We start from the raw sequence: 72089 nt of genomic DNA, 5'->3' as shown, positions 1-72089 counted from the left end.
TCTTCCTCCTCCATGGAGACATCAGCTGTGTCTTCTGACACACGGGGGGCGGGGCTTCCTCCTTCATGGAGACATCAGCTGTGTCTTCTGACACACGGGGGGCGGGGCTTCCTCCTCCCTCCTCCATGGAGACATCAGCTGTGTCTTCTGACACACGGGGGGGGGCGGGGCTTCCTCCTCCTGACAGGTGTAAGCAGAGAGATGTATTTTGTGTGAGGTAGAGAGAGAGAACTGATGATGTCCCTGTATGCACCAATGTGTGTGTGTGTGTGTGTGTGTGTGTGTGTGTGTGTGTGTGTGTGAGTGAAAGACTGGGTGTGTGATTGTGAGTTTGTGTGTGTGTGTGTGTGTGTGTGTGTGTGTGTGTGTGCGCGTGCGTGCGTGTGTGTGTGTGAGTGAGTGAAAGACTGGGTGTGTGATTGTGAGATTGTGTGTGCGCCGTGTGTGTGTGTGTGTGTGTGTGTGTGTGTGTGTGTGTGTGTGAGTGAAAGACTGGGTGATTGATTGTGAGTTTGTGTGTGTGTGTGTGTGTGTGTGTGTGTGTGCGTGCGTGCGTGCGTGTGTGTGAGTGAGTGAAAGACTGGGTGTGTGATTGTGAGATTGTGTGTGCGCCGTGTGTGTGTGTGTGTGTGAGTTCTCTACCTGGCTTTTGTGCCGCTTAGCTTCCGGTTGCTCTGCTGTCCCCTTACGTCTTTTCCTGGATGGCATGTGGGAAGGGGAAGCCTAGGAAAACAACAGCGCAAAAAATGAGAAACAACTTTACTTTTTACATTTCTACTTTTTATATATCAGCTGCCATGCACACATTCCTCACAATAAACCCTTCCCACATGTTACATCCATAGTAGCCTATACACAGAGAGGCTGTGTGTGTGTGTGTGTGTGTGTGTGTGTGTGTGTGTGTGTGTGTGTGTGTGTGTGTGTGTGTGTGTGTGTGTGTGTGTGTGTGTGTGTGTGTGTGTGTGTGTGTGTGTGTGTGTGTGCACACTCACAGCCAGAGGACGACATAACCAGCAACTCTCCGAGTCGATGACACGGTTGATCTTTTCGCCGTCTGTAACAAAAAAGTGTTAAAATCAGTTGATCCCAAACTGACAAATGGAGACTGATGGTTTTGAATGTCACAATGACAGGGGAGGTTGGGTAAACACTTACAGTCCCTCCAATACTTGATAATGTCACAATGACAGGGGAGGTTGGGTAAACACTTACAGTCCCTCCAATACTTGATAATGTCACAATGACAGGGGAGGTTGGGTAAACACTTACAGTCCCTCCAATACTTGATAATGTCACAATGGTCCAGGTCCCGCCTCCCTTCTTCTTGGGCGACTCCTTCTCATCTTTGTCCTGCGTGGTCGCCACGCGGTAGCTGTCTGACTGTCCATACTGCAACACACACACACACACACACACACACACACACACACACACACACACACACACACACACACACACACACACACACACACATAAGATCACTCAGTTTGGCCCTCACTGACAGTTATATTTAGGGGTGGGTGTCGTTTGGATTTTAACGATTCTGATTCTCATTTTGCTCAGTGTTACTAGTGCAGTGCCCGTTCCCCCATGCACCACCCCGTGGGCGCTTCCCCCCCCGCACACACACTGCACTCTGTCAGGTCCCCCTAAAGCGCAAATTATGCTTGAGCAAAATCGCCGGCATCGAGGAGGTCGCCGCAGCTCCCCTGCAGTTATTTTTTGTTTTTGCTGAAAGTGAAATGTTTTATGGTCACTCACGATTCTCTGGAAGACTGGTTGGCTTGGTTCAAGCCTTAAAACTTGTTATATAAGGATTCTTCTAAATGTCTATGGAGAAAATAAATGGGGAATTCACTTCTGGGGCAAGAAAAGTCACATGAATGTTGAGCTCTTACTAGGTAACTATGTTTGTATTTGTCTGCTGATTGTACCCCTATCAGCGGTCTCTTCTTCATTTTTACAAGTCTCTCCGACTCCTACAAGAGTCAAAGTAAGTTTACTACATTTTTCCTTCAATAGTAATCATCATTATTATCATTGGGTGTTAAACTTAACACTGTTGTGTGTTGTGTTTTCACTTACTGTCTGTTTCAACGTCCTGCCCCCAATATGTTCCAAATAAGTTTATGAAATAAGATTCAAAGTGATGATCAGTGATTATCTAATTATCAAGACAAGCTTTCCTTAACGGTTTAATAATTTTGTTGAGCCTTTATAGTAGGAGTGGGCTATACAGAGTTCAAAAACACTTTTTTGGTCCATTTTATTAGGTCTCAGTTTTTTTTTTATTCCATTTGACCTATCTCAACATGAAATGAAAAAATGTTTGGCCTGGGGTCCAAGAAAAAAGTGTGCAGGGCACAAATCCAAGATGACCACCGTTTTCCCTGAAAAATCACATTTTTAGCCATAACTTTGTCATTTGTGGGTCTTTTCTCTTTTTACTTGGTTGTGGTGTCTAACCCTATGTTTTTGGGGTCAAGCAATCTATGTATGCATCTAGAAATAGTTACAAACCATCAGATATTGAGTTAATACCTTTTTTGACCAATTGTACCTATTTGTTCACCTTAATTAGCATATTTCACTAAACATATGTTCAATTTCAGGGGCATTGCTTAGAACATAACAGTTTTCTCCTATAAAGTCCTAGGCTCTTGAAACTGCCACAGGCACAATCTGCTGCCCGATAGTGTCCTGGATGTCATCAGTGCCATGTGGTCACTGCCAAATTTAATCTCCGGTAGCAACGCGCATCAGGTGATCCACACGGAAGGTTCCGTCCCCATTATCATCCAGGTAAAACCCAATATACCCCCTCATCCCAAATGACAGCAAGTGATTGGTTGGGCTGGAGCATAAGTTCTTCCTGAGAGATCCCCTCTGCCTTTCTGGCTCCTCCTCCTCACAAGGAAATACCACCTCACCTTGGTAATCATCCCCGAGGAGCACAATTAGGTTCTCGATCATCTCTTTCTCTGATAACTCTCTGGTATTGGATCTCTTGCCTCAAGTAAGCCTTCAGCTCAGGTGACTTCATAAGGACAAGTGCCTTCACTTCAGTGACTAGTGACAGATGTAATAGGGCCTATTACATCTATTAAATAGGCCCTCCATGTTCTTTGCACTTCACAAGAAGTTTTCAACAAAATCATTGGCCCTCACTTTCTTTTGCAGGTTCTCTCTCAAAGTCATGCAGCATCAGGATCAACATCCTAATACTCATGTTTGCGCTGCAATTTTACTCCTTTCGCGGCCTGGACACACATCTCTCCAAGAAGAAGGTGATCGAGATCATTTTGTGGAGCATTGTCTTCCATTTTTACATGTGTCCACTCTACATGATAACTAAGGCTCTCAGCTGTCAGCAAGGTAACTGCAGAACTTGGGAAGCATGTCAACCAGCAAATGGCTTGCTGTCTCGACGCAGTTGAGGAAGGGCATTGTCACCCTGTACGTAAAATTAGCAAGTGCTTTGAATCCTGCTATTATGAAGTCATTCTCAAGGTAAATGTTGCATGCTCGAACAAGAACATTATTTAGCAGTGTCTCAAGTAGCTGTTTGATGTAGGGAATGCAATCATAGACTGCACCTGCCTGGTATCAAGTCTAGTAAAGCATCTCTCTTTGTAGAGGCTAAATGACTTGTGTACCCCAGCTTCCTCTAGAATCAAGTCAAACTGTTCTTCTAGGGATGTTGTCTTCCCATCTCCCTCATGTGATTACAGTAATGTTGACTTATGACAGCGGATGGCCTATTTCACAATCAAATTCATCAAACAGTATTTTGTAGTGAAATAAGTTAAATGTTGTGAAATGTTGGTAATAATTAGCAGTGTAGGGTTGCTATTAATATTATTATGGTATGTCAAATTTAACCTGTTGTCTGTTTTTTCTATAATTTACCAATAAAAGGTCTACGGGCATGGTTCAAAATTGAGGTAAAGAAGGGTAAATTTGGTCAAAAGTATGTATTAACTCAATATGATGGTTTGTGACTACTTCTAGATGCATAAATAGATTGCTTGACCCCCAAAACATAGGGTTAGACACCACAACCAAGTAAAAAGACCCAGAAATGACAAAGTTATGGCTAAAAATGTGATTTTTCATGGAAAACGGTGGTCATCTTGGATTTGTGCCCTGCACACTTTTTTCTTGGACCTGAAGCCAAAAAATTTGTCATTTCATGTTGAGATAGGGCAAATGGAATACAAAAAAACTGAGACCTAAGCAAAACAAAAAATGACCCATTTATAGCCCACTCCTATTTATAGGTAGACTCGCTCTTTGACTGCATATTTGAGCATGCATGACACACCTTTAATCAATACGTAGTAGCGAGGCGCCGCTGCCTTCTGCATGTTTGTTTGCTATGCTAAATGAGAGTTCACAGAAGTTCTACCAGAGACGGAACTAGTTACATCATCATTACTAATTATCCATGACAGCCTGCCATCTCTCCAAGCAGGCTGTTTAAAAGGGGGTGTTCCCTCCTACCTGTCTGATACTCTTGTCTCCTCTGTGCTGCAGTAACCTCGCGTCACCAGGCTCTTCTCGGCGAGTAGTGCTGCAGCGTCATCGCAGACTCGTTCATGTCCGACCTTCTCCTTGCAGCTGGTTCGGCTTGTCCCAAGCCGTAGCTCCAGGCTCTCCTCCTCCTCCGACGACATCAACTGGTCTGATCCCCAAATCAGATCCGCGCTGATTGATCTGGGCATTCGTGAGTCCGTCTGAGCTTTTCCCTGTCACTTCGTATGTCACGCAGCTCCCTCTCTACTCATTCATAATACAGGGAAGCTGTGAGCTGTCAAATGCTAACGTTAGAGGGCTGCTTAGCTGCTGCGCATACGGGCCTTTGTGCGCATTCCTCACGCAACTCTCTACCTGTCACCTGCAGCAGGCTCCTTCTCCCGTGTCTAATCTGGTTTCGTCAACATGTCCCCAGTCCCAGGTCTCATTCACCCCTTCGTCGTGTGTCCCTCTAGTATGCATCCGTTTCCTCTCATTGGCCAAAACATAACTTTTGTAACTTTCTTGATCCATATGTTGTGTTCCATTCCGAGCAGTAGTACTAGCCGCTCCAGGCCTGCTCTTCGGTGTATTGCGCATGCGTGCGGCTGGTCTCAGCGGTCCCAAAGAACTTTCGATGCAAGATTGGTTACTCAATAGGTGTTTTGCTCCCCTGTTGTCCGTCTTTCAGGCCAAAATGGCGGCATTGCCGTTTAGTTAAAGTTATGTCCACTCTGGCTTCAATGCTCTTTGGAGGTACTGCAACTAAATTCCTCCCTCGCCACACAAATTTCCCCACCTCGTTCCCCTAATTCAGTCGCCCCACACGCGTACCCCCGCCCCCCCCGTTCCAATACCCATACTTGTACCTCTTTCTTGTAGTATGTACTGCCGCTGCCCTCACAAAGTATGGATTGTAGTGTGCAGCATGCATGCAAAATGCATACTATTGGGACACACTACATCTGTCGTCACTTGAGCTTCCTGAACTCCGACCTCTTGCTCACTTCCGCCGACGTCCGCAGCGCCACATTTGAGTGTTTTTTTTTTAATTATTATTATTATTATTTTTTTATTCAATAAACAAAGTCTGGCAGTAACAAACAGTACATTATACAAAAAATTCAGACTAAACATTTACAAAATTGGAACAGACAATCAAATAAACAAAATAAAATAAATAAAGCAAAAACATTAAGTCAGAGATCTAAACAGGAATCAAGATATGCATGTTTTGGTACACACCATGCACATAGAATAGCCTGAATGTGTGTGATTTGATTAAATAGATAGTTAAGTGATTCAGTAGTTTGGGGGAATTTCACTTTCCCAGAAACAGAAACAAATAAATGCCTTCAGACAGATCTTTTTTTATCCAGTTGGTGTAGTTTGAAGTATGTCAAACAGCAATATGTGAGTGTTTCATTGCGTGGAGTATATAGGCCTACTGTACCTATGTAGGCTACATGTATAATATTTATAAATGTATATATTGCATAGGCCTCACTGCATATATGATACTTAAAAGTCAGGTACCAGCAGAATTGTAATTTTTCATTTAATTTTAATTGAACAAAGTTATTGCACATATACATTTCAAAAAGGTTAAAATGACCGCCATGACTGCTATATTACGAATAAAGGAAGGGACCTGAACTTCATTCAGCGCAATCATCTGATAGCTTTTGTCAATCTGTTCAGTGGTCTATTTCATGTTTTTTTCTCTGTCTAGTGTGTTTAATTGTACTGTTATCTGTTAACACGTCATTTCATATTTTTACTCGGTTGTATATCTGTTGACGTTATTAGTTTGTGTTGTTTACAATCAGTGTGTCTAATTGTCTTTTTTATCTTATGTTGAGTCTATTTTTTATTTATTTTTTTATTATATGTTTGTATTTTCTATGTCCAGGACCCCAGGAAGATTAGAGGTGCATTCATGTCCTTCTAATGGGGATCCTTTAATAAACTAAACTAAACTGAAATTTATGCCCAATCATCTGAAAACGAACACAAATAATAAAACCCTAAATCCTAATCATACAATGCATTAGGGGGAGCAGCATTGACTCAGGTGGCTCAGTGGTTAGCACTGTTGCCTCACAGCAAGAAGCTCCCAGGTTCGAATCCCGGTCCGGCCCAGGGTCCTTTCTGTATGGAGTCTGCATGTTCTTCCCGTGTTCGTGTGGGCCTGATATCACACAGCTGGCTGACAGTGACAGTGCCTTTGATGCAACATTTATATCATCCACTGGGGGGCAGTGTTTCTCTACACCAGAGGCTTTAAAGTGGTGAGGCAGGCCACGCCAGGGGAGCTCCAAGCAGTTTCAGTGGAGGCTCAGTGAATGGAAGTGAAAAATATTACTTTAGTTATTACACTAGCTATGGAAAGGAGATCACATATAGCCTAAACGTGTGTGATTTTCTTAAAAATAATTAAGAGATACAGTAGTTTTGGGGAATTTTACGCCCCCCCCTCCCCCACACATTCCCAGAGGTAGAAACTAATTCATGCCAGCAGACAGACACTTTTCTATGTATTTGGTGTAGTCTGAAGTATGTCAAGCAGCAATATCAGGCTATCTTGGCTCACTTGTTGAATGTCTATTATATGGATCAAATATAATCATGATCCAGTAGGCCTCCAGGAATTGAGTGAGGGGGCGCCTTTTTCCAAGCTGTCTGGGGGGAGGCCCACAGTCCCAGACTTTGAAAACCCCTGCTCTACATAACCCATGCTGTATGATGATTATTTTTCTGAACAGTATCTGCACATAGCACATGCATCTTGATCCTCATGCAGTCCAAAGCATCGAGAAGAATGTGAACATGAAATAATGCTATCAGATGTAGTTCTGCTGCGACAATATTTATAGTTCATTTGATAGGGACAATGCAAGTTAACATAGTAACATTTCACTCATTACCAACAAGTTAAGGTAACTTATGCTTTGCATACAGAGTTTTGCTAGTTTCCAACTCCTGTCCCTATTAGGCTTTTAGTAAGAAAAAATATATAAAATTAGTACATCAAAAATGATCACATTATATAAGAAGATACAAAATCAATACATGACATATCAAAATGCATAGATCTCTGATTTAGCTTCATGCAGCCAACCTTTGCCTTTAACACTTCACTCAGTTGCTTCAAACAAACCGACAATGTTGCTACACTTTCTTCGTTCTTTGTGTCAGGATCTTATATACAGGTTTTAACCTGCTATTGAAAATGAAACGCGGCCACATCTCCAACATTATTTTACATCATTCCATTCACCTCTTCTTACATTTCAACAGTGAAGATTCAAATACCAATCATTTCACATACCTATGATGATTCACTGGTGCGTAGAAGGTTACAACCTGGTGTTTCAAGCTAAACCCCTATGAGTACAACTACTACGAGAACAGGAAGTCAGGCAGCAGCTTATGGTCATTAAGGTTAAATCACCTCAGCATCAGTAGATAAACAGGAAGTCAGGCAGCAGCTTATGGTCATTAAGGTTAAATCACCTCAGCATCAGAACAGGAAGTCAGGCAGCAGCTTATGGTCATTAAGGTTAAATCACCTCAGCATCAGTAGATAAACAGGAAGTCAGACAGCAGCTTATGGTCATTAAGGTTAAATCACCTCAGCATCAGAACAGGAAGTCAGGCAGCAGCTTATGGTCATTAAGGTTAAATCACCTCAGCATCAGTAGATAGAATGATGTTGATCACAGAATGTTTCAGCTACTGTAACTCCACTTATCTGGCCTGTTGATCTGACTCGTGTTTTTCAAGGTGTCAACTCAGTCTGAATCACAGTGGAACTTTTTTTAAATAGTTATTAACATATTATACAAACAAGGCACATCAAACATCATCACAATATAACAATCAGAACCAGCAGTATGAGCAATAAGACAAAAAGCCACTATTAAGAAAATAAAATAAATAACTACAACGAATAAAAAAATAGACCAACATTAAATAACGAGAGGGCTATCTCCGATTAACTTAAACCTATCCAGCAAGGACAGAAACTTCAGAGCTTTCTTGTCTTTCATGAATTTCAAATACGTACTCAAGCGCTTTAGCTCATTCTTCCAGTGGCGTAAATTGGGTTTAGTCTTAAAGTATCTACATTTATGTATAAAAGACTTTCCAAGTAGCAGAATAATATTTAATATAAAATCCAAGTAGTCTCTGTTTTCCAAAAAAACAACAAAAACAAATTTGACTTATTTCCACAACAGGGGTGATATCTCAATCTCTTTGGACTGTAGCCAGCTCTGCATATCTCTCCAGAAGGTCTGCACTAAATTACAGTGGAAAAATACATGCTCCAAAGTTTCAATTCCTGTGTCACAAAAGACACAATTATTTAGATCCAAATTAACCTTCAGTCGCAGAAATTCATTTGTAGGTGTGTGTGTGTGTGTGTGTGAGGAGAGACATGGCGATTGCAGCTTGATTTTTGGCTTAATCCTTCAGGTCAAGGGAGGGAAGAAGTTGACAGAAGGCCGACGTCCTGCTCGTGTCTTCAGAAGAAGTCCCAATACCCTGTAGGTGGAGCAGAAGTGGTCGCCCCAAAGGCACGCTTCAAGGAGTCTTTCCCAAGATGGCCGACCGCGTGTGGCCTAGTGTCCGTGTTGACGCTGCTGGTTGTATTGATGAAGTTGGTGGTGGTAGAAAGCACGATACGGGCAGTTCCCCTTCACGACGTGTTGAATAGGCCTCATGGACATATCTGACAAGAGAGCACAGAACACAATTACCATCTGTAGCCATACCAATACACCTGCTGTCAGAACAGCTGCAGACACAAGACATAACCAGACACACCTCAGCTAGGGCTGCATGATATGCAAATCATCATCATCATCATCATATTGGGATTATACTAACAAATGTTGCAATTGCGGTATGCAATATGATTTTAGTGGGAATGGTAATTTTTCTATTTCATTTTCACTTCAAAGAATTTATAATAAGGTGTCTGGCGGTTCCGCGCGTCGCACATTTGCTTCGTTGCTCAGCGGGGGGAGCTGTGCGAGCAGCTAGAAATAAGCGTGCAAAGCGCCTGGTATTTCTAGTATAATGTGATGTGATTTTTACTGGAGTCTGAACCAAACATGCATGTTCCCTCACGCCTGGAGAAGAGGATTTATAAGCCAGGGCATCTCTGTAGCACCACAATGCTTCATTTAATGCTATGACACATTTGACCATCAAATTTCATCAAATCACTGCAGCTCCTGCGATTTGGATATTGCACTTGGCCATATAGAGAGCCAAAGTGGAACGTCACTTCCTGCTTCAGCACTGTACCAGAGATTTTCATCCACCGTTTATTTTCCTATAGACATTTCGTAAAATGCTTATAAAACTAGTTTTACTTGGTCAAACCAAACGGTTCAGATATATTTAGAAAGAGGAGAGACCGCATAACATTTCGCTCTGACCAAAACGTAAAAAACCGGATTTAAAGACAATATTTTTTCTATGTTGTTTTTTTAAGTGTTGGTCCGAGTGAAATGTTCTATGGTCTCTCAATTGGATTCGATTAATTGTGCAGCCCTAACCTGGACTGGATAAAAGCAACCAAAAAGGTACCGTTCATGCGTCCTCCTCTGGGTCCTCCTCGGACGGGGCCTCTGAAGCCTTGCTCTCCCCTGCTCCCTCCTCTGTGGAAGCCTCCTCCTCGGTGGGGTCCTGCTCCTCCTCTCATGTCACCACCCCAGTAGCCTCCTCCTCCTATGTGGCTGCGGGCCCTCTGGGCCGGGGGGGCGCCCGTCGCACGAGGGCCCCCGCCCGCGTTGAAGGGTGGCGCGTGGTGGGGAGGCGGGTGGCTGAAGCGGGGGGCTCCGGGCGTGGCGGTGGGCCGGTAGCCATTCATAGGCATCTGCATGTCCATGTCTCTCATGTTGTTGATACCAGGACCGTCATGACCCAGCAGACCCGGGTTCACTAAAGTACAGAAAACATGTAACAACAATAAATCAAGCAGTGCAGGTGGACATCAGACTGTGTCAGGTGGGAGAAGAGATGTGCTGTGGTCAAATAGTCTTTTTTTTTGTTTAGGAAGGTTGCTAACTGACTGAAATGACCTGTTAGTACATCAGTGGCAGCAAGGAAAGGAGCTTCAATGCTTCCTGATTTAGCTCCTTTAGCAGAGGATACACTGACTTTAAGAAAGGAAAGCTGATAATGGCAGCCCTCTTGTGCCGGCACAGCGACTCTCAATTTGCCATAATTCGGCCCTTCACGAAAACAAAAGATCAACATAACTTGCTAATGCCTGGGGGACAATTTGAGCGCAGCCATGGAGTAGAGGCTGAGTTTACCTGGTGGAGGAGGGCAGTTCTGGTTCTGGGTCTGCTGCAGGGAGCCCAGTAGCTGTTTGGTCTTGTCGGAGAAGTCCGGCTTCTTACGGAGTTTCTTGGTCGACTGGTTCCCCCGATCACCCTGGAGGACAGACAGCTATGATCATCAACACAGCAAGACTAACAACAGCCATGCTTCCATCCAAATGCCTAGCCAATTTGAAGCCAACATGTGAAAAACAGCTATTCAAAATGGGTTTCTATCGCTCTTTATATACTTTCTTTGTCGACAAAAATCTGAAAACATTTCATGCTATGCGCCATGCTGCCATGCAGAACCTCTGTTGACAACACCTCAAAGTTAAAATGACAAGGATCTTATTTACTGTACCATGATAGATGAGAGCAGCTCCTGCACATTGACAGTGGGAGGAGCCACAGTGTTTGAGACATTGGCGTTGGTGTCTTGGGGGTTCCTGGTGCCCAGGTTGCGCATGAGGTTGGTCAGGACGGCCGGCAGCTTGGAGCCCTCGGCCTGGGTGCTCTGCGGAGGCGTGACGTCCATGGCCTCCACGTAGCCCTCCTCCATCATGGTGGAGTTCATTGGTGTACTGACTTCATCCAGGGGGATGAGACGGGGGGGCGTGGCTTCATGGGGCTCTGGGTCTGGCTCGTGTGGACTGTCAGGCACACTGGAGGACAGACGGAGCAGGAAACAAGTTAGACAAGTGTCCAAAAGTTCAACCTTTCCAGTCTGTTGCATGGAAAGCAAATACATTTTGTCATTTGGTCAATTCTGTTGTCTGATAATATTCCCTTTTCTTAAGCTGTAATCATTTCTATATCGTTCTGTTTGCAGGACTGAAAACTTCATGCAAATAGTTCACTATATTATATTTTTTATTTTCTTCAACGTGTCAATATGCCAGGTTTTTAGTCAAATTGTGACGAGTCCGTCTCTCTCTCCTACCTCTCTTTGCTGAGGTAGATCTCCTGCAGGATGTCCATCTCACGGTCCCTCTGGGTCAGCGTCTCGGTGCTGTTGGCCCCCGAGGTGACCAGGCTGCCGGTGAGCGTGAGGGGCCGGAGGGGCGTCCAGGGGACCCTCTCCTCCATGGTGTCGTGATACAGCCGACATTCCCTCTCAAACTTGTGCCTGGCCATCATCAGCTCTGGTTTGTCCTCCTTGATCTTGTTGACGTTGACTGTGAAGCACAAGAGCGGAACATCATCATTAGGAAAAGAATTGTATGAATAATGGCTATCTGCAGGTTCCAGAAAAAACAAGTGAAACTTTTCATTTAGAAGATGGCTCACCTCTCTCGGTCTCATCTCGGTGAAAGTAAAAGTATTCTTTCAGCTTGTCTTCCTCAGCCCAGTGAACACACTTCTTCTTCTTGTGCTCCTTCATCAAGTCTTCCTCATTACCACGGGGCTCTGCCGGGGCGTTCAGCTTCTCATCATCATCATCACCACGGGGCTCTGCCGGGACGTTCAGCTTCTCATCATTACCACGGGGCTCTGCCGGGACGTTCAGCTTCTCATCATTACCACGGGGCTCTGCCGGGACGTTCAGCTTCTCATCTACAAAAGAAGAAGAAAAAAAGACCCAATGAGAGAGGAGTGCAGGGAGAAAAATCATCATCATCATCAGTAAATGGGAGCTAGGAGCTGTGTTTGTTTCTCTCTCTGTCTGTCCCACTGATGACATCATCAATGATGTCATAAACCACTGTGACATAATTAGTGATGTCATAAACCACTGATGACATCAGTCCCACTGATGACATCATCAGCGATGTCATAAACCACTGTGACATCGTCAGTGATGTCATAAACCACTGATGATGACATCAGTCCTACTGATGCAGTGATGTCATACACAGGCATTGTGACATCGAGAGAGACTGAGGGAGAGAGACTGAGGGAGAGAGAGAGGGCAGAGACTGAGGGGGAGCTGTGGGCGAGACCGCGGTTCGGCTGAGCTGCGTATGCGAGCTGCAGGGCGGGCGAAGCCGCGATCCCGCGCAGCGGGCGAACCTAGGAATCGAGCGCGCGTAGCACATGAAGTGCCTAGTGTTAGAAAAGCACACATATCAATCAATCAATCAATCAATCGATTTCATATTTATGTAGTGGCATATCATAACAAAAATGATCTCAAGGCGCACATAGAGCCGTTTGTACAGTGTGTCATTTGTTTGATTCCAGAAACTGTTTTGTGATTTTGTAAGGACTCATAAGGACCGTGCTGTTGTCGGCATGTCGCGCTGATTTGGTCTATTAGTGCTCAGTTTTTGTTGACATAGATTGGGGCTTAGTGGCCTGTCTGACTGGTGCTGCAGCCAGAGACAGACCCATTGGAGTTGGAAAATATCAGCATATTTGCACAAAAAAATCCATTCTACAACGGCATGAGTGAATACTGGATTCTGATTGGCTAGCAACAGTGGTAAATACGCCAACAATCTACAGTTCGGCTCCAACCGCAGTATCACTCCGCTCCCTGATGCTGACTCCGTTCCCTGTGCTGACTCCGCCCACTGTCTGCAAATCTTCAACAAGGAAATGGCCGATCTCTAACACAAGGAAATGTCCGATTTCGTAGTAACGTTTGATTTACTGGGTGGATTGAGTTTTGAGCAGTGGTTAGATGAAGATGAAGGTGAAGTGAACAAAGAACGACATGGTGAAATTGGGGAGAGAGAACTGGCTGAGCTTGAGTTGTCACGAGTTCGGACTAGCGGGAGGTCGGACTAGCGCCCGGACCCCGAACCTGGGACTGTCAAACAAACAAACGCCCTCTGCCGTCACCAGATATCAACACACCACCACCAAAACGGGCTGCTTTAGATAACTGTTTAAATAACTGTACTTTTACAGGCAATGTATCAATAACTGTGAATCCCGTTAACTCATTGAGTGCCATGGACGTCTTTCGACGTCCAATTAAATAGTGACGTAGAGTGCCACGGACGTCTTTCGACGTCCAATGCGTTTTTTGACGGTGGGACGTCGATCAAAGCCTTCCGCATTTCCTGTACAACTATTGTAGCTATTGGAGGTCTATAACCTATTTTACAGAACCCTTAGGTGGCGACAGTGCTCTCCAGATTACAGAAATGTCAGGAATACACAGCCTGAAATAGCCGTGATCAAAGTGAACCCGCTCATGCTGCAGCCCAGAGCCATGTACCGGTAGATTGTTCTGGCTGCAACTGACGGGGGCTGCGAACACAGTCAATCCGCGCACACAACTGAGCCCTTCTGCCTCTGTCTATCTGTCAGCATAGTTTCTCCACATGATTAGCCGCTAGAAAAGCAGCAGCCGACAATGAAAAGCCAAACCTTTTACTGCAGTCCGCGTGTGGCTTCTCCATGTTGCGCTGCCTGGGAGGCGGCGCACCAAAAGCACTCCGAAAATAGACGCTGCGTGCGTGAGGCTGTGTGTTACTAGTGTGGGGAGGAGTTTTCAGCTGAGGGGGGGGGGGAGGGGGGTTGGGGCACGCAGGGCAGGACACAACTACACCACATCACTACATCAGAAAATATTACCTAGAGTCAGTGAATGTGCTTGAAATGCTGCATTTCACAAAAGGCTGAATATCTCAGCTTATAATTTGAAATGCCTGAAAACGCTGAAAACAACCTATCTTCTCCGGCTCATAACTAAAGAACGGAAAATGGTATCAATAAACTTTTTTTTGCTGATGATACAATAGAGTCTCCTTGTTCTTTTTGCGTGTTCTGTGTTTACATAGTAATATCACACAATATTCTGTGGGCCTCGAGAAATCACTGAAAACGCTCTGAAAACTCTGGCACTGGGAGCGTCCGTTCTCCAAAAGTGGCTGGCACTCAATGAGTTAAGGAATAGGTTAGTTGTTTTTTGGCTCAAAGGCAACTAAATGTTTAGTGCAATCATTGATCTTGTGTATGGAACTATATTCTGTGGCGGAAGGATAAATGTATTCTGAAACCAGTAATGATTATAAATAAATTAATTGGATGTTACAATTGTGTATTTTTTATATTATTTGGTAGCCGTTGTAGAAAACAAATTTAAATTTGTTAAATATTGTGCATCTCTAATATTGTATAATGCATCCATCATATATTGCATATTATCTTGGTATTGTTTTAATGATCTTTTCTCATATTTTCATACTGTATTAATTTCTTCATGAAATGTCATATCATGCATATTATTTATCCATATCTTGGATCGTTCCAGTGCTGTTATTTTGCAAACCCTGCATGAACGATGAAGCCGTTTCCCCACAGATTGATTTAAATGTCACACGGATGATTTAAATGTCACACGGATGATTTAAATGTCACAGGGATGATGTCATGGCATCTTCAAATGCATGATTGTGCTCAAGCCTTACGTTGTGCTGGGATGATCTGGACTTTGATCTCTTCGACAGAGTTGGACGGGGTATTGAGAGTCTTGGACTTCTTCTTCGGTTGTGGCGCGTCTGACAGGCCGGAGCTGCTGTAGAAAAGCCAGAGAAAGGGAAAACATTTCAACCACCTGCATGCAAGCCCCTTGCAAACACCCGTGCCTGGTGTTTTAAATGTGGACACAAGGCGGCGCTAAGCTCACAGAGATCATCAGAGGGAAAGTGAATATGGGACTGTACCTCGGCCTCTTCAGGACAGCCGGCTCGACGTTTTCCTTCCCTCTCAGCTGCAGGGCGGTAGGGCGCTTCTTAGGGGGGTCAGGGCGTCGGTGTCCAACTCCAATCCTATAGAAAACAACATATTTGGGAGATCAGATAGTGAAATTTCACACACTTCAAAATCTAACCTTGAGCCTAAACTCATATAGCTAATCACTCAATGAGTGTTTTTGGAAGGTGATGTACCTATGGCACGGATCTTCCCATGGCTGAGGGGAGATGCTTTGGGCTTCTCCTTCTCCTCGTCATCTCCGGTCTTCTGATTCACCTGCCGCACATGAAGCACCTTGCGTTTCTTATCTAGCAGACGAAGGGAGAGAGAGAGGGCGTTAGAAAGTCTGCCTGAGGGTTGAAGTCAGGGAGCCTCTCTTTTTTCTTTTGCACAATTTTTCAAAACAGAAAGGGACAAAGGGGAGCCATCTTTAAAGACAGACAGGAAGAAAGGTGAAGTGACGTGTTCGTACCTGCGCAATGGGAACGGATTAAAGACATCCAGTCTTCTACCAGCTTCGCCGCCAACTTCCTCACCTCTGAAAATAAAACACAGCAACGTTGACAAAATGATACATTGTTATATTCAGGGTTTCTACACATTTTCATTCAAAACATTCCATACTTTTCCAGACCTTGATTTATTTTGAAGATGTTGTCTGATGTTCAATATGATGTACAGTATGCAGATAGCAGGGTAGGATTTTTTTTTTTTTTTTTGGCCTTGTAAAATATGTTTCTGGGGCATTTAGGATCATTCCCAGGGCAATTTGATCACATGTTGGGAAACACCTGAGTCCTTCCATGTTGCATCATGACAGACACTCAATGACTCTTATCCAAGCATCTTTTATTTTTAAATCACAGTTAAATCCCCATTTCCCTATAATCTCAACAGCACTGTCTTGCATGTTATGTTATGTATTTAGCAGAAACGTTTCAAATAACATGTAGGCCAACGGTCCAGGTATATGTCGCTATCCGGTCTATCCTCCAACCCACAAAGTAGACTCTTGGACAGCTTGTTTAGGCCCTGTGCAGACTGGCCATTTTCAAGTCACGCTTTGCACATACAGAGTAACATTAAAAGACAGAAAGTTAACTCTTTATTTTACAGGGGCATCTAAAACTTCATCCCAATTCCAAGGGCAATTTTCTATTTGTTTAGGGGCATTTTGGCCCGAGCCCCAGCTAATTTCCTACCCTGGCAGATAGACATCGTGTCCCTGCTAACTAGGTCATATCACTGTATAGATGAAGATTGTTCTTCACACTCAGCCACACATATCAGAATATGTGAGATGATTGCCAGGGTTCCTACATACTTTCCATTTTATAATTCCATTCCATATTTTTCCAGGCAGACCCTTTATTGCTGAATGGATGTGATGTTGGTGCAGGGTCTAACGCACCCCCCCCCCCAATTCCCAAACTATTCAAGACCTGGAAATGATCAAATTATTTTTTTAAACTTTTCCAGACCTGCACAGGGACGCTGTGTATTCAGAGGTGGTACGTGCACAATCAGGCTACACTATGTGAGAGTCTGGTTTGACGTGGGAGGAAACTCACCCTCGGTCTGTCCATGCTTGATCAGTTGCCTCACCAGCTTGGGTGTGTCGTTCTGCGAGAGGAAGACAAAAACAAGTGAGACACTGCTGCACCGTGGTCTGTACAGCACACTGGACACAACTGCCCCAGTATACCCTATTTGTTCTGCCCCCTCCCCTCCTCTCTCACTGCCCCCATCTCTTTCTTTCTCTCCCCCTCTCTCTAATATAAGATTGTCGAATCCTGTTTATTGATAGTGCTTAGCTAGACCTAGCTAGACATAATCTATGTAAAACCCTCTGAGACATGCTTGTGAATTAGGGCTATACAAATAAACCTGACTTGACTCGGATGTGGGTGCTGAGTGATGGTGAACATGGTGAGACCGTACCTCTGTGTGTCGGAGGTGTTCCACTGTTAGAGGCAGCTTCTGCAGCGTGAGCAGGATGAGCTGCAGTGGAGGCGTGTCCTCGGAGGAGGAGGGGGTCAGCCAGGCGTTCAGCTGCTTGTAGCCACCGTCTTGGATAAACCTGAGGAAGAGACAGAGGCTGTCACTAAGCCCAGATAAACCTGAGGAAGAGACAGAGGCTGTCACTAAGCCCAGATAAACCTGAGGAAGAGACAGAGTCTGTCACTAAGCCCACTCAGATAAACCTGAGGAAGAGAATTTGAACCCTGTCCTCTCATCCTTTTTCATTCCGGGGGGGGGACAAAAATAACATTTGAAACAATGTTCTCTTCTGTAAAAACCCTTGACTACATTTTAAATTAGCAGCTTATAAGCTACTTGTGTAAAAATCAAATTAAATGAAAGTATACGTTCATTTAACTTTCAGCAAAGTATGTCGGCATTTTCCCCCACCCGTGTAAAATATAGTACAGTTAACCAAGAGTTGTAGTACAGAGAAAGCAAAAGGTGGGCTTACCTGTTCAGATCATCGTGGGATTTGGTCTGCAGCAGGAGGTTCAGGTAGTTGCATGCACTGACCATCTTGGTGGAAGAATTTGTCAAGCTGGACAGAAAGAAATCAATGTTATGAAGCTACTGCCTGGAGTAAGATAACATTATGGTTTAGTTGAGCGGTGTGTGATGTACAATCATCTGCCCCTCTTACCTGTACACCTTTGGGACTCCCTCCAGGCTGCAGAGCTCTCCATCTTTACCCGGCAGCGCCTCCATCGTCTTCAAAACCTCTCTGGGCTCTACTGGCTCCCCTGACATATCTGTAACACACAATGTAGTTTATTAGTACTTTTTCCATGCCAACAGGATGCATTCCGGCATTTACATGCTATATCATTTGTCTGGAGGAGTAGTATTATATGGTATTTAGTTTTACACTGGAAGTTTTTTTGCCTGCCAAATGGACCGGGAAGCTCCATGCTACAAGAATAGATTCAACTCTAAAGTGTAAACCACCTTAATAAGAAGTGATTCAAAAGAAAGAAAAAGAAAAAAGTCGACCACTCCAACGCCTTTCTATCAAGGAAATACTGTGACAGAAGACTGAGCCATAACATCCAAATCACAGACACCTACACACCATGTTCTTGACAACAAGGTCACCTAAACAACACCCAGATTATGAAGTCAGATGTTTGCCTGCCAAATTGGCTGTTAGAGGATGCTCCTTTGGAACAACGAACCCCCACCGCAATCTACACTTCAACATTGTGTTAGTTTGAGGATGAATTTGTTTTCTCTCTGCTGAACATTGTGTGCTGTTGAAACTCGGGGTGACAGTCGGGACTTTTCAGCCCTGAATAGACCCAATCCTCCTCGCTTTGTCTGGCTGACAGCTGTGTATGCTTTGCTCGGTCTCCAGTCCGGTGCTGGGTGCCTTGTTTTGCTACCAGCCGGACAGTTAGAACGGTACTGTATGTGTAAACAAAGAAACTGTCTGATGTCACATAACATTTATAGCCTAAGCTAATTTGCAATGTTTGTCCCTACATATAATATGTAATAACACCATAACCTTTGCCTCACTGCAGTGCAGGCACAACTCATTCCCCCTACTGAACTAGCAGCCTGGGCCATGTTTAACATTGACTTTGTGGCGGCTACATGTGGAACAATTGTGATATTTACAGGAATTGGGTCATGTGCAGTGTTGTTGTGGAGGTCTGAGGCTATGTATACAGTATAAAACTTCTACTACAACAGTTATATGGGGAAGACCAAACTGATTCCTCACATCATGACACTTGGAATGAAATAATATCTGCCAATTAGTGCAGGTCTTCTAAATAAATTGATCAATTGGCAATAAAAACTATACCATTATCAAGTTCATACACATAGCCTGCCTACATATCTTAAAAATAAATGCATGTGGTTAAGACTCAATCCAAGCAGTTATTGTATCGGGATGAACACCATGAACCATGTGGAGATTATTCATAAAACATTTGGATATAATAATTATTGTTTGGATCACATTTTTTCAAAGACCCTATAGACCTTTATTGACATAATGCCAAACATCCAACACCTTTGAGTCACTGGCCAAAACACGGGTAGAACATTAGCTACATCCTACTGATTTACAAGCATTTCAACATTTTCCTAGAATAACCCAGTCATTTTTCTTGGTTGGTTCATATAATCTGAATTCAATTCATTAATGTTTTTTCACTTGATACTATATTAATGGGGGAAGGGGGGGTTATTGATTACTATTGTTTTTAATATTTGACCTATAACCTATAGGGAAAAACATTGCGAATTAGCTTAGGCTAGAAATGTTATGATATATGACACTAGACTGTTTCCTGTCAAATGTTCCATGGTAGAAATGGCTTGAGTGTAGTGGTCATTCCGTGAATCGATGGTTGAAAGTCTTGAAAGTAGCTGGAATCTGGGTGGTGGTTCATGGCTGTTCACTTCCTCAGTGTTGGGGCGACATTGTTGGCCAGATCATGGTCCTTACATTCTTCTTGCGATTTGGATGTTGTGGTTGTTGATCGAATCTTGACAAAACTATTTCCGTGGATGTAGCACTTTCCTGTGAGCTCATAGCTAGCATTTTGTCTAACGGCAAGCTAAACAGCTAGTTAAACAGCTAGCTGGCTAGCAGTTAACGTATCCAATTTACGACTCATTTTCATTTGATAGATTTTGCTCCAATTTCGCTTCAACATTCCAAATGGAACGCCAATTACGCTTCAACATTCCAAATGGAACGCCAATTACATTGACTGCTAGCTGGCTAACGCTAACAGCTAACATCGTTGTAGCTAGCCGGCAAGCTAGCTAGCGCGCTAGCCGACCAGTTACAACTCATTTCATTTGACGAATTTCTGTCCAATTTCGCTTCAAAACCAACTTACTATTGTTACTATAGGTCCGGCAGCGTCTCTGGGATAGTGTAGTGTGCTTTAACGTGTGCATTTTATTACTTCGAGAAAAAAGCACATGAATCTGAGTAGGGTTGTTCCTCTTTCACAAGTCAGCATGGGGTTTCGACGGCTGGTACACCTACACAAGGAAGTACGGAGTTACTTCCGGTTTATACTGTTTGACGTCACTGCCTGACGTCACTGCCGGTGTTTGTGGAGATTAGCCAATAAACGCAAAAAGAAGATTATTTTTTATATATCAATTTAGCTGATAATATTTATACAAAATGGCGACTGGGCGATGTCAGTCAGATAGATTACTTTATTTGTTTTTTATTGAGATGAAAATCATTGAGATTAGGCTATAATTTACAGATTCTGAGAATCAGAATTCTGAAAATAAATTTAGAATTCTGACGCTCAAACTCAGGCTCCATTGCCGTTGCCACCCAGTGACCACATGTAGGAAAATAAGGAAAACGTATTTGCTAATTGTAGCAAATACGTTCATATTCTCGCTTGTGGCGTACGAATCGGGGGTTTGTGTTTGGATGGAAGTTTGACGCTGGGCCAATCAGAGGCAGAGAGGGGCGGGTTATGCCTTCGCATAGCCTTCGCCATCATCCGAAAAAAAATATCGCTTACGGTAAGGGGGCAGAAAGGGCTCACTAAAGGGGGTGAGTCGGTAAGGGTACGGATTGGAATTGTGCCCTTTATTCTGGAAAAGCCCCCGGAAGCCACATGGGCGTTTATTTTGAAAAACGCCGATCGGAAATTGTCTTGTCCATTGATCCGTGCTGCGCGATTGACGCACCGGCTGTGACAGACAACAGGTGAGCGGGAGTTCAATATGTCCGCAGAGAAACACGCACGGTGATCGCCTCGGGAAAACACAGCGGGATTAAAACGGGTGACGAGACGAGAGGACGGCAACAGCAAGCCGAGGTATTTTACACGTTTTCTTCTATTTTCCTCTGAGTCAGGAGCTGCTGTCTGGTTCTCCACAACACAACACAGACAGCAGACAGCCCGCAGCACCTCTTCTGACTGTGGCTTTCTGGTGACGAGATGCAGTTTAAAATGACACTGCCATGAAATACAGACAGACACCTGTCTGATAGTGTTATTTGAAGAAAATGCTGCCATGTGATACCAAACATACATATTTCAGATAGGCTACACTTCAGAATATATAACACATTTCATATACAACAAATGTACTATAGTTTGGATCTCATCTGGGTCCACATGCTATCCAAATGATGGACCCTTTCAGTTGTGTGTGTGGACCTTGTTGTTGTCAACATTAATTCACTCTCGAAAACGCCAATATATCTGCATGTCCAAATGCCCAAATGACAATTTGTTTCTGTACATTTTGAAACACATTTTGCAATCTATTGTTTTGGGTACTGTGTGAGGCGAGCAACTATTAAATCAATGCATTTACAGCGATCCAGTAACGTTAAAGTAGGATTTTCCAGTGTGATGAAAACAGCCTGAGACAGACTAACCAGAGGCAGACAGATGGCTGATAAACAGACAATGTGTGTCTGACGTGTAAAAGGATGTTTAGTCTGTGTAGTGATGTTTTATTTTGATTCTCCAGGGATCAGATGCAGCCATGTCTTCTCCTCCTCCCTCTGCTACTGCTATCCTGAATGGAACTGGGTTGAGAGAAGAAACATAAGTTACGCATATGGGTAAGATTATGATGATGATGATGATGATGATGATGATGATGATTTTGGGCACCAGCCTCCTGAGTTTTTCTGACTGCGATACCTTATTCCTTATACTCTTTATATTCCTTATAACCTAGTCTCTTTGTGTTGATTTAGGATTTCCAAACTTCAGTGCAACCAAGCCAAACATTTATACTTTAATTAATTGGCTGTAGGCTATATGCTCAAATTACCTTTATTTATTAGTTTTGTTTCAACTTACTATTGAATCTGGTATGCTTACAACAGTATGTATGTAGGCTACCAATCTGGGAACCCAATGGTTAAAAAAAAAGTATATATTTTTCGTCAGAAGTCTGTCTCGAGAGATTAGTAGGCTACTGACCCAGACCGAGGCCATTAACACCTGGCATTAACATGCGTTTTCTGCCATCAGATTGCAATCAGATTGTAGGGGAGAGTGGGGTGAGTTGTGCCACTTTTTACTTGAGGTGTCTTTAAAGTGAGGGCATGACAGTAATGCCTCCAACTACAATATGTACATATATTTCCGGATGTTGTGCACCACTGGGAACACTCCCTTTGGATCTTAAATAAACTGTTAAAAAAATATGGCTATTCTTAAAAAAGTGGTCTCTTGGCACAACTTGCCCCCGGTGCGGGGTAAGTTGTGCCTTTGGAGAGAATACGTTGGGGTAAATTGTGCCATTGATTACTGAAGTAAAACAGAACATTTTCATCTCATATACTGTAATGCTATATCAAAGCAAGACAAAATAAAGATAACACTAAAGTCCAGTGTACTATAACAGGGTTAAACAAGGCTAAACGGTAGCAGCAGTTGACCTACATATTTAACATTTTCAGAAATAAAAATGATGTTCAAAATGAACAAAATCAACTATCACAGAGCCAGGCTACACTTGCCAATACTGCAATATTCTTCAACAAGGTCTATTTAAACATTTAAGAACAAAATGAAATAAAATTTCACTAAATCAACTGCAACTGCACTGGCACAACTTAACCCAGGCCTTTTGGCACAAATCACCCCATCCCCACCATTTTAACAAACTTGTATCATATAGCTGGTTTGGAGCTAACATCATGCTAACAGTATAGCCTCATATTGTAGCTTACTAAAACACTAACAGATGTGTGAAATGTTTTCAAGCTTGTCTATAATTGTTCAGACACAACAATCAATAAACCTTGATCATAAAAAATTTACTTTGAGAGGCAAAAAACAGTTTTTTGAACTTAAATGTGCTTAGCTCTTGTGCCATCTGCCTCCCTTCTTTGCAGAGTGAGTAAAATGGATGCCTCTTCAAAAATGTGTGGTCACATGACCAATTTCTTCTATGGTTTTCTAGATACAAGGGGTGGCACAACTTCCCCACTGGCACAACTCACCCCACTCTCCCCTACTTGACCACATTAACCTGATTCCATTTACACCTGGCGTTAACATGCGTTTTCTGCCATCAGATTGCAATGAGATTGTGCTTGACCACATTAACCTGATTCCATTTACACCTGGCGTTAACATGCGTTTTCTGCCATCAGATTGCAATCTAATGGCAGAAATGGGTGTCCTCTCAATCCGCATAAAGTTGCTGTATACAGATTGAGAGGACACATTGCATTTGCACTTGTGTTCAATGTGTACACAATGCATCCCTGACCACCTCCGGAGGTGCTTTGGCCGATCAGATTGCAATCCTTCTTCAATGTGTTTTGGGGGTGTTTACACCTGTACTCTCAAGTGATAAAACACAATCAGATGGCAGAAAACACTTGTTAATGCCAGGTGTAAATGGCCTCACCCAGTTACGCACTTTTATGGTGAAGTGTCTCCTGTACCTTTTTAATCTCATGGCTGTTGACTATTTTCTTGGTCGTGTTGTGTGTGATTTGTATCCTGTCATGTGATCTTTAAACTGTTGTAAACCTGCTTGCAAAGCAAAATTCACCTTGGGGACAAACAGGCATTGAATTAAATACACGAACCTCCGTTCAAATGCTAGTGGATTAGCATGTTAGCATGGTTCCAAACAAAACAAACAAAAGGGCTTCAATCAGTGCCCTTGCTGGCAAAATCTCTAACCTGGCAGGATGACAGGTTGCACAAGCTACTTTTGAGTCATGTTGACTTTTGTTTACTATCAAAAAAGTAGAGACCGCACACTAGTGCGTAGAGACCTTCTCCCAGTAGATTTATTGTACGCAAGTTTTTTATGAAGATCGCAATGATCCACTGGGAGTAAGTGTCTATGCAGTGTGCAGACTTCTTTCCCTCTGTTGCTCTCTGATCATGTGTTTGTGCTGCACCTGCAACACAGACACAGAGTGGATGTGTGTGCTGCTCTTCTGCTGTTTGTGCTTTTGTTTACTAGGCCTGGTTTGCTTGCAGTTGGGCCGTGTGAACCTTAAGAAATCAAATGCAACAAAAACGCCCAAACCTCTGCACTGTAGTTCAGACCAAAGAAAACAAAACTGCAGGTGGGGTCGCACCTTAATCTGCCGTCACTCGCGGTCGTCTTTTAAAATAATCCTTTTACTCCGTTTGAGCCACAGAGGAGCAAACTGAGGATGTAACATTGTAACAGGGAGGAGACTTCACGTTGACAGAGCAGACAGGACGCTGTCATCTGTGCTCTCAGCTTCAACACACGTCATCATCTTCCTTCAGGCTTTAGCCGTTTTGTCACTCCAGGGCAGCACAGGCCAACATGGCCGTCATTCATACACACTCGCCAACGTTTCCACCAATGCGACGACTGACGACGCGCGATTTGCAGAAGTGGGGTCTCGAGTCACATGATCACGTGTGTTTATCCGGCTCGCTCTCTGGTGTGAATCACAGCAGCGTCTCTATACTGAAGCACACACACCACGGTCAGCCTGCTATGACTGCGTCTGACCACAGCGTGACACAGCCAGGAACTGCTCCAACCCTACAATTACAGATACTTAAACTCCCTTCAATCTGCCCGCCCAGTCATCACGCTGCTCTGACTCTACTCTTCTGCCTTCTAGTTCCCCAATAGAGAATCGACCTCCCGTCCCGACTCTTATTTGCTGCTAGAATAACCTGAAAACACACCTTTTCCACAAATACTTCATGTTGTCGTCGCCAACGTTGCACCTTTTCCCTCTCTCGTCTCTTTGGTTTTCTTTGTTATAAAGTCAGTTGTTTACTGACATCACCGTAAAGCAGAGGTTCTCAAATGTTTTTCAGCCAAGGACCCCTTACAAGATAGACAATATACCGGGGACCCCCTCATTCTGATTTGTGATTTTGGGCTAAGCGTAATTGTTTCCACGGTAATGTGCTTGACATTTAAATTGATAGGTTTGTTTAGATTAGAATGTAATCCATGAACCATTCTAGATTTAACTATGAAGCTATGAATGTATGAAGCTTTTGCACGCAAAAAAAGTTGTTATTTTTGATTTTGCTGAAAACTTTTCGCGGACCCCCTGGGAAAGTGCCACGGACCCCCATTTGAGAACCACTGCCTTAAAGGATTCTGGGTATTGAAGTCCGCGATATTCAGCTTAACATTCCCCTCTCCCATAAAAATAATTTATTGCCCGTCTCCTCAGCTCTTAATTGTCTTATTGCTTTCACTATCACTTCTCTATCATTATGATCATTCTAGGGTTGTTTGGTTAAGGGAATATTTTTGTTTCATCTGTCATTCTGGGCCGTTGTGTGTCTGACTTGTTTTGACCTCCTTAATATTGCTTCTTCATTTTGTGTAATGTAGGAATCTGGGTTTTGCACTGCTTCTACGTCACTAGAGAAGCAGCATGTCAAGCTAAATGTTGTGTCACTATATAATAATATCATTATTTCAAAAGCCTCGAGGCTTCATCAGCTGATCAGGAATCTCGCTCTGCAACATTCCTCCCACATAGCGATGTGATGATGAGGCGCATCAGGCCCGGCCGACTCTCCCTGCTCCGACTTCCTCCACTGCCTCAGGCCTCGCTGACACACTTCTCATGTAGTTCCAAGTTCACGTTCAACCACAAATGAAACTTCGGTCATTATTTAGATCTACTCACCTGGAGAAGTTTGTATGACGGCCATGTTGGCGTCTTCCTGCTGCAGGCCCAGTGACACACAGCTAAACCAAAGATGACCCAACTTCAACTCACTTCCTGTCATTTTGTCACACGGGTTTTGCCCATGTGGTTTTCCACAGACACGCCCACTTATCACATATCTTCTGAATATTCGGACACTAAAATGGCATTTTTCAGACAGACAGATCAGGAGAAAATTTTACTTGTTCAAGACCTGTCTCTATCTCAGCAACACACTCGTGAGATTTGACCATTTGGGAGACTTGCTGCTACCATTTGTTAGAATTGGCGTAGCCTGTGGTGAATCATCTATAGTCATATAATATCTATGGCTGCAGAAAGATGACATGACAGTGTTGAAAATGAGATGATGACAGCTTCCTGTGTGCTCTGTCAACACTAAACATGAGAGATTTTCTGGATTACTGCAGGACTACGAGGAGCGATGACAGGGTCATCTTAACGTGCTGCAACCAAACTATATGAGACGACTGAACCTCACGCTGTGCAACCAAACTATATGAGATGACTGAACCTCATGCTGTGCAACCAAACTATATGAGACGACTGAACCTCACGCTGTGCAACCAAACTATATGAGATGACTGAACCTCACGCTGTGCAACCAAACTATATGAGATGACTGAACCTCACGCTGTGCAACCAAACTATATGAGATGACTGAACCTCACGCTGTGCAACCAAACTATATGAGATGACTGAACCTCACGCTGTGCAACCAAACTATATGAGACGACTGAACCTCACGCTGTGCAACCAAACTATATGAGACGACTGAACCTCATGCTGTGCAACCAAACTATATGAGACGACTGAACCTCACGCTGTGCAACCAAACTATATGAGACGACTGAACCTCATGCTGTGCAACCAAACTATATGAGATGACTGAACCTCACGCTGTGCAACCAAACTATATGAGACGACTGAACCTCACGCTGTGCAACCAAACTATATGAGACGACTGAACCTCACGCTGTGCAACCAAACTATATGAGACAACTGAACCTCACGCTGTGCAACCAAACTATATGAGATGACTGAACCTCACGCTGTGCAACCAAACTATATGAGACGACTGAACCTCACGCTGTGCAACCAAACTATATGAGACGACTGAACCTCACGCTGTGCAACCAAACTATATGAGATGACTGAACCTCACGCTGTGCAACCAAACTATATGAGATAACTGAACCTCATGCTGTGCAACCAAACTATATGAGACGACTGAACCTCACGCTGTGCAACCAAACTATATGAGATGACTGAACCTCACGCTGTGCAACCAAACTATATGAGACGACTGAACCTCACGCTGTGCAACCAAACTATATGAGATGACTGAACCTCATGCTGTGCAACCAAACTATATGAGACGACTGAACCTCACGCTGTGCAACCAAACTATATGAGACGACTGAACCTCACGCTGTGCAACCAAACTATATGAGATGACTGAACCTCACGCTGTGCAACCAAACTATATGAGACGACTGAACCTCATGCTGTGCAACCAAACTATATGAGACGACTGAACCTCACGCTGTGCAACCAAACTATATGAGACGACTGAACCTCACGTTGTGCAACCAAACTATATGAGATGACTGAACCTCACGCTGTGCAACCAAACTATATGAGACGACTGAACCTCACGCTGTGCAACCAAACTATATGAGATGACTGAACCTCACGCTGTGCAACCAAACTATATGAGACGACTGAACCTCACGCTGTGCAACCAAACTATATGAGATGACTGAACCTCACGCTGTGCAACCAAACTATATGAGACGACTGAACCTCACGCTGTGCAACCAAACTATATGAGACGACTGAACCTCACGCTGTGCAACCAAACTATATGAGACGACTGAACCTCACGCTGTGCAACCAAACTATATGAGACGACTGAACCTCACGCTGTGCAACCAAACTATATGAGATGACTGAACCTCACGCTGTGCAACCAAACTATATGAGACGACTGAACCTCACGCTGTGCAACCAAACTATATGAGATGACTGAACCTCACGCTGTGCAACCAAACTATATGAGACGACTGAACCTCACGCTGTGCAACCAAACTATATGAGATGACTGAACCTCACGCTGTGCAACCAAACTATATGAGACGACTGAACCTCACGCTGTGCAACCAAACTATATGAGACGACTGAACCTCACGCTGTGCAACCAAACTATATGAGATGACTGAACCTCACGCTGTGCAACCAAACTATATGAGATGACTGAACCTCATGCTGTGCAACCAAACTATATGAGATGACTGAACCTCATGCTGTGCAACCAAACTATATGAGATGACTGAACCTCACGCTGTGCAACCAAACTATATGAGATGACTGAACCTCACGCTGTGCAACCAAACTATATGAGACGACTGAACCTCACGCTGTGCAACCAAACTATATGAGACGACTGAACCTCACGCTGTGCAACCAAACTATATGAGATGACTGAACCTCACGCTGTGCAACCAAACTATATGAGATGACTGAACCTCACGCTGTGCAACCAAACTATATGAGACGACTGAACCTCACGCTGTGCAACCAAACTATATGAGACGACTGAACCTGAGTGAATACTTTGCCCAGCTGAGACCTCGTCGTTAGCCCTCAACGGATCATTTTTGACCTTTCCAATTTGTCATGAGGTAATTTTGTTTTTATAGCTTTGCATTGACTTCAATAAGCGAAAGTATCATTTAACCAGGCTGCTGTTGGTGTCAGTTAAGACATTAAATTTGAATTTGTAGACACTTGATTTCATTACCGCAGTGATATATGATTCTTTCTGTACTTTTGCACAGTAAACACTGCAGCCTGTTAGACTGTAAGACTGCAAAATTAGTTTAAAACAAATCAGTCCATTTTTTATTTTTTGTGTTTTGAAGATGGAGAGAGTGGCTGTGTGGATTTCTTCCCGGATTCTGCTATTTCGATGGATCAAGGATGTTGTAGTTTGTGTTGTTGCACCTAACCTAATATCTAAAACCTACAACCCATCGCTGATTGCTGAATGCAACAAATGTTGGGGCTTATCAAAAGGCATTCTGGGAAATGTAGGAAATAACTCACCAAAAAAGAACCTCACCAAAATAAGGGAATCACTGTAGAACCTTTAATCACGAAAAGTCAAAAAAGAGGCGGCAAGATAGCTCAGCAGGCCAATATAAACAGTAAATAGAAAAAAGGAGCTTCTTGATGCTTATAGAAGGATTTAATGAAGAAGTAATGTACAGTAATACTTATTCAGTTAATAGAAAGTACATCTTCCAAAGAGAACAAGGGCACAAGGGACGCAACGCGTTTCAACCTCTGGTCTTCGTCAGGCTGTAGCCTGACGAAAGTCACGAAAATCACGAAAGTCAGGCTGTAGCCTGACGAAGACCAGAGGTTGAAACGCGTTGCGTCCCTTGTGCCCTTGTTCTCTTTGGAAGATGTACTTTCTATTAACTGAATAAGTATTACTGTACATTACTTCTTCATTAAATCCTTCTATAAGCATCAAGAAGCTCCTTTTTTCTATTTACTGAACCTTTAATCACTAAATAACTCCTGGAATGCATTAAACATCACAAATTGATTATATAGAAAACTAAGTGTAAATAAAAAAGTTTTAGTTGGTTAGATTTAGTTTAGTTAGACAAGAAAACCGATGCATAATAATAACCTATAAATAACAACCCCTCCAAATGAGTGTAAAGAATTATGCCTACAGGTACATTTTAACATGCTTTCACATAAGGTTATCTCAGCTACTCAATGTACTCATAGGCCTGCCCTATCATATCAAATCTACTGCCTGTAATGTGCAATACAAATGCAACTGTGCAATACCTCTCTATATTCAAGGTTAATGAAAATAGTTGACCATTTAATAATGAATACAAACAACATTAATAGGCTACTTCATATTGTAACTTGCTACTGAAACCTGCTACGATCAATTTTAGCTGTCAAATCCTGAGCTGGAAAAATGAGATTGAAGAACTTGTGGGCCCGGCCGGATTTCACACTCGGACCAAAACGTTAAAAAAAATCGGGTTTAAAGAAAATATTTTTTCAATGTTTTATTTTTTTCAAGTTTTGGTCGGAGTGAAATGTTCTATGGTCTCTCTCTCCTCTCTAAATATAGCTGACCCGTTTGGTTTGACAACTATTTTTATAAGCATTTTACGAAATGTCTATGGGAAAATAAATGGCGGAAGAAAATCTCTGGTACAGTGCTGAAGCAGGAAGTAGGCGGTCACTTTGCCTCTCTATTGATCTCGCTGTGGGTGGAGCACCTCGCCCAAACAAGAAAAATAGGATTGAAGAACTTGTCAGTGCAATTTTCACACTTTGCAAAGTGATCCTGTGGGCCCGGCCCGATTGGACCCTTTGGCGGGCCGGTTCAGGCCCCTGGGCCTGATGTTTGACACCCCTGTCATATTGATGTGTTGATATGTTGAATACAAAGTGAATGATAGTGCTGTTGTCCAGTCCTGACTGACCAATGGTAAACTAACTAGTTGCTGCTCAGGGGCCATACTTTTTCTAAAACCAGAAGCCCCCCCCCCCCCCCCATCCTGAACTAATACACTTTTAAACTCATGAAATCTGCCATACATTTTTTGGTCCCAATAGGAAAAACTCAATGCAATGCAAGGAAACACAGTCATAAATCTTTTTATCTTGAGCCAGAAAATCCAGGCAATTACTTGGCAATAGAATGAGGATGGGACGTCCCGCGGTGCCTTTGTTTGCTGCTGTGAGAGGAGAACTTCAATCACTCCACGCCTCTCCCTCTTCAATGGTGGGTTTAGTGTTTCTTGAAGCCCCTCAGGCTCTCATCTGATTGGTCCGTTGTTCCAGAGTGAAAGCTTCTCCGCCAATCCGTTACCGCCTGGGCGAGCATCACTTGCCATTCCCCACCAGCTGCTGCAGTCAATCAGCTTATTCAGCAGCGTGTGTGTGTGTGTGGGTGTGTGTGTGTGTGTGTGTGTGCACGCGCGTGTGGCCAAAGTGCCCCTCCTTCCTCCCCCCTTTTTTTCCTCTACAAAACCGCTTGCTGACCCTCCCTTCCACTCCCATCCCCCTTTCCTCTCTCTCACACACACACACACACACACACACACACACACACACACACACACACACACACACACACACACACTCGTGCCACATGAGGCCCAGTGGCAGCCTGCTGTGTGTGAGTCACTGGAGAAAGTTACCCCAAGTGTGTGTGTGTGTGTGTGTGTGTGTGTGTGTGTGTGTGTGTGTGTGTGTGTGTGTGTGTGTGTGTGTGTGTGTGTGTGTGTGTGTGTGTGTGTGTGTGTGTGTTTGTCTGTTTGCCAGACAGGCGGCCTCTCCACTGCAGCAGATTCTGCGTTAGTGCCGGGACACAGCAGAGAGAGAGAGAGAGAGAGAGAGAGAGAGAGAGAGAGAGAGAGGGGAGATCGAGCTCTGCTGCAGCTGAATCAGGCATTCTGCACGAGGTAATAACAGGATTTCATGCTATGGTTGTGTGATGATACTCTGTCACACACACACACACACACACACACACACACACACACACACACACACACACACACACACACACTGTTATTGTTGTTGGGATGAGCTTGCTGTGGTCTGGACTTGTGGGCAGTAACTGGAGTTGTGTGGCTGTTGTTCGGGGACGTGAAACTTCTTGTGTCGGGGTGAGACTTGCCTTTTATCGTTTGTGCATCGTAACTTTTACACTTTTACACTTTGACACAGAACCTCGAGTTTACAAGCTACAAACTCTGTTTCTCGTGCTCACTTAAATCTCAACTTGACTATGGAGGCTGCAACCATTCGTCGATTCCTCCTTGTCAACTCTTAAATTAAGTACTATTTTGATAATTGGTTACTCGGGTTGACACATTTCTTCAGAGGAAAAAAAAAAGTCAAAATTCTCTGATTCCAGCTTCTTAAATGTGAATATTTTCGGACTTCGTTACTTCTTCGACAATGAACTGAATATATTTGTGTTGTGAACCAAACAAGACATTTGAGGACATTTTTCACCATATTCTGACATTTTAGAGACCAAACGACTAATCAATTAATTAATTGAGAAAATAATTGACAATGAAAATAGTCGTTAGTTGCAGGCCTGCTTAGTTTTGGATGGTCATTTGGTTCTAAAACTAAAACCCAGTTTTCGTGGAGCAAAAAGGCAGAGAAATCAACTTTGTGAGAAGACAGGACAATATGTACTTTAAATAAACTAGTTGAAGGAGTAGGCTACACGCTGTCATTTAGAGTTATAACCCATTTACTACGTTTATTCACCCCAATCATTTTGCAATGCATAGAGGATGTAATTGGGTTTATAACATTTACTTGTTTTACTTGACATTTTCAAAACTAGCTTGAAATGAACTGCTGTCCTGGCTAACAAAGACAACTTAGATATAGTAAGATGATTCGCACGTGAAAGAAAGAAAGATTTGTGGAAGTTGTTTTCCATGCTGGATTGTAGGAGGAGGCACACACATTGGTGACACTTTTGTGTATATTGGCTACCTAACTTTTATTATATTCTATTTTGATTGGAATGTTGTTGTTTTTTTTGGTCTATTCCATGCTTGTTGTGTCATGTCTCTGTTTTATATTCTTCCCTATCTGAGTGTAGCATGACCTAATTATCACCCGGGGATCCATAAAGTGATTCTGATTCTGGTGCTGATGCTGTACAACAGACAGAGGTTCTTTTCAGAACTTTTCAGACCCGGTACCATGATGTAGAAACCACATTTCCAAAGTACCACTTCCCACTGCAGCTACCAACTTTTTTTGCCCGTAAAAAATGACTGATTTAACCATGCAATAGCATCAGAAAGGCTAACTAGTAGCAGGCTACTGTTGCGAGATACATGTAAACATCTTATTTGCTGATAGGCTGATGGCAGTCAGCAAGGCTCTTGAGTGCCACCAGATGGTAGCCTAGGTAAACCCAGCCCCCACGTGACCTGCTCTCTCAGTTCCCAGTCACTAGCGACTGAGAACAGGTCTGAGAGCAGGTCACGTGGGGGCTGGGTTTACCCAGGCTAACCAGATGGAGCCTCACGGACCACCAGTGGTCCCCGGACCACAGTTTGGGAATCACTGCTGTACAAGAAGGAATAGGAGCACAGTGTTTCCCCTAGAAACATTTTCAGGCCTGGAGGGATTTGGAAACGTACCCCGACCGCAACGGTGGGGGCCCTCGCTGGCGACGCTAAACTTTTAGCTAACCTGTTCGCATCTATGTTCACACAGCATCCCAAGTATCATCATACTATTATGGGATGCGATGCGAACAGTTGTATTATGGGATGTGCGTTCCCCAGGCAACGACCAACGTTGACACGTTTTGGAACAGCGCCGCACGCTGGCACGATGCTCCTAAAAGCAAAATGCTTATTGTTTTGAATGATTTGGCATCTTCTATTACTGTCAACACTAGTATTGTTGTATTGTAATAATATGCCATAAGGTTTATTTAAATTTTGGGGAGAGCAGAGGGGGGGGGGGGGAATTCCCCTTGCATTTTTGTGTGTGTATATATATATATATATATATACACACATTGTTTTTGCTTTTTTTTCTGGCCTGGCGGGAGCATGTAGAATGGTAGAGGAAACACTGCAGCTTCTTCTGAATGGAGGAAAAGGAGCGCTGACATCTGCAACTGTCCTGACTGTGTGCAGGAAGCAGAGAGAAACCTGCCCGCTGGCACAAACATACGTACTATCCCTTTAAATAACTGTGTGCAGAAAGCAGAGAGAAACCTGTCCACTGGCACAAACATACGTACGATCCTTTGAAATGGAATGAAATGCGTGTTGTCTTTCTTAGCCACAGCGATAGTCTCCGTACTTTTAGAGCAAATCAAATTAGAATGCCTTAGTGCACCGAGCACAGTAAATATACAGGAATGTGTCTCCGTGACATTGGTGCAGACGTGTCATATGGAGACATAAGTATATAGTTACAAGGACAACAGGAACAAGGAAGTAAAGTAGAGCCTGTAGTCTGCTCACATGTACCTTATTTTTTCCTCAAGTTACATTTTCCTTGGATTCTATTTCAGCCTGGGCAGCTGAAAAGACAGAATCACCCAATTTACAATAACGTCCAGGTAACACCTGTGACACGACACGTACATACAACACCTGTGACACGACACGTACATACAGTTTAATGGAGTGAGAAAACTGGGCGGGTAACAACTGAGATGAAGAGAAAATGGTTAAGTGTAAAATGCATGTTTGATGCCTTCATATCTCATTAATTAACACTTTCACTAATGTTAGTTTAAAGACCTAATCATTTACCTGTTGGGCCACAGAATCAAAACAATTACAGCTTGAGTTCACCCAAAACTAGCGCCCGCCAGCGGTGAGGTGATTTGGTTTATCAACACAGTACATAAAATAAGCACAGCCAAATGTCAGATAGGTCGGACCACCGTGTTTAGCTAGGCTATATATCTTCAACGTTCCAGTTATGGTTGAAAATGACCACAGAAACAAACAAGTTTGTGACATCTCCACAATCGACAATGTCACCCTGATTCCGTCTATTCAGGGGGCAAGAGGACAGACCCATATAAAACGGATGGCAGATCACACTGTACATTGCATACTAACTGTACATCCATACAGATTAAAGCATTGTTATGCAGTGTGGTATGCTGTGGTATGCACTATGCACTGTGGTACGCAGTGGGCTGCAGCTGGAGGTCAGAGCGCAGCAGTGCAGTGCAGAGCAACATGCTGTCAGACAATAATATTAGGTCGATCTCACTATACGATTTGATATGTGATGATTCAGGGTTCAGGGTTCCATCCAATCACGATCCGATGTAATGAGTAAAAGCTCAATAACAACCAAGTACGACTGTGCAGAAGTCTGTTGCTTTCTGAGCCACACATCTTGGTAGCGATGGTATTGGCTTTGCTACAATCTAACCAACAATGTAAAAATGTCATTACAAAAGTGCAAACGATATAATTATCATGGAGAGTTTGTGAAACTGTGATGATCAGACCAGCAGAATAACATGGAGCTGATGTCATGATGAGTTGTTCTTTTTGTGCTGTGAGATATTGCATTTTGATGGCTAGTTCCTTCCCTTACTGAGAGGAATGGAAAATACATAGACGGAGATGCTGGGGCTAAATGGGTGTTGTGAATAAAGCCTTACACAGGCGTTCTAATGAAATCAGGGAGTTGAGGATGGAACAGTCGAGTCATCATAGCAAACCCTGTTCAGCTGACCCATGTAACAGCTAACTGTCAGATCTGAAGCAGCATTCGGGCTCTATGGACCCATTTCACAGCAGCCGTTTTGAGGTGGTGGTAAAGCCGGTGTAATCGATACCATTAATGATGGTTCCATTCCATGTAGGTGTTCCAGTGTCAGGGCCCTCGTTAATGTTATTGATTACACCTGCTTTACTTCCTGCTTTACCACCTCAAAACGGTTTGCTCTGAAATGGGCCTATGAGCAGCTCACTGGCCTCCTGCTGGTCTGAATGCATGCTGTTCCAGCTCATGACAGTACATTTTCCTTCCCTGTCTGTTTCTGTGGAGGCAGCTGTCTAATCCGCACTCTGCCTCTGTTTCTATTGGCTTATGCCGTTATAGAGGCTAATTTTACACAGGCAACACTTTAAAGTCGTAAACCGTGACATATATCATCTCCATCTTCGCTCTTCTCTCTGTCTGTTCAGCCATGGCGGCCGGCTATCGCTGCTCATGCTAACTACACAGTTGTTATTCTTCTGTTCATTCCAAACAAAGTGACAACACTGCTGCTGGAAATGTAAAACGCGTCACTTCCTCTGAGCTAGAGGGTCTTTTTTCCTGGAAAGTACCAGTGTTTAGAACAGCAAATGTGAATGTTTTCATGAACTGATATATAGGTTGTTAGAGGTCGACCGATATTGCTTTTTCAATGGCCGATGCCGATGCCGATCTTTAGAGAGCAGGGCGGCCGATGGCCGATATATAATGCCGATTATTATTATTTTTTTCATTCGATAAAATACGATTAAAATAAACTCCTCAAAAAAAGTTTGGAAATGTTATTTTGCTCGATTATTTCTCCCCTTTAATAATACCAATTGGTATTGTATTTTATATAGTTGGAAAGCCTGATTAGTCACCTTTACAACGGGGTACAACTTGTAAGGATTGTGCATTCGTGGAATGAGAAACACACAGCTAAACGTGTGGGTAGCGCCCCCAAAAAATGTGCAATATTCTTCTGTTGGTATTTTTTTTTAAAGAAATCTAGTAGCCTAGATTTCCATTATCCATTCATGCACATTGAAAATCGAATATAACATTATACTGTAGGCCTACATCTAATATAAGATGTTATCTTAGCCAGTACAGTAACATGTTTTTGATTATTCTTTTTATTAAATAGAAAAATACATTGGGTTATGCGGTATAGATTTCAGTAGTGACTGGTAGGCTATAGCGAGAGAGCAGTATGTCAGAGAACTCATTCATGCACTGTTCTATACATTAACAATAATAATAATAATAAATATAGCCGCAAGCGGCGATGCGGGGTCCAAGCTTCCGGTGACTTGGGGGGTATATGTCAGATAGTGCACATTTATTCAGACTTGGTATATGCACAAGTAAACAAAGTTTGGTTGAGATCCGGTGACCTGACGGTTTCCAAGCAGTACTAGTAGTAGTAGTAGTAGCAGTAGTAGTAATAGTGTTGGTAGTAGTGGGAGTGGTAGCAGTAGTAGCAGCAGAAGTACTAAGAATAGTAAATGGTAAATGGTAAATGGACTGCATTTATATAGCGCTTTTATCCAAAGCACTTTACAATGTGCCTACATTCACCCATTCACACACCGAAGGCGGCCAGCTGCCACGCAGGGTGCTGGCACAGCCATCGGGAGCAATTTGGGATTCAGTGTCTTGCCCAAGGACACTTCGACGTGCGGACTGGAGGAGCCGGGGAACGAACCACCAACCTTCTAATTAGTGGACAACCCACTCTACCTCCTGAGCCACAGCCGCCACTAGTAGCCAATAGTAGCAGTAGTAGTAGCAGCAGCAGCAGTAGTAGTGGTGGTTGGCTGTTATAGCGCCACCATCTGGTAGATTGGTGTAATTTTTTCCTCTGAGTAGTGGGTGATGTCTTGAAACTTGAAGTAGTACTTGGATAGAAAGCAGTTTTTGTGTACAATATCCCTTTAAGTATCTGGACAGAAAGTGGTATTTGGGTAGAACATACTGTCAATACGACAAGTACTTCTCTGGCTCTGCAGATACATATAATATGGTCTACAAAGTTAAATACAACAGTCTGGATAGTTCACTTGGTAAAGCACATGACTTATGCTAACTAAAGACCATTGCTGCTCAAAGTTCAAACCCCACGTGGGATGAAAAACTTTCAACTTCAGACAGGTAAGTCAGTAACAGTAATTAAAACCCCACATGCTGCCTCCTTATTTTGCGGTGTTTCATGAACTTTTTCAATATCTTGGAAATGTTAGCTGGAGATTGCGTGGCTGTGTTCAAGAACGTGTTTTGCAACAGGAGAGGTTAGTTCTTGTCTCATGATGGAGCTTTTGTGTTCTGAAATCAGAATTTTCAGTTGTCATTGTGTCTTTCCCACACACACATCAAACCATAGGGCGTAGTGGCGTCCACTACAGAAGGTTGATGGGGTTTATCCCTGAAATTGCTTTTGGTGACTATAGCCAGCACCCTGCATGGCAGCTTGTCATGCAGTCCATTTACCATTAAGGACATTTTTGTATTACACACATAATGCACCACTTTACATTAAAAGTATGCCCTGAATGGAGGTGTTTGAACTAATTGGTGTGGGTTGTGCTGTTACAATGAGCACATGAGTGACAAGGATAATTCAGATTGAATTCTCTTTTTGTAAATATGTTTACAATTACACAAAAAAATTAATGTTTTTCCTCTCATATATCTGAAAGAAGGCTCCCAGCAAACACAATTACATCATGATGATGTTCTGATATCATCTTTCAGTGACGTCCAGGACTAGGTCAAATCACAGCCGATTTGGGGATCATTTAGACATCTACACAGGAATGTCAAGATGACGTCAAAATATGACGTTACCATGAATAGGCATATTCAGTTATTCTGCTATGTACACAGTGTGTATTCAGCAGCTTTATACATAATTATATCCAGATTAACCTTTATTCTACATTTTCAAAAAATAAAAAAGTTACCTGGCTGTGGTTTGAACCCAGGACCTCCAGCTTTGGTGTCTGCTACTTTACCCCTAGACCATCCTTCCACAGCAATGACAAGGCACGGATGTAACCTTATTATGGCATAAACTTGTTTTTATTAAAACGTGGGTGTCAAGTCTTTGTGGATCGGGCATTACTGTGTGACATCTAAACCAACTATGTATTATGCTACAGCAGATGCAGAACTCCAAAACACATTAACCCCACCCAAAATGCTACATTCCAACTTCCAGTAGTAGTAGTAGTAGTAGTAGTAGTAGTAGTAGTAGTAGTAGTAGTAGTAGTAGTAGTAGTAGTAGTAATAATAGTAGCAGAAGTAGTAATAGTAGTAGTAGTAGTGTTGGTAGTAGTGGGAGTGGTAGCAGTAGTAGCAGCAGTAGTTGTAATTGACCGGTTAATGAGTTGTGGGCAATTTAGTGTTGGCTTGTGTTTCATTAAAAGTTTCGAGATTTATCATTTCAAAACGGTTTCACGTATCCAAAATCCTTTAATAACTTTAGGTCGGGGTAGTCTATAGATGACCCAGAAAAAGTTTCGTGTGATTTGGCCAAACGGTCTAAGAGGAGCTCGCAAAAGTAGGTTTTTGATCAAATTCAAAATGGCGGAAAATCTAACAGACAGAAATGGGCGTGGCCTAGTAGGTTAGATGCATGATGCTCCAGGGAAACCGGTAGATGTGGAATTTTGATTCTACGGCTCGTGGTTCAGAAGTTATTGACCGACAAACGTGAAATTGGCTGTTATAGCGCCACCGTCTGGTGGATTGGTGTAATTTTTTTACTCTGAGTAGTGGGTGATGTCGTGAACCTGTGTGGAAAGTTTGGGTGATGGGGGTTGTATGGTTTCTGACATCCACACACTTTTAGGGCAGGAAAAGAACAAAAGCAAATACACAAAAGTTTAGACATTTATAATTTCAAAACGGTTTCACGTATACAAAATCCTTTAATAACTTTGGGTCGGGGTAGTCCATAGATGACCCAGAATAATTCCTATGTGATTTGGCCAAACGGTCTAGGAGGAGTTCGCAAAAGTAGGTTTTTGATAAAATTCAAAATGGCGGAAAATCTAGGCACACGCAAATGGGCGGGGCCTAGATGGATAGATGCGTATTGATCCAAGGAATCCCTGAGAAGTGAAATTTTTAGTATAGGACACACGGTTCAGAGGATATGGACCATAACGCAAAATGGTCTGTTATAGCGCCACCATCTGGCCGATATGGGTCATTTTTTGTTTCTGAGTAGTGAGGCACATTTACAATCTATGTGCCCAGTCTGGCTACGCTGAGCATTACAGTTTCTGCTGTACATACAGTTTTACCGGAGAAGAAGAAAAAAAAAAATAATCGGAACAGATACAATAGGGATCCACGCACTTCGTGCTTGGACCCCTAATAATGTAACTGTTTAGATTTGCTGTCATTTGATGGGAGAAGTGTGTTTGCAGAAGATGGTGGTGACTGAGGAAACGTAACGTTACAGTAGGCTCATGGGTGCATGAGAAGACTCACATTCAGTGGCAGACTGCATAATCGGGCACGTCGGGCAAATGCCCGGTGGCCTGGCCTGCCAAATTTTTTTTTTTTTTTGCAGGCCGATGCCGATTAATTAAAAATGCCAATAATCGGCCCCAATTAATCGGCCGGCCGATTAATCGGTCGACCTCTATAGGTTGTATCTATCACATTTATATTAATCGGAGATAGAAAGTAGCAAAATCAAGATTATTTATATGAAAATCGCAGTTAACTCATGTGATGATGAGCATATCAGCTGTTTGTTACAGTTAACTCATGTGATGAGCATATCAGCTGTTTGTTACAGTTAACTCATGTGATGAGCATATCAGGTGTTTGTTACAGTTAACTCATGTGATGAGCATATCAGCTGTTTGTTACAGTTAACTCATGTGATGAGCATATCAGCTGTTTGTTACAGTTAACTCATGTGATGAGCATATCAGCTGTTTGTTACAGTTAACTCATGTGATGAGCATATCAGCTGTTTGTTACAGTTAACTCATGTGATGAGCATATCAGCTGTTTGTTACAGTTAACTCATGTGATGAGCATATCAGCTGTTTGTTACAGTTAACTCATGTGATGATGAGCATATCAGGTGTTTGTTACAGTTAACTCATGTGATGAGCATATCGGGTGTTTGTTACAGTTAACTCATGTGATGAGCATATCAGCTGTTTGTTACAGTTAACTCATGTGATGAGCATATCAGGTGTTTGTTACAGTTAACTCATGTGATGATGAGCATATCAGGTGTTTGTTACAGTTAACTCATGTGATGATGAGCATATCAGCTGTTTGTTACAGTTAACTCATGTGATGATGAGCATATCAGCTGTTTGTTACAGTTAACTCATGTGATGAGCATATCAGCTGTTTGTTACAGTTAACTCATGTGATGAGCATATCAGGTGTTTGTTACAGTTAACTCATGTGATGATGAGCATATCAGCTGTTTGTTACAGTTAACTCATGTGATGATGAGCATATCGGGTGTTTGTTACAGTTAACTCATGTGATGAGCATATCAGCTGTTTGTTACAGTTAACTCATGTGATGAGCATATCAGGTGTTTGTTACAGTTAACTCATGTGATGATGAGCATATCAGCTGTTTGTTACAGTTAACTCATGTGATGATGAGCATATCAGCTGTTTGTTACAGTTAACTCATGTGATGATGAGCATATCAGCTGTTTGTTACAGTTAACTCATGTGATGATGAGCATATCAGCTGTTTGTTACAGTTAACTCATGTGATGAGCATATCAGCTGTTTGTTACAGTTAACTCATGTGATGAGCATATCAGGTGTTTGTTACAGTTAACTCATGTGATGATGAGCATATCAGCTGTTTGTTACAGTTAACTCGTGTGATGAGCATATCAGCTGTTTGTTACAGTTAACTCATGTGATGAGCATATCAGCTGTTTGTTACAGTTAACTCATGTGATGAGCATATCGACTGTTTGTTACAGTTAACTCATGTGATGAGCATATCAGCTGTTTATTACAGTTAACTCATGTGATGAGCATATCAGCTGTTTATTACAGTTAACTCATGTGATGAGCATATCAGCTGTTTGTTACAGTTAACTCATGTGATGAGCATATCAGGTGTTTGTTACAGTTAACTCATGTGATGATGAGCATATCAGCTGTTTGTTACAGTTAACTCATGTGATGATGAGCATATCAGCTGTTTGTTACAGTTAACTCATGTGATGATGAGCATATCAGCTGTTTGTTACAGTTAACTCATGTGATGAGCATATCAGCTGTTTGTTACAGTTAACTCATGTGATGAGCATATCAGCTGTTTGTTACAGTTAACTCATGTGATGATGAGCATATCAGCTGTTTGTTACAGTTAACTCATGTGATGAGCATATCGGCTGTTTGTTACAGTTAACTCATGTGATGATGAGCATATCAGCTGTTTGTTACAGTTAACTCATGTGATGAGCATATCAGCTGTTTGTTACAGTTAACTCATGTGATGATGAGCATATCAGGTGTTTGTTACAGTTAACTCATGTGATGATGAGCATATCAGCTGTTTGTTACAGTTAACTCACGTGATGAGCATATCAGCTGTTTGTTACAGTTAACTCATGTGATGAGCATATCAGCTGTTTATTACAGTTAACTCATGTGATGAGCATATCAGCTGTTTATTACAGTTAACTCATGTGATGAGCATATCAGCTGTTTATTACAGTTAACTCATGTGATGAGCATATCAGCTGTTTATTACAGTTAACTCATGTGATGAGCATATCAGCTGTTTATTACAGTTAACTCATGTGATGAGCATATCAGGTGTTTGTTACAGTTAACTCATGTGATGAGCATATCAGCTGTTTGTTACAGTTAACTCATGTGATGAGCATATCAGCTGTTTGTTACAGTTAACTCATGTGATGATGAGCATATCAGCTGTTTGTTACAGTTAACTCATGTGATGAGCATATCAGCTGTTTGTTACAGTTAACTCATGTGATGAGCATATCAGCTGTTTGTTACAGTTAACTCATGTGATGATCATATCAGCTGTTTATTACAGTTAACTCATGTGATGAGCATATCAGCTGTTTGTTACAGTTAACTCATGTGATGATGAGCATATCAGCTGTTTGTTACAGTTAACTCATGTGATGATGAGCATATCAGCTGTTTATTACAGTTAACTCATGTGATGAGCATATCAGCTGTTTGTTACAGTTAACTCATGTGATGATGAGCATATCAGCTGTTTGTTACAGTTAACTCATGTGATGATGAGCATATCAGCTGTTTATTACAGTTAACTCATGTGATGAGCATATCAGCTGTTTATTACAGTTAACTCATGTGATGAGCATATCAGGTGTTTGTTACAGTTAACTCATGTGATGAGCATATCAGCTGTTTGTTACAGTTAACTCATGTGATGAGCATATCAGCTGTTTGTTACAGTTAACTCATGTGATGATGAGCATATCAGCTGTTTGTTACAGTTAACTCATGTGATGAGCATATCAGCTGTTTGTTACAGTTAACTCATGTGATGAGCATATCAGCTGTTTGTTACAGTTAACTCATGTGATGAGCATATCAGGTGTTTGTTACAGTTAACTCATGTGATGATGAGCATATCAGCTGTTTGTTACAGTTAACTCATGTGATGATGAGCATATCAGCTGTTTGTTACAGTTAACTCATGTGATGATGAGCATATCAGCTGTTTGTTACAGTTAACTCATGTGAAGAGCATATCAGCTGTTTGTTACAGTTAACTCATGTGATGAGCATATCAGCTGTTTGTTACAGTTAACTCATGTGATGAGCAGCTGTTTGTTACAGTTAACTCATGTGATGAGCATATCAGCTGTTTGTTACAGTTAACTCATGTGATGAGCATATCAGCTGTTTGTTACAGTTAACTCATGTGATGAGCATATCAGCTGTTTGTTACAGTTAACTCATGTGATGAGCATATCAGCTGTTTGTTACAGTTAACTCATGTGATGAGCATATCAGCTGTTTGTTACAGTTAACTCATGTGATGATGAGCATATCAGCTGTTTGTTACAGTTAACTCATGTGATGATGAGCATATCAGGTGTTTGTTACAGTTAACTCATGTGATGAGCATATCAGGTGTTTGTTACAGTTAACTCATGTGATGAGCATATCAGCTGTTTGTTACAGTTAACTCATGTGATGATGAGCATATCAGGTGTTTGTTACAGTTAACTCATGTGATGAGCATATCAGGTGTTTGTTACAGTTAACTCATGTGATGATGAGCATATCGGGTGTTTGTTACAGTTAACTCATGTGATGAGCATATCAGGTGTTTGTTACAGTTAACTCATGTGATGATGAGCATATCAGGTGTTTGTTACAGTTAACTCATGTGATGAGCATATCAGCTGTTTGTTACAGTTAACTCATGTGATGATGAGCATATCAGCTGTTTGTTACAGTTAACTCATGTGATGAGCATATCAGCTGTTTGTTACAGTTAACTCATGTGATGATGAGCATATCAGCTGTTTGTTACAGTTAACTCATGTGATGATGAGCATATCAGCTGTTTGTTACAGTTAACTCATGTGATGAGCATATCAGCTGTTTGTTACAGTTAACTCATGTGATGAGCATATCAGGTGTTTGTTACAGTTAACTCATGTGATGAGCATATCAGCTGTTTGTTACAGTTAACTCATGTGATGATGAGCATATCGGGTGTTTGTTACAGTTAACTCATGTGATGATGAGCATATCGGGTGTTTGTTACAGTTAACTCATGTGATGATGAGCATATCAGGTGTTTGTTACAGTTAACTCATGTGATGAGCATATCAGCTGTTTGTTACAGTTAACTCATGTGATGATGAGCATATCGGGTGTTTGTTACAGTTAACTCATGTGATGATGAGCATATCGGGTGTTTGTTACAGTTAACTCATGTGATGATGAGCATATCAGCTGTTTGTTACAGTTAACTCATGTGATGATGAGCATATCGGGTGTTTGTTACAGTTAACTCATGTGATGATGAGCATATCGGGTGTTTGTTACAGTTAACTCATGTGATGATGAGCATATCGGGTGTTTGTTACAGTTAACTCATGTGATGATGATAGGGGTGCACCGATCACGTTTTTTGCCACCGATCACCGATTGCCGATCACCTATGAGAAATATCTGCCCAACCGATCATCGACCGATCACCGATTACCGATTACCGATCACCGATATATATATATATATTTATTTTATATTTTGTAGGCTAAAGGAAACTGCCAACATGAGACAGATGGGAGTTCAACCGTTTAGTTGTCAGTTCTCTTCAGTACAGTACAGCAGTATAGGCTTTTTACAGCATTATGACAGGAATAGTAGGATTGTGTGTGGTCTGGAAAAAGGAGGCAATAAAATATACAAACAGGTCAGTAACCAAGCTTGCTGTTATATAGGCCAATTATAGTGATAATTAACAACTAATAATATATAAATGATAATTAGGTAAACTGTAAGTCAGTTACTCTTAAACACCAGTCTTGAACCATGACTAAAGCCAAAGAGCTCCCACTCATAGAACCGGGGTTATGCACAATAACCGTCATACATTGGGATCCGCATCGAACGAACATCAAAACGACCCGCCCATCGAGGCCGAGTTACAGTGTTATAATTAGCAGCACTATGAGTGCGATCTACATAATGGTGACAGGGTTACATGACGGGAGAAACAACAGAATCACAAGCTACACACGAGCTAAACTCCATCTGAGTAGTGGCATTAATTAGCGCATCCGTCTGAATGGAGCGCACATCCACATAGCAGCACACTTTCGCTTCCTTCAAAGTGCCCGCGGGAACATCAATGCTTGCGTGGAAATTGTCTGTGTGTGCGCGTGCACTACCCCGACTACCACGTTAATCTGGGACTTTAATACACACGGATTTAACAGCATGCAAATGCCTCGGTAGGCGGGAGGACTGGAGGTAACTTCTCTCTGCTCTGCTCTAATCACCAGCTGATTTGTGTGATTCAAAGACGCAAGAGGTGTGTTGACAGTCTGGTGCGGTGTGTGCATGGAGGTGAGTACACTGACGAAAGCAAAGCGTGTGCTTTGCAACACAATGATATAAACGTTAGAGCACAATATGAAAGTTAAACGATAGACATTGAAGACATGAAAATGGGCTGCCTCATGTTTCTCACGTGCAGCATGATCGGCTATGCGATCGGCAAAATTAAAGGAATATCGGAAACAGCAGATCACATATTTGAGGTCCAAATCGGCCGATACAGATTGCGTGCAGATCGATCGGTGCACCCCTAGATGATGAGCATATCGGGTGTTTGTTACAGTTAACTCATGTGATGATGAGCATATCGGGTGTTTGTTACAGTTAACTCATGTGATGATGAGCATATCGGGTGTTTGTTACAGTTAACTCATGTGATGATGAGCATATCGGGTGTTTGTTACAGTTAACTCATGTGATGATGAGCATATCGGGTGTTTGTTACAGTTAACTCATGTGATGATGAGCATATCGGGTGTTTGTTACAGTTAACTCATGTGATGATGAGCATATCGGGTGTTTGTTACAGTTAACTCATGTGATGATGAGCATATCGGGTGTTTGTTACAGTTAACTCATGTGATGATGAGCATATCAGCTGTTTGTTACAGTTAACTCATGTGATGAGCATATTGTTACAGTTAACTCATGTGATGATGAGCATATCAGCTGTTTGTTACAGTTAACTCATGTGATGAGCATATTGTTACAGTTAACTCATGTGATGATGAGCATATCAGCTGTTTGTTACAGTTAACTCATGTGATGAGCATATTGTTACAGTTAACTCATGTGATGAGCATATCAGCTGTTTGTTACAGTTAACTCATGTGATGATGAGCATATCAGCTGTTTGTTACAGTTAACTCATGTGATGAGCATATTGTTACAGTTAACTCATGTGATGAGCATATCAGCTGTTTGTTACAGTTAACTCATGTGATGATGAGCATATCAGCTGTTTGTTACAGTTAACTCATGTGATGAGCATATTGTTACAGTTAACTCATGTGATGATGAGCATATCGGGTGTTTGTTACAGTTAACTCATGTGATGAGCATATCAGCTGTTTGTTACAGTTAACTCATGTGATGAGCATATCAGCTGTTTGTTACAGTTAACTCATGTGATGATGAGCATATCAGCTGTTTGTTACAGTTAACTCATGTGATGAGCATATCAGCTGTTTGTTACAGTTAACTCATGTGATGAGCATATCAGCTGTTTGTTACAGTTAACTCATGTGATGAGCATATCAGCTGTTTGTTACAGTTAACTCATGTGATGAGCATATCAGCTGTTTGTTACAGTTAACTCATGTGATGAGCATATCAGCTGTTTGTTACAGTTAACTCATGTGATGATGAGCATATCAGCTGTTTGTTACAGTTAACTCATGTGATGAGCATATCAGCTGTTTGTTACAGTTAACTCATGTGATGAGCATATCAGCTGTTTGTTACAGTTAACTCATGTGATGAGCATATTGTTACAGTTAACTCATGTGATGATGAGCACATCAGCTGGCTGATGTCTGGCTGACTCAACAGGGACTATTTCTTGTCTCGGACTAACACACTCGGCAAAAACTTTGTTATTTTGAGAGCAAATGCCCCCAAAATATGAACACCTTTTGTTTATAGCCTGTATTTTGTTGGTAACTGTTGTATAATCGCAATATTACACTCGAGGGTGTACTTTACCGTGGTTATTGGCACTTCAGTGACGCGTACGGACCTCGACTGAAGCCTCGGTGCTGCCACATCACCGTCGTGCCTCTAACCACGGTAAAGTACACCCTCCAGTGTAATATTGCTGAATTGAATGTTGAAGATGATAATGGATGTATAGCATGCTGACATCCCACTGGGGGAAGAAGTGGTGCAGGGTAAATTCAAACCAGCTTTTTCCAGTTCAGACTGTCAGTCAAGGTTAAGGCATATCTCTCTCCTAAAGATCTTGAGAGAGTTATTCACGGTTTGATTGCCTCTTACATCACACTTGTAAGTCTTTTGTATGTGGGTGTAGAACAACAGGCATCAACTTGGGCGTCTGCAGTGCGGCTCCTAACTGGAAAATGATAAAGCGTGCCCACATTACGCCTGGACTGGCTGCCCTTCACTTGGCTTCCTGTCCGCTTCTAAGACTTGAAATGGGCTGGCGCCTTCTTATCTCAGATGGCGTACATCAGCACACTCCATCTAGACCAGAGCACTGAGGTCGATGAAGCAGATGCTTTTAGATCTACAGCACACTCCATCTAGACCAGAGCACTGAGGTCGATGAAGCAGATGCTTTTAGATCTACAGCACACTCCATCTAGACCAGAGCACTGAGGTCGATGAAGCAGATGCTTTTAGATCTGCCAAGATGGAGGTGTGCCTGTCCACAGCTCAACAGTCACGTGACGGAAGAGTATTTCCTCATTGAGATTATTATGATTATTCACCATAATGTCATAACCTCCCAATGTAGAGTTACCACGGGCCCTCCAGTGGTCAAACGATGCTATATCTTTCTGTAGAAGCCACACATCTGTAAGATAGCCTCCTTTTAAATATGAAAAAAGTGATCTGCCTACACTACCCACAATCCCAAAGGTGTAACAATGACGTCTTTGATTGGTAGAGCTCGCTGTAATGGTCGTCTGTGTTTGGTGGCCTGCATTTATTTCTCTTTCTGGCTGTTGTCCCTCTGGCTAGGCTACTATGTAGCTCATCACCTGCTGAGTAAAGGGCTAAAACCACCATTAGCCATGGAGCTAATAGCTGTAATGTGTCTATCTACGATAGTGTTGTTAGCCATGGAGCTAATAGCTGTAATGTGTCTATCTACGATAGTGTTGTTAGCCATGGAGCTAATAGCTGTAATGGCACCGGTCAAGACCGCTTACCCAGAGCCGTATAATAGAAGAGTTCCGACATCTCCATTCACTCCAATGGACCAGTTTTTTTCCAGGAAGTAGAAAGTGGAACTCTTGAGTAAAAAAAGCAGCACTGTCGAGTTGCAGCAAAATAGACAGTTTGTGTTGTACTTTGAAAGGGGTTTTCATCCTTTGAATCAAATTGTACATTATCAGCTTTATTTTAGCATGCAAAAGTAGCGCGAGACCCATTCCTGGCTGTTCATTGGCTAATGAGTCTCGCATTTTGCTCCTCCGCTGACGCCACTCTCTCTCTAGAGGACACTAGTCCTACCCAGAGCCGTATAATAGAAGAGTTCTGACATCTCCATTCACTCCAATGGACCAGTTTTTTTCCAGGAAGTAGAAAGTGGAACTCTTCAGTAAAATAAGCAGCACTGTCGAGTTGCATCAAAATAGACAGTGTTGTACTTTGAAAGGGTTTTTCATCCCTTGAAATGAATCAAATTGTACATTATCTGCTTTATTTTAGCATGCAAAAGTAGCGCGAGACCCATTCCTGGCTGTTCATTGGCTAATGATTCTTGCATTTTGGTCCTCCGCTGACGCCACTCTCTTACTAGAGGACACTAGTCCTACCTACCCACTGCTGCTCAGAGTACTCTCCCATTGGCTGAAACGCTCTGTCGCTCAATCAGCGGCTAATCTGATTGGCCAGAAATGCCGGGATGCATTATGGGATGAATAGGTTTTTCACTCTTAAGAGCAGTTTATCAATTTAGATAAGGATTTTTTGAAACGTGATGACAAAAATGAATGGGAAATACTCTTCCGGAACAGGTGGTGACATCACAATGTTACGTGACTGTTGAGCTGAGTGCCTAGAAACCTTTAAGTCGCTGCTAAAGACTAAATACTAAAGACTCCTCTTTATTCTGTCACTTTCAATTCAAGCTGAGCTGTCACTTTATTTGATTGTTTATATTTCTATGTTCATTGTTTCTTTATTGAGCTTATTATTATTATGTTTATTCTTTTCTTAATTGTTTTCTACTTTTATTTTTGCTTATGACCTGGTCAGCACTTTGCTCAGCTGTGGTTGTTTTAAATGTGCTATATAAATACACTTTGCCTTGCCTACATTTGATGGTGACTGACAAATGGCACAATTGGAGCATCAACATCTGTTGTGGGTATTTATTTTGCCAGCAGAGGGCAACAGAGGACTCGGCTAAATGCAAAAGAAAAGGAGATAGAACACAGAGAAATAACTTTTTGGCTAAAATGACAATCTAGATCATTTTGCTAATCTTGGTTATCAGTTGAGCAGCACAATTATCTCACTGAGGGCATCACGCATGGGAAAAAGCACATAAACAGCTCGACTTGCACTATACTATTGCACTATATGAGATAAGAAAGGCCACATCTGGCCATGAAATAAAATAATACATTATGATGCATAATATGCTAAAAATTATTATAATTATCACTGGTATGGCCAAATTGAAATAATTTTCCATTCCTTCTTCACAAAGAAGCAATGCTCACCTCTATTCGATTAAGGCAGCCGTGCAAGTCTCCATGCACTGCGCATTCCACAACAAAAAAACATCGCCAGCTCAGATTGTTAATTTGTTTTGTTTTCTCTAGATAGTCCCGTATTCTGGTTTAACACGCTTTCTCTAAATTGGCCCAGTTGGCGTTGTGGGCGCTGGTAGATGCGTTCCATAACACACAGTCAGAATGTAGGCTATTCTGTTGCACACTGAATGTATTCTGTTACACACTGTTAATGCGTTAATTGTAGCAATATAAGTTCATATCAGCTTGTAGCCTACGAATCGGGAGCTGTAACAGCGATCAAAGTGGCTGGATCAGGTGAGCTGGCGCTGCCCAATTACGCACAGGGGGAGACCACGGCTTCAATGCGCAGATGAAATATCATCAAAGTTGCCAATTGATTTGTACTGCCGCCACCCACAAACCGGCATTTCTGCACTCCTCCAGTTTGCCCATGACATTATTCAGGTGTTTGTTGTTTTTCTTCCTTGGGAAGAACCGTGGTGGGTCCCATAATAACGCATCGCAGTAGCACTCTTCTTCATGCTGTCGTAAATAATAACGCACAAAACACCTCTTGGAGAAGTGTGGGAACGCCGTTCCCCCGCGTTACATTAGCTACACCTATGATCCCAAGTCTCTACCCTAACAGATCTTCAAACATTAGGCTTTAAGTTACATGCTGCCTGCATTCAGATATTTATATATATATAAATATAAATAAATATATATTTCTAATTGTTTAGTCACTTTGCATAAGGGTGTCAAGTGAAGGGCTAAAATGTAAATTAGGTAATTAATTTGAATTGCATTCCCCCCCCCCTCTTCATCAGCCTGCGATCCGCTGTCATCCACGGGACCAGTTTCGCGCCCCCTCCATGTCCAGCCCGGTCTCCCGTCCCGCGGTCAAACGTGAGCGCTCCAGGGAAGAAGAGTCTCCGGTCAGTTCGAAGCGACGACGCATCCTGGCCGGAGCTCAAATCACCACCCAATCTCCCTGCAAGGTCAGTCCTAAATACACACTCACTCACTAGTCATTGAACAGTGAACAGAAACATGGTATGTGAAGCATTTTAAAGGGATAGTTGTGATTTTTTCGACGTGGGGTTGTTGCATAAGCTACTATGATAGATAGTGGCCGACTAGTCTCAACGCCAGACCCATGAGAGTTCTTACGCTGATACACTACGTTACTGCATGCTGCAGAGCTCTCTCTGGGTCTGGGACGCTTTCCCCCCAGCCGGCTGGTTATGGGAGGGAACCGTTCACTTGGCCAGTGGTGGATTCAGTCCTCCCCAATCAGTAACGACTTTGCGATCAGACGACATGGGAGGTGCAGCCCATTTTTCGAACCGCTCTCTCATCGGTGCTACGACCTGTCACTCAATTTCAACCCGCCTTCAAAAACCAGCAGTGGCTGTGAAGTGGCACAGACTCATTTATGTAGTATGCGGAGCGCAGCGATTCAACATAATATTTGAGTCTGGGGAGAGACTAGTGGCCGACCCACATAAGAGTAAAAACACTCCTGGATCATTGCTGCAGCCAGACTGATGTTACAATGGAAGCGTTGATTCCATTGAGCTAAATAGACACAGCGCTTTATACACTTTCATTCTTGTCAAGAAATGAAGAGATCATTTCCATCTGGGGACAAATGACATGAGCCTATGTTTATCAGTCCAGATGGTAAATGGTAAATGGCCTGCATTTATATAGCGCTTTACAATCAGTAGGTACATTCACCATTCATACACCGATGGCGGCAGGCTACCACGCAGGGTGCTGGCACACCATCAGGAGCAATTTGGGGTTCAGTGTCTTGCCCAAGGACACTTCGACATGCAGACTGGAGGAGGCAGGAATCGAACCACCGACCTCTTTTATCCAAAGCGATTAGTGGACAATCCGCTCTACCTCCGGAGCTACAGATGCCCCAGATCTCTATAACAAAGAAGAGTCCAACTGTAAACAGCTTCTCATTTTGTCAACCAAGGATTCACATGACCGACTATAATGAGTGTTAACTATGTGCATTCTGCTTATAATCATAGATATCAAGTTTTTCAAAAGGTGGATATGTCATTTTAGAATGGATTTCTAAGTACTACTGACACACACTTCTTTGCTTGATTCTTGCTTTCTCATTTTTAGCCTGGACATGTCGGACATGAGAAGTGATGCAATGTAGCACAGGCCCACTAGTTTGCTTTGTAGGTTTGTCGGGGGTTCGTTCCAGTTGTGGCTTATTAGTCTGTTTGTTTCTTTTTTCAAATGAAAACATCAGGTGGTAATGACTTGACTGTAACAGATTGTACCTCTCTCTCTGCTCCCACACCCAGCCATGGACAAAGGGTGAGGTTGAGGAAGAGGAGATCTCTGAGCTGCAGCTGCGTCTCCTGGCCGTGCAGTCGGTCAACAAGAAGTGCCAGCAGCTGATGAAGCAGAGCAAGAACCAGCGCTCCAAGGCTTCCCAGGTAGGGGTGGGACACTATGAGAATTTCATGTTACGATTATCTTGCCCAGAATAATCTATTGTCAATATTATCGCGGTAATCATCAAAATATGCTTACAACTCTTAACATGGCACTAAAACATACTGGAATCACTTTGCTATACCTTAAATATTGGAGATGTTGGCCCCACAGGCTAGACACCTTCCTCCTACCTATCTTTCTGTCCTTCCGTTTTTTTTAAGACACTTTTTGAGCTGGAGACAGGGGGCAAGCCGAGCCGGCTTCAGCCAGGTTGACAACAATTGACTGGAAAGACGCGGGCTCCCCCTTGTGCCAAATGACAATTCAAAATAAAACAAGAAATCAAGACAGATTTTAACCAATGGACTCCCAGATTGATAGGACTGTGACATATTAGTGAGTAGGGATATCATGATACAAACATTTCTACTTCGATACAGATACCCAAAATATTGATACTCCTATACCATTTTTGATACAGGGGGAGGAGGAAGGGGGGGTGAGGGTGTTCGGTGACAACGCATCAAGAGACATAAAAATAAAGACGCACACTTCTCCATCATCTAGGCCAGATAAAACTCTCACCACTTAAATGCTTTCGTAATAGAGAGCCGCATGAATGAGTCCGGAAGTATACTTCCGGGTTCTTCAGTGGAAAGTATGGGGTTTTAGAATGAGGATTTCACTTAAATGCATAAAATAAGGTCTGTGGTTAACAAAAGTTTATGGAAACGCGAATCTGGGTTCTGCATGATAATCTTCACAAACGTGAATAACTTTTATGACTTTTGGAGCGTAAATGCGTAAAAAAAAGTTCAAAAGCTTCAAAAGTCATAACTGAAATGAAGTTTAAATACAGAAATCCCCATTCTAAAACCCCATAGACTCCACTGAAGAACCACTTTTTTTCTTTTTTTCTTTAATACAGGGAAATCTCTTGAGAGCAAGCTCTCATTTTCAAGAGTGCCCTGATTACAGAAGAACACATACAAGAAGTTTCAATTGCAGACAGACAAGATGAAGCAGCAATAAGAATAAAGATAAAAAGAAAATAGTAAAAAAAAACATTTTAAGTAAAACAAGAGCATTTCTCCTGTAGAGTACCCTCTAAGCTTCGTTTAAATGACGAGAGAGAGAGAGAGAGAGAGAGAGATTAGATGATCCAGTTTCAGATGGGTTCTGACTTACTGGGGGCATAGAAAGAGAAGGCTATAGTGCTGCAGTGGGTTGCACCAGCTGTGCGTAAGTTGAAACGTAAGCTAGTTTGAACGTAAAGTCTCACTAAGTCAGAGTTTACGCACTACTAAAAATATTTGGGTTGCACCAAGTGAAATAGTTACAACGTAGGCCTAAGTTAGAACTTAGATTTTACACCTACCTCTTACTAGGTGTAAAGTCCTCCGTAAAATAGCAGTTGGCACGGATTGCAACTTGGCACCGTGGCGCATCGTTGTTTTGCGCCCGCAACGCACTCTCCGTGATCAATTATTACACCCTTTGATATTTATGACTCACGCTTTTGTTTCCCACAAGCTGTAGCACTGCATACAAATTAAAATAACCGCAACAATTTAGCGAGGCAGGATGGTGGTAAATTAGCCTACAATACTGATGGGCTCACAGATAAACGTTAGCAGTAATATGAACCTAAATGAACGTTACTCAATAACGTTCTCATTTGGTTAGTGTTGATGAAATATGAAAGCACTAATTTGCGGTGGGCAACATGTCCCGACTGTTTTCATTCCACTTAATTAAACAACGGTAAATAAACACCGTTTCCACCGTGCTTTTCACTGATTGGCTACAGGAAGTGAAAACGTCATTTTCCGCGACACTACTTTGGTTAGTATGGACTTTAGGGTCTACTAGTTAAGATGTATCTTACGTCTCCGTGGTGCAACTAAACAAAGACACAACTTTAGTGTCAAACTAACTAGTTTGAACGTAGCAGTTAGTGTGGACTTTACACCCCAACTTAAGAGAGAACTTACGTTCAGCTGGTGCAACAGGCAGCTGATTTCTGGATAAAGCCTACAAAAATACCTCATCCCTGCGGTACTCTATATAGCTACTTCTAATGGATCAAAAGTAGCAAATGGCGCTGGCATTGTCAGCCTGGTCTTTTGCTTATGGAAGAAAACAAGAAGAGGTGGAAAAATAAGGAGAAACCACACCAAAGGGTCATCATGTATTATTATATCATACAGACATCACAAAATCAATGAGTAAGGTCCTTGCACACAGAGTCCGAATTGTTCGCTACGTTTTTTTAATCCGTCATCCGGGAAAAAAACGTCACGCACAGATACCTTGCCCACTGAGTCCGATGCGTTAATTATCCAATATTCGTTGCGAAGATTCGCAACGAAAAGAAAACTACCGCGATCCTATTGATCCACAACTGGCAGTGTGTCTGTGTGGCTCTCTGTCTCTCTCCTCCCCCCCCCCCCTTCCCCATACACACACACACACACACACACACACCGCGTCCCGCATTCCAAGCTGGTCTGCAATCACCCGGCACATTCTGTCTTTTAATTCCGAATCTCTGTATTCCTGCTTTGCCATAAAATGCTTTGTGCTGGGAGACGAACTGAATTAACTTCTCAGACGCCATTTTTCATTGTGAATAGCAACACTACGGCGGCTCTGGGTGGTCAAACACCTGTCAAAACGATTTCATGGATGCGGAAAAACGCAGAAAATCGAACCTCGTCCGAAAACTTAAATGACGGACGTAATTGTCGGACTCGGTGTGTCAATGATGATTGACACAAATGATGTCGTATTTTTATTTTTTTCGTGCGTCAATTTCGGACGAAAAAACGGACTCTATGTGCAAGGACCTAGTTTTCGGACGAGGTTCGATTTTCTGCGTTTTTCCGCATCCATGAAATCGTTTTGACAGGTGTTTGACCACCCAGAGCCGCCGTAGTGTTGCTATTCACAATGAAAAATGGCGTCTGAGAAGTTAATTCAGTTCGTCTCCCAGCACAAAGCATTTTATGGCAAAGCAGGAATACAGAGATTCGGAATTAAAAGACAGAATGTGCCGGGTGATTGCAGACCAGCTTGGAATGCGGGACGTGGTGTGTGTGTGTGTGTGTGTGTGTGTGTGTGTGTGTATGGGGAAGGGGGGGGGGGGGAGGAGAGAGACAGAGAGCCACACAGACACACTGCCAGTTGTGGATCAATAGGATCGCGGTAGTTTTCTTTTCGTTGCGAATCTTCGCAACGAATATTGGATAATTAACGCATCGGACTCAGTGGGCAAGGTATCTGTGCGTGACGTTTTTTTCCCGGATGACGGATTAAAAAAACGTAGCGAACAATTCGGACTCTGTGTGCAAGGACCTTTACTGTAGGACTGTGCTCAGACTTCTCCCACGTACACATCTCAGCTCATCACACTCTGATGGGCTGAACTAGTTACCAGCAGGAAAGAGTGGCTCACATTCAGTTGGGGCTGCCCTTTAAAACAGTGGTTCTGGGGACCCCCAGGGGTCCTTGAGGGGGTTCCCTGGGTTTCCAGTCATTTATTCTCACTATAATTCCATCCATAAGCAACACAATGATAGAATGTATGACTGTTTTGGCCGTGGGTTTCATACACTTTCTGTAATCAAACATCTAAAAGATCAAATCTTATCAGATGTGGATGATGGGACAAAATCTTATCAAATGGGGGTCTGTGGTCTAATTTGTGTCAGTTTAGGGGTGTAGTGTAGTTTGTGTCAGTTTAGGGGTGTAGTGTAGTTTGTGTCAGTTTAGGGGTGTGGTGTAGTTTGTGTCAGTTTAGGGGCGTGTGTAGTTTGTGTCAGTTTAGGGGTGTAGTGTAGTTTGTGTCAGTTTAGGGGTGTGGTGTAGTTTGTGTCAGTTTAGGGGCGTGTGTAGTTTGTGTCAGTTTAGGGGTGTGGTGTAGTTTGTGTCAGTTTAGGGGTGTAGTATAATTTGTGTCAGTTTAGGGGTGTGGTGTAGTTTGTGTCAGTTTAGGGGTGTAGTATAATTTGTGTCAGTTTAGGGGTGTGGTGTAGTTTGTGTCAGTTTAGGGGCGTGGTGTAGTTTGTGTCAGTTTAGGGGTGTGGTGTAGTTTGTGTCAGTTTAGGGGCGTGGTGTAGTTTGTGTCAGTTTAGGGGTGTGGTGTAGTTTGTGTCAGTTTAGGGGCGTGGTGTAGTTTGTGTCAGTTTAGGGGCGTGGTGTAGTTTGTGTCAGTTTAGGGGTGTGGTGTAGTTTGTGTCCGTTTAGGGGCGTGGTGTAGTTTGTGTCAGTTTAGGGGCGTGGTGTAGTTTGTGTCAGTTTAGGGGCGTGGTGTAGTTTGTGTCAGTTAAGGGGCGTGGTGTACTTTGTGTCAGTTTCGGGGCGTGGTGTAGTTTGTGTCAGTTTAGGGGTGTGGTGTAGTTTGTGTCAGTTTAGGGGCGTGGTGTAGTTTGTGTCAGTTAAGGGGCGTGGTGTAGTTTGTGTCAGTTTCGGGGCGTGGTGTAGTTTGTGTCAGTTTAGGGGTGCTTGAGGTGAAAAGGTTTGAGAACCACCGCTTTAAAATAAGGAAAGCTCCCTTCTTATCTGGTGGATTACTTTAGCTGGGTGTGTGACTCACAAATATTCCACTAGAGGGAGCCAGACAGATATAATTCCACACAGGTTTAAAAGTTCTGCAAAATTCACTGTTATATAGGACAGGAGTTCTACCGTTTGCAAAGAACTGGCCACAGAAAGAAGCTTTAAGGCCACATTGAAAAAGTGGTTAGTGTCCTCCTCTATTTGATCTACATAGAAGTTAGGATGGTTAGGTTGAGTTTGTTTATACAGAAATGTTTTCAGATGGATATTTTGTATAGTCTGTTTTTATAGTGTTCATTTGATCGACTGAAGGAATTATGGAAGATTAATTTAATTTGTTTGTGGATGCGTTGATGTGTAATCTACTGTTAATTGTGTGATTTGTTTTGTATGTTTTGTTTTTGGCCTTCAAAGTAGCTCACTGTCCCTTGTCCCCACCATACCCCACCCCACTCCCTACATTGCCTGTGTGCGTGCGTGTGTGGTACATTGCGTGTGTGTGTGTGTGTGTGTGTGTGTGTGTGTGTGTGTGTGAGTGAGTGAGTGAGTGTGTGTGTGTGTTGTACATTGCCTGTGCTAAAAAGCCAGCTTAGGTTTATGGTTTGGGTTAAGATTAAATAGCCAAAAAGTGAAATGTGACTTCCAGTTGACTTTGAACACGCCAGGAGTTGCCTACTTTTAACTCTTTGTATTGTAGTTTTGAACCCATCTTGTTCAGTACTTTGAATGTGTCTCGTTCTTCCCTGCAGGCTCAATGTGAACGCCCGTCATATCGGCCCGGGAATCATGATGACTTGAAGGAGGAGCGGAGGAGGAAGTTCTGTGCCAAGAGTTGGACCTGGGCCGGAGAGCGCAGCCGCCTGCATTACACTGCCTCACGCCCAAACACCCGCCGGGTCTCTAAGAACTATAGGAGGAGGACCTGAGGAAGTTCTGGAGGACCTGCCTGAAGAATCCCACCTCAGCCGCCCAGCGCATACTAATATTTTCATTTCATATTCACTTTTTTCATTTCATATTCTACATTTCATTTCATATTCATAATTTCATTTCATACTCATATTTTCATTTCATACAATACACATTCATACTACACTCAAATTAGATATCCATGCAGTTCCCTGTGCAGTGAACCGTTTTTGTGATGTCTATGAAATCGATTTAAATTAATCTTATCTTGTAAATAGTTTTAAAGTATAGTTTCTAACAATTAGTATTCTAAAAGTATGAAGTAATGTGTTCTTGTCTTTTTAATCTCTTTTATATCATCTCTTTTATACCTGTATTTGTAAATAAATGTAATGAATAACTTGGTGGATACTCCTGTCCAGATTTCTTAACCCTGCATGGTTCTAGTTCTGGTTCATTAGCCTGGGTGAACCCAGCCTCCACGTGACCTGCTCTCAGAGTTCTCAGTCACTAGCGACTAGTGTAGTGACTGAGAACAGGTCTGACTGAGAGCAGGTCACGTGGAGGCTGGGTTCACCCAGGCTACTGGTTCATGGTTCTAGTAGTGAACTTTAACAATGTCTTTGTCTGTGACTGATTCTTACAAGCAGCAGTGCTGGACTGGACTGGACTTGTATGATTTCTATGAATACATTTCACGTCATGATTCTCAGGTTTTCAGACTGACAAAACATCAACACAGCTCATCCTCCAGTCTGACCACGTGGTATCCAGCCCAAAATGTACAGTATGTCAGCCAATCACATCATTTCCAGGAGCAGCAGCGTCCGATGGGCCAGTGCAGGTGCAGAGATAAATGAATTCAGACGGACAGAGAGAGACATGTATATATATATATATATATATATATACATGCAAGTCACCTTTTTTATCCCAAAATAGGAGTATTTGTGGGTTCAGAGGGGTGGGATCAGCCTGGTCTGACTTTCCAAATGGGGGTCTGTGGTCTAATTTGTGTCAGTTTAGGGGTCCATCATGTGAAAAAGTCTGAGAACCAACCACTGTTCTAGATTAGTGGTTCTCGAGCTGTGGGTCGGGACCTCCCAGGGGGTTGCGAGATCATTTTCAGGGAGCGCAAGATGATTTATGGGATGTGGGGATATATTATTATCCTGTCTGTTTTCTCTCTCTCGTTTGGGTTAGGGTTAGGTTAACATTTTTGCCTTTTCATCAATAGTAAACTAAATAGAAATACTAAAGAGATTGAATTGAAACCAGCTGAAAAGAGTTACACCATTGATATTGTTCTTCTCCATGTAGCCTACTCCTGTAACAGGGTCGCCAGTAGGCATCAAATAGTTTGAAGGAGTCACGAGCCGAAAAGGTTGAGAATCACTCATCTAGAGATGTGGTTCCCAAACTAGGGTATGCAACTGCGTACCCTGCGGAGGTACTACAGGGGTACTTGAGAGAAATGGAAAAATGTAAGAATAAATAGAATAGAATAGCCTAAATGTGTGTGATTTGGTTAAAGAGATAGTTCAGACATACAGTAGTTTGGGGGAATTGACCATTTTTCCCACTTTCCTAGAGTCAGGAACAAATAAATGCCTTCAGACAGACCTTGTCCTTATCTATTTGGTGTAGTCTGAAATATGACAACAGTAATATCAGGCTATCTTGGCCCAATTGTTGATATGGGATCAAATAAGATAATCAGTTCAGTTCAGTTCATTTATATTTTCGGTGACTGGACGTAACAAGCAGAACAATCAAGGAAAATACAATCACTTTGGTCGGTAAGTGCAAGTTTGTAACACATCAAGTCCTTCTAAACAATTCAGATCTGCTATTGCAGTAATTAGTGTCCAAGTGCCTGAAAAGGGGAGAGGGGGAAGCAAGCAATGATTTGCACTATGTCGTAAACGGAGTCCACAGCACAAGAATTTCACACGTGATACTTGTACCATGGAGTGACAATAAAAATCTTGAATCTTGAATCAAGCAGCTTGTCGGGTCCGACCCCGTCTTTCAATCTCACCTTCTTTTACATAGTTGGTCATCAGCGCGCCTCATAGCGCATCAATGTATTTTTTGTTTTTTCAACAACAGCATTTGATATATATTCATACTTCTATGTATATAGCCTATAGGCCTACATATACAGTACATAGCCTACACCATAAATACATATGCATACCTTACATATATGTATGCATATTCATTTCCCATATTAATTCACATTATATATATATGTATATATGTATATATTTATATATACATAGATATATACATACCGTATACACATGATCACATATCATGGTCTACGGTCACAATCTACGGTCTAGATTGTGTAAGTGGTATGTGGAGCCAAGATGGCAAAGAGCATCCCATAGTATGATATAATATAGTTTGGTATAATATATATATATATATATGTATATACCGTGTATATATATATATACAGTATATCGTTTATATATATATCATTTATTTTCACTATAACTCCATCCATAAGTGACACAATGACAAAATATATGACAATTTTAGCCATGGGTTTCATACACTTTCTGTAAAAAAACATATAAAAGAAAAAATCTTGTCAGATGAGGGACCCTGGGACAAAATCTTATCAAATGGGGGTCTGCGGTCTAATTGGTGTCAGCTTAGGGGTCCTTAATGTGAAGAAGTGTGAGAACCACTGGCCTCGTGTTCTTTACCTCGACATTATTTGTAGTGTTTTAAGAAAGATAGAAAGATTTCCAGGTTCTTAAATGTGAATATTTTCTGGTTTCTTTAGTCTTCTATGACAGTCAACTGATTATCTTTGCTTTGGGCTGTGGACTGTTGGGCAGGCCAAAATTAGACATTTGACGATGTCATCTTGAGCTTTGGGAGAAAAGTGGTAAACATGCATTTTTCATAATAATATAATATAATATAATACAATACAGGTTGTGTATAAAGTATATTTGTGTTTTCACGAATTGAAAACACAAATGTACTTTATACACGGACCAATACAATAGCCTATATAGCTATAGACATTTTAGAAACCAAACATAACAGTACATTCACGTTTGATCAATAGCCACTTTTCTTGTCAAAGTGTCTTGAGGTGAGCTTCCCATTGTACGTTTCAGCAAAATGCACAACACGGTTTTTGTTCTGCGGGTTAGGTTAGCGCACGAGTCACAAATCACATACTCCATGTGCCCAGTAGATGTCGCCAGAGGTCAAAAAACACCACAGAGAGATAGAGAGGCTGTGTTCACTCTGCTCCCAAGGAGAGGTGGAGACAGAGCTGCACTTCCTGTTACACTGTGACAAATATAAAGAAATTAGAGCCTCAATCTCCCCCAAAATTAACCAGAAGTACAAAGAATTTGAAAATATCACGGACACATCTGCACTTCAATATCTTCTGGGAGAGAAACTTGAATGCACCATTCTAGCAGCACATGATGTGTGGAGCTGCCATCAGCTGAGGGACAGCCAGTGGACAGGAGAGCCATCCACATCTGGCTGAAACACAGAACACTTAACACACTGTATTATTTGCACTAGCATCCAATTTATTGGTTTGCATGTTTACATTTAAAATTGTAAGTTTTAAGTTTTTAAGTTTTAAATCTGTTGTTCCAAATAGGTTTTTTGGTCAACACTAATCTTTTATTTTATCTTATTATATTATATTCTTTTTTGCTTTGTTTTGTTTTTCGCTCTCTTCTGAAGATTTCAAAATAACAACAGTTATTTACAGATTCTGTGATTTTTTGTTAATACACTGTAATTGCTCTCTATTTGCACTATCACCATTTAACTGCCCATTTATTACTGTTCTATTATTATTCTGAATAGATTCCGGTCAACAATAGTCTTCTATTATATTCTATCTCATCACATCACATCACATTCCATTTACTTTTCTTTTCTCTTCCTCTTTGAATATCTTAAGATTTATGTTACTGGGTAACAAAATGTCTTGTTTTCTGTTTTTGATTATTTGTAATTGCTAAGTGTTGCCAATGTATGCTTTGGCCATGTAAGATGCACCTTATCATGCCAATAAAGCCTTTGAATTGAATTGAATTGAATTGAGAGAGAGAGAGAGAGAGAGAGAGAGAGAGAGAGAGAGAGAGAGAGAGAGAGAGAGAGAGAGAGAGAGAGAGAGAGAGAGAGAGAGAGAGAGAGAGAGAGCAGGCTAGATGCCACACACCCAAGCCGACTGTATTATTTACAAAACTAACTATGAGCTGTATGTTTAAACCAAGCCCGTCGTTTGAAAAGGATGTGGTGAGTAGAAGCATGAGTGATGTAGCGACAGCTTCTCGCCTCCTTGTCTCTTTGTGCTGCCTGCCTTCCTGCCTGTCTGTGAACTGACGTTTCAATGAAAGGAAGGCTTTTGCTACTGTGGCTAGCCTAGCTATTATATATATATATATATACACACACACACACACACACACAGGCTGACACAGTGGCAACGTTAGCCAGCTGACTTTTTAAACGCAGAGCAACTGTCTACAAACCTGTCCACTAATTGCTTTGGATAAAAGAGGTTGGTGGTTCGATTCCCGGCTCCTCCAGTCTGCATGTCGAAGTGTCCTTGGGCAAGACACTGAACCCCAAATTACTCCCGTTGGTGTGCCAGCACCCTGCGTGGTAACCTGCCGCCATCGGTGTGTGAATGGGTGAATGGACCTACTGACTGTAAAGCGCTTTGGATAAAAGCGCTATATAAATGCAGGTAATTTACCTATCAGCATCCAAACACCAAGGAAGGGAGGGTACTCACCTGATGACCCCAATGAAGCATTTACCCCTACCTCCACTCAATACAAGGACGTTTATCATAAATTGGGATTGTAAAATCAAGGCCTACTAATTGGTTAAAATGATGAAGTGATGACATTTTATATCCAAAAGTTCAAAGGTCAAATTCACTGTGACATCATAATGTTTTGTAGCTGAGAAAATGATCTTGGGTCATTCTCCAAAAAATGGTGGAAGTGCTGTCACTTTCGCAGACACCCAAATCCTTTAAGTTGACCTAATAATCACATGACTAATTGTGTAATTATATTACATTATTAATTTGGACCAAGATACTTGTGTGACAGCCAGGACAGGGGGCGTGGCCTCCTGATCTTCTGGTAGTCCACCACAAGCTGATTGGTTTGGCTGATATTGAGCTTCAGGTGATGTTGTACCGTGTGATGAAGTATCAGTCCTCTCTACTCCTCTGTAAAAAAAACAACAGTCTCAAAGTGAAGAGAGCATGTTTCTTACTGGAATTATCCACTGGAGTGGAATCATAGTGATGACTTCCATTTAGCAAAAAAATACACTTAGTACATTTTATTAAATTCCTTCAAAGCCTTCACTACACATATTTTAAGAGTCTGGACAGACATGGACTGCAACTTGACTTGTTGGCAGAGGCATACAACCGCGAGGCGGTTCTTTCTAGTTCCTTTGTGTCAACACACAACTGTGCTCCCATTCAGTTGCACTGAAATGATGCGTAAAGTGCAAAACACATCGGCGGCGGCAGGCATATGATGTGTGTCATGTGACAGGCATATGATACGTGTCATGTGACCCCATGTGAGATCCAACAGTACATTGAAATGATAAGCGTTGGCTCCCACAATTCAAATGCTCCCACCTACCCGTCTGTGCTTTGTTGGTTGGTCAAAACAGAAAGGGAAATTCCCAGGAAAATAATGAGCTAATGAGCCTTTAGTCCAATCAGAGTGCAATGCTTCCCAATGGATATAAGGTGGGTACATCCACTGAAGGCGGGCACATCCACTAATTTCTCCAATCACCTGCCTCGGTTTTGTTTACATGTGTCGTGATTGATCAAATATCATCGAACTATCAACTTCCTTCCTGAAGCGTTTTTTTTCCCCCCTTCCAATATTAGGAGACCCCGGTGACATGCAAATGGAGTTTTGGCCAGGCAGACAGATCTCTGTGTGTGTGTGTGTGTGTGTGTGTAATACCAGACACACGTTATAAGGTCAGACCTGAGTGAATGCGTGTGTGCAGTTTGAGGTAGTGCTCCGTCTTGAAGGCCTTCTTGCAGGTGTGACACTTGAACCTGCCTCCCACGCCGTGGGTCGGGAGGTGGCGTCGGAAATACCTCTCGCACGGGAAAACCTGATGGCCCGGAAAGAGCAGAGTTCTGCTGGAGAGACTGCACCCAACTCTTAACATGCCATGCAAAAACCCCATGTAGCAAAGCCTCAAAACTCACAACATAGGGTCATATAGAAAGGGCCTCACGCGCCTGCAGAATGCTCATCAGCTTCTCCGCTGCAGAAAAAAATGTGTCAGTGTGATTTTTGCACAATAATTCAATTCCTAATATTTTTAGTATTTGAGCCAGACATTTCTTATGGATTTGTCTCTTCTACTTTTATCCAAGTATTGACTTTGTTATGCTTCTTTTTTCTAAGATAAATGCTAATAATAATGTATCTCAAGCTATGCTACGATATTGTCGTGCTTAGAAAAAAGAGAATATCTTGCTTAGAGTGGCCTAAGGCTAGGCAATATTAAGCATGAATGCTACATATTAATAGATATATGCAACAGGACCCTCAGCCCCACGCCGCCTCTTCCTCACCTTCTCTCAGAGCGGCGGTGAAGAGCGGGAAGGCAGATTAATTGTCGATTAATCTGTTGATTACTTTCTCAATTAATCGATTAGTTGTTTGGTTTATAAAATGTCAAAAAATGGTGAAAAATGTTGATCAGCGTTTCCCAAAGCCCAAGATGACATCCTCTAATGTCTTGTTTTGTCCACAACCCAAAGATATTCAGTTTACTGACCTACAGGAGTAAAGAAACCCGCAAATATTCAAATTTAAGTAGCTGGAAGCAGAGAATTTAGACTTTTTTTTCCTTCTTAAAAACATCCTCAAAGCGATATAATTGCGATAGTAGATAATAGCAAAATAATTGGCGATTAATTTAATAGTTGACAACTAATTTATTAATCGATTAATGGTTGCAACAGTATTATATCATATCATGGTTGTGAAGCCCATATCACGTCAAATCAACCCCATATCACATGTCAAATCACATATCACATATCACATGTCAAATCATATCGTACGAGAAGCATAATTATCATTCCATCCCTGTTACACGTATGGCTTTGTTCGGACCACAGTATGGCTGACATACCTTGAGTGTAATGTAATATCCTCTCCAGCAGCACTGGGTACTTGGTGATGCGTTGGGTGACTAACAGGATCAATTCTGGCACCTCCCTTCATCTGACCAGAGAGTTATTGCTCTGTTGCTGCATCAAAGAGAGTGGAGGGGTCCACACAAATAACAGTTCACTCCAGATGATACACAGTATAAGAGCCAAAAAGCTTGAAAATGATAGTGTACAGTGCAAATGGCTTTTAGCAGAGTAGAGAGGAAAGTGCACTCAGTGCACGCCTCAGTGTGGTGACTACAGAACTGTCCATACACCTGCTTCATCTTCTCCACCTTTTCATCTGAGAACGGAGACAGAGGTGGTCAGAGATTGACTGTGGTTGTGTATCTGTGTGCGTAGGTGTGCGCGCGTGTGTGCTCCCCCCACCCCCCACCTGCTGAAGCAGTATGTCCCTGATACGATGGATGAGGTAGTTGCGGGGGTTTTGCGGCTGTGCTGTGGCCTGCTGGTGTTCCTGCAGCGCTCCAAACAGGTTCCTGTGGAAGAGCAGCAGGGGGTCCAGGCAGGGGAACATCCTGGCCACGCAGTCCCAGTCTAGCTGCAGCTCCGTCAGCATGCCCCTCCTGAACACCTCCAACATCACCGCCAGGGTCTGAATGAGGTGCAGCTCTGTCTGCATCAGCTCTATGGGAGGGGGAGGGGAGGGGGGGCACACAGGTGAATTATAGACGCCTGAATATCTGGCGCAAATGTCCACACTTACTATTTTGAGTAATACAGGCACTGCTCAGAATCCAAAATAGATCAAATACCATGAACTTAAAGGAACACTGCCGATTTTCAACAAGCTTTGTATGATTACAAAATCAGTAGTATATCAGAAAATTGTAAACAATTTTGCAGAAAGAAAGAAGAAGAAAGAAAGAAAGAAAGAAAGAAAGAAAGAAAGAAAGAAAGAAAGAAAGAAAGAAAGAAAGAACAATAAACAACAAACAAAGAAAGAACCAACAACAAACAAACATACAAACACACAAACAAAGAGAGATTGGGAAGAGTTAGCGCTATGGAGGAGGCAGGAGCATCGTCTCACCCGTGTGCTTGTCGTGTTTCCTGCAGAAGTCTGGACTGACTGCAAGACTCCAGGACTCCGTCTCCAGTCCCAGCATCTCAGCTGACAGCTCGCCCAGCAGGGGGGCGTCAACGGCTTCTGTGACAACAACAAAACAGCCATCATGTCTGCCTTGTAAACAACAATCTTCTGTTATTCTAAACTGACCCGTGTAGAGCTATTTGCCTGGTTAAAGACATGATCAAAATGAATGAAGCTAAATATCATTATCATCATATGTGTATAAGGAATGATCACATGAGCTAGGCTTGATGGGCGGGTCGGTGGATGGGGGTGTGGCTGTGATCGGCATCCTCTCGTCAGTCAAAGAGCCACTCGCCCAAGCGGTCACACCGGCCTCACTCTCCACATCGCTCAGCCGTCTGGACAGGAGCAAAACAGTTACTACAAAAAGTAAAGTAGTGTGTGTGGGTGCATGAGTGAGTCATTTCTTTTTAACACGTTGAGTGCCATAGCCGAGATATCTCGTCTTACATAATCCAACGGTTAAGTGCCATAGACGAGCTATCTCGTCTTACATAAACATTTTTTTTTTTTGACGGTGGGACATCAATCAACCCCTTTTACGTCTTCTATATCACTATTGGAGGAAGAGAATGTGTATAATCTATTTTACCGACCACTAAGTGGCGACAGTTCTCTCCAGACAGAGACAGAGAGAAAGCCACAGCCACGGGACCCGTGGCTGTGGCTTTCCGTGCTGGAGAAAGCATTCTAATTTTCAAGGAAATAGCTGGGCGTTTTTTTGACGGTGCTACATGGATCAATGCCCCCCGCGTCTCCTATGGAGATATTGGAAGTATTGAATGTGTATAATCTATTTTACCGACCAGCTAGGTGGCGACGGTCCTCTCCCGACAGAGATAAAGTCAACCAAAAGCAGCCGCCTCCCGCGGAAATGGCTTGGCGATTTTACAGTCAGAAACGAACGAGCCTCATTCTCATACTGTAGGCGGGGACGCTTTCGCGCTGCTGCGGTGGGGGGTTCCAGAAATGGACTGGGTGAGCAGCATAAAGCCTAGAGTCGCACGGGGCTTCATCGGGGCTGAGACCTATCCACACTCGCTGCCAGGGAGAGAGGCTGCTCAAACTCGCTGCTCAAACTCCCAGCAGCAGAGCACTCCGCAGCACAGACGGAGGGAGGAGTTTGGAGACACACACACACTCTCACACTCTCACTCTCTCTCTCTCTCTCTCTCTCTCTCTCTCTCTCAGCTAGCCTCGACGCGAGACGGCTAGGCAGCTAACTAACAGCCTAACAGGCTTGTCATAATTTAACAGCCAAGAGTAAAATGCTGTACAAACAACTTACAAGCATAGGGACACCATATCGGAGTGTTTTGTTTTTCTGCAATGCCTTCAGACTAAACGTGACTCTTCTCTCCAGCAACAACACCTGGCTCGTCGAAGCCGTCACCCCGAATGCAGTCACTTCCTGACAGACAGCCAATCACAAGCCGAGATCCACGCCCATTTAGGAGACCGGAAGAGTTATATTTCTTCCTGGAGTGGGGTGTCTCTAATAAGGTTTCTGGTCAGACATCCACAGTTCTTTTATTTTTTATTTTATATGTATTATTTTAATACATCCATGCAGCCGAGCCGTGGAGCGACACCCCCCGCCCCCCGGTGTTTCCTAATGGGTCCGACACCCTAAACTGTCCGGAGTGTTAATGCGAACTTTGAATATTTTGAGTTCCGATCTATGGTTCCGATGTGCATCAGTGTAGGATTGCAAAATAACAGAAAACTAGGGTGCTGACTGTGTGGTGTTATTAGTAGTAGGTGTATGCCATGGACTGTATGGTGTATACTTAGACTATACCCTTTAAGAAAGATAGACTACAAAAATTATCTCGTTCCAGGTTCTTAAATGTGAATATGTTCTGGTTTCTTTAGTATTCTATGACAGTAAACTGATTATCTTTGGGTTGTTGGGCTGGCCAAAATTAGATTAGAAAATTATTTGAGGATGTCATCTTGAGCTTTGGGAGAAAAGTGGTAAACATGCATTTTTCATAATAATATAATATAATAAAGAAAAAACATTGCATGGATGCATACCTGGGACGTATCCTCAGTGATGTACCCTGGGGTCATAGGATGTTTCGGGTCTCGCAACATCATACACCTTCGCCCAGGTGACCCAGCCGGGGCTGGCCAAGCCCCAACTTACGTCCCAGTAGCTACCCACGGTCAGCCCTCCAGGAAGGGTCTGGTCACGCGGTCAGGGCCACTCAATCCGGTGCTCCGGAACTACTCTGCCGGGACCGGGAGGGGGGGTTCTGGTACGTAGAGGAACGGGCTCTGTGGGTTGCCACCCGGCCGGTGAGCCGGAACAACTGGCGACCGTATAACTGGTGACCGTCAGCCAAATGAGTCTGTGGTTTCCACAGCTACGCCAGCTGTTGAAAGGACGCAACAGAATACGTAGCTGTCCTTGTGAATGCCTCCGTTTCGTTCCCCAAATAACATATCAAAACATACCTGTCTGACTGAGTTGTCTCATGAGACCTGAGGAACCGTGTCACGCAGGCTAAACACTCAGTCGCATTCTGAACTGACGATGTTTTGTTGTTGAAAACGGGAAGAGCACGCACTCAGCACAGGTTGGCCGCGCCCACAGATCATCCTGCGAGCAATCAACCACCAATCTCAATGGAAAAATACCCTCAATCGCCAAAGTTAGACTACAAGATGCAATACAATGCAAGATTATATTTGATTTTAATATTGTTTTCTATTTGATCACAATTCTGTAATTGCTCAGTATTGATTTTGTAATGTAATGACTGAATGCCAGACTGTGTTAACAGAAAAAAAGTCTTAACACATTTCCTCTTCCAAGATACATTATTTACTTTGTTGCCTACTATGAAGAACATATAAATATGACAAACGCATACATATGAATTACTGTAGGCTATATCTTATCCCATTTGTATGCATTGTGTCTCTTGTACAGTGTGCTCTTTACCTTGGTGGAGTTGGAGTGTCCTGTTGACAACGGCGTTGGAAGCACGGTGCGGTGGGCGCTGCAGCACCCCCTGGTGGCAAGAGATGTAAAAAAAAAAAAAAAAAAAAAAAAAAAAAAAAAAAAAAAATTACAGTGCACCTGAACGCAACATGCAAAATACCCGCTGAATAAGTGTCCAAATGTTCATGTAATTCTGGCCAATACTCCACTTCTGTTATAACATTTCAGTCTGGAAGATATAATCTTTATGACTACCTTAAAAGGCTAAATGAATAGCTTAGAAAATGAATAGCACCGGGGGCCCATGGTACTATTAATCCGGCCCTGGATATATCGGAGGAATAGCAGGTAGGCTATCACTGTCCCTGAGTCCTGAGGGTAAATTGAGTAATGCTGCAGAGAAGAGGAGAAGACACTGAATAATGACATCACAACAGTATAATCCTAATGTTAATTTAAAATTTAATATTCCTCTAAATATGGCTAAAAGTCCAAAAAGGGTGGGAGAGAGAATGAGGATTCCAACACAGCAGTGGGAGCAAGTGGTGACATGGAGGTGAGTGAGAAAAGGTGACTGAATAATGACACAACAGTCTAATCTTAATATTAATATTCCTCTAATCTGGCGACAAAGTGGCCAAATTTTTTGGCGCCCTGCGGGCGCCGTCAGCCGTCCCCCCCAATGTTGAATCGGTGACAGCACCCCCTACCTAAAAGTACTTCCAACGCCACTGCCTGTTGATAGTAAATAAATAATACAACTGACAATTTGTCTTGAAGCTTGGAAAAAAAAACTACACCATGCACCTTGTGTCACCATTGCTCACCAAGCACAGCACCCTGAACTATGGCTAAAACGTTGTGCAATTAAGTTTAAATGAAGTGATGATACAACCTGTGAATGTTGCAGTTTCACACAAAAGGCAAAAATAGGGCTGGACGATAATTCAATATTGTTTATTGTCTTTCAGTGGAATCATATCATGATCTCATATTATGATATTGCACGGCGCACGCTGATATCGTGACACATTTCTGCTGTCTAAATTGACGATGACAAGCGAATTTTACTTTAAAAACTAATTAAATGAGGTATGGTAGGAAAATGATTTGAACGTTTCTGTTTTGTTTATATGACATCACACACCTAACCTTACCATTTTGGTTCAATGCCATGAACATTAATTTAGTTTGATTAATGTGAGTTGCATAATTTAAACCATATCGTCCAGCCCTAGTTAAATATGAACTTGTCAATGACATAAATTGCCCTTTCGATGTGTAATATAATGAGTAATTAATTAATTAATTATAATAATGAGATACAGGCAGAGAATTTGCATCATGATTATCCAGCCTGTGTGAGAGGGCCGCAGAGCCAGGCTGTTGCCTTGTCGGACATGGCCGAGTGGGCTGCGCTTACTCGGGCGGGTAGAGCCACAGCTCCTCGATGTCGCCCAGGAAGCCGAACAGAGTGCGCATCTGCTCGCTGCTCACGGCTGAGGACAGGTTGGTGATCTGGACCACTGTAACCTCGCGTCACCAGGCTCTTCTCGGCGAGAAAGAGGACCACTGTGGTGCCCGGTATCCCGCTCATGTCGCCCCGGTGATTAAAACAATAGAATAAGATAAGAATACAAAATAAAAGCCAATTAGATGATTTAAAGACTGGTGTTTGCAGGATATCTCGCAGTCATGTCAGTTTAGTCGGTGCGCTGCAGAACACAAAGCAAGCCAGGCTGCTAGCTTAGCTTCTTCTTCCTCTGCTTGTTATTATGAACTCGGCTGGCATCCGATTCGCGGGTGCTCTAGCGCCCCCTACAAGACTGGAGTTTGCACCGACCAAACAATGCACCAAACACATCTGTTTATTAGAATGAGAAGGAATTTCCTTTGGTATTTTGATGCATGGCAATAAACATAGTAAGAGAAAATAAGTATTTAAAAAAGCAAGTAGGCTACTGCAAGTCAACAAACTTAAATAAAAATACATTTCCAATAAGAGAATGCCATATCACTGATACAATGGAAATATCAAGGAGCCAATCTGTCACTGGTTTACAGGAACTACTGACCTGGGAGAGAGAACTGGGCATAGAGATCACAGAAGACATTTGGGAGGATATTTGGGATAATACGAAAAAATATCTATCTGTAATCTAACCAGGGCATTGTGATTGAAAATTCTACACAGAGTGCATTTATCACCTGTTCGCCTCTCCAAATGTAAGTCCACGGCCTCCCCAATGTGTCCAAAATGTAAGATAAATGCTGGCAGTCTCTGGTCCTGCCCCAAAATTACAGAACTATTGGGAAACTATCCTGCATGAAATTCAGACTATATTAGGTATTGAATTGGACCCAGTGCCATTTCTCCTCAGTCTTTCTAGTGTGCACATTATTAATACATCATAGAAAACGTTTTAATGTCCTGACATACTGTGCAAGAAAAAATCTCTTATTTAAGTGGATTTCTGATAAGGCTCCCACAATCTCTGGCTGGAATAGGATAATAATGGAACATACTGTAGGCTGCTATACCTCTTGACCTGTTTAGTACACTCCAAGAGAGCTGACTTCAACAAGATGTGGGAACCATTTCTTGAATATGTTCATGTGAATGTATGGTAAATGGTAAATGGACTGCATTTATATAGTGCTTTTATCCAAAGCGCTTTACAATGTGCCTACATTCACCCATTCACACACCGAAGGCGGCTAGCTGCCACGCAGGGTGCTGCCACAGCCATCGGGAGCAATTTGGGGTTCAGTGTCTTGCCCAAGGACACTTCGACATGCGGACTGGAGGAGCCGG

The 72089-nt window shown here is 42.5% G+C and overlaps 2 protein-coding genes across 2 annotated transcripts; one reads left to right on the top strand and one right to left on the bottom strand.

Moving 5' to 3' along the window:
• Positions 1-9140: 9140 nt before the first annotated feature.
• LOC310800868 (serine/threonine-protein phosphatase 1 regulatory subunit 10-like) lies at positions 9141-18275 on the bottom strand (the record flags this gene model as incomplete). Its single annotated transcript, XM_083664759.1, has 14 exons — positions 9141-9250; positions 10117-10470; positions 10848-10968; positions 11218-11518; positions 11797-12031; positions 12144-12410; positions 15218-15324; positions 15473-15569; positions 15698-15811; positions 15976-16041; positions 17075-17126; positions 17445-17583; positions 17980-18066; positions 18169-18275. The coding sequence occupies 14 exons, from the start codon at positions 18273-18275 to the stop codon at positions 9141-9143; spliced, it is 2157 nt and encodes a 718-aa protein (XP_083520885.1).
• A 2965-nt stretch (positions 18276-21240) lies between these two features.
• On the top strand, positions 21241-58024 carry LOC310800870 (uncharacterized protein). The gene is made up of 6 exons (XM_083664760.1): positions 21241-21340; positions 22005-22098; positions 31567-31706; positions 50869-51039; positions 52378-52512; positions 57823-58024. Exons 2-6 carry the CDS (start codon positions 22095-22097, stop codon positions 57997-57999), a joined length of 627 nt encoding a protein of 208 aa, XP_083520886.1. The 5' UTR covers positions 21241-21340; positions 22005-22094; the 3' UTR covers positions 58000-58024.
• Positions 58025-72089: the final 14065 nt, after the last annotated feature.

The sequence above is a fragment of the Poromitra crassiceps genome (assembly GCF_964638095.1).
Source record: "Poromitra crassiceps genome assembly, contig: HAP1_SCAFFOLD_129, whole genome shotgun sequence".
NCBI classification, from domain to species: Eukaryota; Metazoa; Chordata; class Actinopteri; order Beryciformes; family Melamphaidae; genus Poromitra; species Poromitra crassiceps.
Note: the sequence above shows the minus strand (reverse complement) of the source record. Positions and strands in the feature narration are given on the sequence as shown.

Coding starts and splice junctions, on each gene's coding strand:
- LOC310800870 (XM_083664760.1), top strand. Junction 51,040..52,377: donor CCACCCAATCTCCCTGCAAG/GTCAGTCCTAAA, acceptor TCCCACACCCAG/CCATGGACAAAGGGTGAGGT. Junction 52,513..57,822: donor AGCGCTCCAAGGCTTCCCAG/GTAGGGGTGGGA, acceptor TCTTCCCTGCAG/GCTCAATGTGAACGCCCGTC.